Source organism: Mobula hypostoma, chromosome 1 (assembly GCF_963921235.1).
Source record: "Mobula hypostoma chromosome 1, sMobHyp1.1, whole genome shotgun sequence".
Classification (NCBI taxonomy): Eukaryota; Metazoa; Chordata; class Chondrichthyes; order Myliobatiformes; family Myliobatidae; genus Mobula; species Mobula hypostoma.
This window is the reverse complement of record NC_086097.1, coordinates 157,122,658-157,194,746: the sequence shown is the minus strand read 5'-3', so window position 1 is coordinate 157,194,746 and position 72,089 is coordinate 157,122,658.

Genomic DNA, 72,089 nt, shown 5'->3' with positions numbered 1-72,089 from the left:
GAATTAAGTAATTGTGGGGTCGAGATTAATCTTTGCTCCAAGTGTCTCTGCCCCATCCTGAATAAACTTTTAACCATAGGCAATTGTCACACAAAATACTGATGCTGGAATGAACAAATGTGGTTTTACCAATTGAAAGCATTTGTTCTCTTTCTGTCTCATATCACCGTGAGTTGGTTCTGTTATTGAATTACTTGTGGATTAAAATCTCAGACTGTTTAAAAAAAGGAATTGCCCACTTAAACCAGAGATGAATGATTGTTCTTATTTTTTCCCTCTCACCAAGGGTGGTGAGCCCTTGGAATTATTTTTTATAAAGGAGAATGGAACCAGAGTCTATGAATATTAATAAGGCAGAGGTGGGCAGATAAACAAAAAGGTGACTGTTTCCTAGAAGTAAACAGCAATGTAGATTTGTGTTTATACTGTAGTCAGATCAACCATGATTGGCTTGAATGTTAGATCACCCTGAAGAGGATGAACTGCCTTTTGCTGCTTCTACTTAATATGTTCATATGACCAAATGATATACTAAATTTGGAGAAGGCATGTGGAAAGGTGCTGTGTTGAAAATTTGTTGTGGAACATTAAAGCTCTTGATATAGAAGTAATATGTTGACATGGATGCCTGATTTGCAAGTTAACAGGAAAGAGTGAATAAGCAAATTTGTGATGATAATTATTAAAAACATAATTAACTTTGGACTTCAAGCTTTTTTTTACAAATGATATAAAATCCTTGATTTATGTAAATAGTTCACAGTAGTAAAATGGTTGCAAAGTTTTCTTATAGGACAAAAATACATAATAAATAATTTGTGAAGAGGATATAAAGCAATTGATAGGGTAAATGGATGACAGAGATTTGGCAATGCAGTATAATGTGGACAATTATGAAATTATTTATTTCAGTCAGAAAGTTAAAAGGAGCATAGCAACTAAACAATGAAAGATTGCTGAGCTCTGAGATACAGAAAAGATTTGCTTGTTGTGCGTGATTCACGAATGGGTTGGATTCGGGAACTGTAAAATATATGGGGTTGTCCACTTAAGGCAGAGATGAGGTGATTTTTCTCCCCAAGAGGATAGTAAGTCTTTCTCAAAGTGTAGTGGAAACTGAGTCTGCAGATACATTCTTGATGTACTGATTGGTGTGAACTTGATGGACAGAAGAACCTACAGTATGATTTATTCCCCTCCATTGATGCTGTCTGTGCTAAGTTCCCCCAATGTTTTGTGTGTATTGTAGAGGAACGCATTTCTTTGCTGTATTATTCCATGACTCCAAGAAAGTTCCAGCTCATTTTCTCTTTCTCCCTAACACTGTTTTATGTTTTCATATGAGCTATTGATTAAAAATGAACCAAGTTACTGATATTCTTTTCAAATTTATGATGAGATTCAGGATGACTTTCATCTCATCAAGGCTAAATAATAACAATAGTTCCCATGTAATATTTAATTACTGTAATTTCATTTAGATCCACCTACTTTCAGAGAATGTATACAGTATACAACCTGAAATTTGTACTCTTCGCAGACACCTATGAAACAAGTGATCGAATGGAATGAACGTTAGAACAATGAAGTCACCCCGCACCCCACCCTTCACAGAAGCAGTAGTAAAAGCATCAACCACCCCCCCATGCCAGTAGAAGCACCGATTCCCCCCCCACCCACACACAATGAAAGCAACAGCAAAAGCCCCTGAAGAGACCTTGATCCAGAATCCATCAAAACTACAGTACATAACCCAGCACTTTGGTGTCTTATGTGGGTCCTCTCTCTCCAGCAGGAGAGCGAGAGGTTGCTCCTGTGACAACAAGAGCACAGACCAGCAGCTTACTGTTCTGATGTTACAATTTTCCATACTCTCCAAGCCCCCTTTCTCAAGGGCTGACAGGTTCGTTCTCTCTCTCCATCAAAAGGGAGAAAGAGAAGGATCACTTGAGTACAAGGGCCTGATAGTTTAGTTCCTATTCCTTATTGTACCTGTGACTTTTACAGCAGGTAGTTAATAGTTAACCAAGTTGCTGTGGGTCTGAAATAATATCATAAGATCAATAGGTAAAGATGACAAAGTGAAAGTGATCTAGATAGTATTTTATAATAATCTAATAGTTTCATTGTCAGCAATATTGATATTAGCTTTGAAGACCAAATTTATGTAATCTCAGCGGGAGGAGAAAGAGTAGCGCGACTCGCGTGCGCAGCCCTCCAGTGAAAAATGATATTGTATCCGTTAAATAGGGGCCATGGACAATTCTGATTTGATGGAGATGGACGTGAAAGCACAGAGGAACATCTGGAGAAATTTCTGAAACGCCAGTTCACTGCTGTTATTACTGTGTGATCGGGAATCTTTCAGAGGGAAGGCCTCAAAATCCCCGACTTTGCCTGCTGTTGGCGACTGAGATGGAGGTTGAATCATTCGGATAGAGATGCTGCTTAGTACTCAGTGTCGGAGCGCTGATCAGAGCTCGAAGTTTTCGGATGACTCAGAGTTGGACCATGGTCAGGTATGGCAGGGAGAGTTTTTCTTCCTTCTCCCGTCTGCGTGAGATGCGGGACATTTGAGAGACTTTGAACTTTTTACTGTGCTCATGGACTTCTTCATCAAGTTATGGTATTGTTGCACTGTTGTAACTATATGTTATAATTATGTGGTTTTGTTAGTTTTTTTCAGTCTTGGTCTGTCCTGTGTTTTGTGATTTCACACCGGAGGAAATATTGTATCATTTCTTAATGCATGCATTACTAAATGACAATAAAAGAGGCCTGCGTGTCTTCATAATGTTAAAAAAATTATGTAATTAATAATTATAAATGTATTTTATTAAGTGGAATGGTGAGATTTGAACTCATGTCTCAGGATTATTATAATAAGTCTAAGAATCGCAGAGTCAAATAGCACAGAAACACACTCTTCAGCCAACCATGCCTGTGCCTGTCTTTATGCTCCCCCCCGCCATCTACACTAATCCTATTTGCTGGCATTAGGAATGTATTCTTCCAAGCCTTCCCTATTTAGGTAGCTCTTAAACATTGTAATTGTATCTGATTCCACCACTGCCTCTGGCAGCATGTTCCAGATATCTGCCAGTGTGCAAAAATCAAACTTGCCTCTTAGATTTTTCAGGATATGCTCCAGAAAACATAAGACAAAGACAACAATTTTATTTTTAAAAGAAATCTCAATTGGCTAAGCAAGAAGAATAGATCAGCATCTTCTGAAAAAGAGAGAGACACACCAAATAAATGAAGCTGCCATAATTAAAACACTTGGTAATTCTTACTGGGATTTCAAATATAATCATTTATCTCTTTGCTTCCTGCTCAGCACGTGAATAATGTTGGAGTGATTTTAGTCTGTACTATACTTATTGGCACTATAAGCAGTAAGTAACAATTTTACTTCATAGTATTTTGGAATTTTAGCTTAAGTTTTGGGTCATGGTTTGAATCGCGTAAGGTGAAGGGTGCCCCCAGACATAGACTTCCTCCATCTAAAGGTCAAAGTTCAAAGTAAAATTTATTATCAGGGTACATACATGTTACCACATAGAAACCCTGAGCTTCTCTTTCCTGCAGGCATTCTCAGCAAATATGTAAAATAGTAACTGTAACCAGGATCAATGAAAGAACAAGAGTATAGTAGACAACGATTGAGCAAATGCAAATATAAATAAGCAACAATAACTAATGAGAGCATGAAATAACAAAATAATGAGTCCTTAATGTGAGGTAATTTGTTGTGGGAACATTTCAATCGATGTGTGTAGTTATCCTCTTTTGTTCAAAGAGCTGATGGCTGAGGAGTCGTAACTGCTCTTGAACCTGGTGGTGTGAGTACGGAGGCACTTGTGCCTACTACCTGATAGTAGTAGCGAGGAAAGAATATGGCCTGGGTAGTGAGGATCTTTGATAGATGCTGCTTTCCTATGGAAGCATTTCATGCAGATGTGCGCAATGGTTAGGAGGGTTTTATCCAAGATGTGCTGGTCCGAATCTACTAACTTTTGTAGGATTTTCTGCTCAAAGGTATTGGTGTTCCCGTACCAGGTCACAATGCAGCCAGTTAATACACTTTCCACCACACACCTATAGAAGTTTCTCAAGGTTTTTGATGCCATGCTGAATCTCTGTAGGCCTCTAAGGAAGTTCATTTCACAGCTTTTAATTGTCATTTGCAAGCAGCAAGCTCTTCTTGACGGTGCAAGGGCAAAGGAATTTTGTTTCTGCTCTCTCCTATTCATATCTGTGGGACTACGCACAAGTGAAGTGCCATCTATGAATTTGCCAGTGCAACCACTGTTGTTGGCAGAATTTCAAATTGTGAAGAGGAGGGGTACTGTCTTGAGACAAATTGATCTGTTTAGTGTTGTTGCAAAAATAATCTTGTACTCAGCGTCAGTAAGACCAAGGAATTTATTGTGGATTTCATAAAGGAGAAATCAAGAGAACACATGGCAGTCCTCATCAAGGGGTCAGTAGTGGAAAGGTAAGCATCTCCAAGTTCCTGGGTGTCAACATCTTTCAGAAGATCTATCCTGTGCCCAAAATATTGTGGGAATTACAAAAAGGCATGGCAGCAGTTATATTGGAATTTGAGGAGATTTGGTATGTCGCCAAAGACTCTAGAAAACTTCTACACATGCATTGTGGAGATCTTTCTGGCAGGTTCCATCGCTGTATGGTATGGAGACATCAAAACACAGGATCAGAAAATGCTGCGGAGAGTTGTAGACAGCTAGCTGCATCATGGGCTCTAGCCTCTCCACCAGAGGACATGGGTGAGACTTGAATACTGAATTGACTTCATTTCTTACATCCTTCACATACACAAGGAGTAAAATTCTTTGTTACATCTCCGTCTAAATATGTAATGTACAATTATAGTAATTTATAATAAATAGAACAATATAACATAGAAATACACTCAAACCAGTGTGAGTTAATCAGTCTGATGGCCTGGTGGAAGAAGCTGACCCGAAGCCTGTTAGTCCTGGCTTTTATGCTGTGGTACCGTTTCCTGGATGGTAGCAGCTGGAATAGATTGTGGTTGGGGTGACTCGGGTCCCCAGTGATCCTTCGGGCCCTTTTTTCACACCTGTCATTGTAAATGTCCTGAATCATGGGAAGTTCACAACTACAGATGCACTGGCTATCTGCACCACTCCCTGCAGAATCCTGCGATTAAGGGAGGTACAGATCCCATACCAGGCAGTGATACAGCCAGTCAGGATGTTCTCAATTGTGTCCCTGTAGAAAGTTCTTAGGATTTGGGGGCCCATACTAAACTTTCTCAACTGTCTGAGGTGAAAGAGGCACTGTTGTGCCTTTTTCACCACACAGCTGGTGTGTACAGACCACACGGCTGGTGTGTACAGACCACACGAGGTCCTCGGTGATGTGTTAAAGCTGTTTACCCTCTCAACCACAGATCCATTGATGTTAATAGGGGTTAGCTTTTCTCCATACCTCCTGTGATCCACAAGTAGCTCCTTTGTTTTTGTGACATTGATGGAGAGGTTGTTTTTTTGACACTACAGTGCCAGAGAGATTATTTCTTTCCTGTTGGCCACCTCGCTATTGAAGAATCCACTATGCCATCAGATTCAAAATGAGCCAATGAACACTACCTTGCTACTTTGTTCTCTTTTATCAGTACTTTATTTCTCTATACACTCAATGGCCACTTTATTAGGTGTCCCCTGTACATAATAACATGGTCACTGAGTGAATACTCCTGGTCTTCTGCTGCTGTAGCCCATCCACTTCAAGGTTTGATGTATTGTGCATTCAGAGATGTTCTTCTACACACAATAGTCTTTTAAGTTACTGTTGCCTTCATGTCAGCTTGAACCAATCTGGTTATTCTTCTTTGACCTCTTTCATTAAAAATGTGTTTTCATCCACAGAAATGAACTGGATGATTTTTTTTTCTTGTTTTTCACATCATTCTCTGTAAACTGTAGAAACTGTTGTGTGTGAAAAGTCACAGGAGATCAGCAGTTTCTGAGATACTAAACTACCAACTTTTGGCACCAACAATCAGTTGACAGTCAAAGTCACTTAGATAACATTTCTTCCCCATTCTGAACAACAACTGAATCTCTTGACTGTGTCTGCATGCTATTTTGCATTGAGTTGCTGCCACATGATTGACTGATTAGATATTTGCATTAATTAGCAGGTGTACAGGTGTACCTAATAAAGTTGGCATTGAGTGTATATTTTTAATGTAACTTTGTAATTATTGTAATTTTTACGTATTGAACTGTTCTGCTGCCACAAAACAACACATTTCATGAAATATGTCAATGATATTAAACCGGATAAAATGTTTCAAATGTTGTAAAGTGAACTCAATACAGGCTTTAGGTTGTCGGTTAAAAAGAGATACTGAAATATATTGTGTCATTGAGTGAAAAAAAAATCTCATCTTAAGACTAGCTAGGTACTACAGCTCTATTCAGTAATTAGACAGCTAACATTTGATGTACATATTCTGAAACTTACTATAGTAACTGATGAACACCCACATGTGTTCTCATTGACAATGTCATGGACAACATTGAAAAGTGGCTTTTCAGTCTGACACCTGTGAAAAATCAACTAATTAATTTTTTTTTACTGTTAATTGCTGAAAAGGGAGGTCATATAATGAAGTTATTATTTATGAAAAACATTCTAAATCACTTGGTGTAATTTACCTCTTGCCCATAAATTATCTATTCTCTTTTTTTTCCAAAGCAGCAATTGATTTGATTACTACAGGTCACAACTCTATTATGGAAAGTTTGCATTCCTGGAAAGCTGTAACTATCACAATTTCCTGTAACATGAAACCTATTCCCATGTTGTCAGCAGAAATGCATTCGACAGTAATAATGCAGCTGTTGGTTCACAGTGAGGAGGCACTTAATAGATTTGCTTTGGAAACCGACAGGACAATCTCTCAAGAGTCCAGCAGCAATATTTGGAGTGGTAAGGTACTGCAGCAGCTTATTACCTTCCAGTCTTCAGTTTGAATGCAGCATGCATTTTTAAACACATCTCAGTAAATGAGATAATTTAACAATAAAATTCAGGAAAAATAGTCATGGTTGCTTCAGTTCACAACTTGCACTAAAAGGCATTGGCTCTGTTTCAAACATCTCAGGGGTAAATAATATAGAAAATTTGAAAACGAACTTGCTGGACAGCATAATGAATGTATCGCATTAAAAGCAAACCTGTCATATCACCCGTGCTTGTATCAAGAAAGGTGAATTGTAAAAAGATTATAAACGAGAAAAAATGTATTTATTGAAATTTCTGATTTTACATGAATAAATTTTATCCTGTATCTTGGATTTTTGTGTATTGATTAGTGAATTATTGAATTAGGCAGGTTAACTCAAAGCATAGAACATATAACAGTCATTTGGTCCATTAAACCTATTCATTCCCCAGACTAGGAGTGTCTAAAGCAGCCTGCTGATGTCTCAGAAATAAATTTAACCCTGTTTCTCCATCCACAAATACTGCCTAACCTGCTGCTGAGTATTTTCAGCATTTTCTGTTTCAATTACAATTTATGGCATCAACAGCATTTTACTTTTGCTTCAGTGTCAGGCTGGCTCTGAGCAAGTATTTAATTCTCTGTCAATAAATTTTCAATTCATGTTCCACCCAGTAATTAATGGGTTGAGCTCTTCAGTTAATCTGACAATTTAGCAGTGCCAAATCAGTGCTGATAGAATGCTGCAGTAGTGAACATGCCTTCTGTCAAAATAGACATTTTACTCGGTGAGATTAAAAAATAGCCAACAACATCACAAATACGGAGAAGATAGACAAAAATGGAAAGGCATTTTCTTACATCATCTACCCTAACTGCCTAGAAGAGATGAAGATTCCATTTACCATTGGGCATGGGAAAACATTTTCAAAAAGCCAGGTAAAAGGGATATTTTGTGATTTTTACAACAATGCACAACTTTCATTTATCTGCATAAAAACAGCTTCTTTTAACTTATTGGTTGTGAATCCCTTTGCAATATCCTATGTACATGCAAAATAGACTCAGGTTCTTTCAACATTAGATTCCATCCCATCAACTAATTTCTTACAGTTAACTTACATCTGCCACAGAACAATAAATTCAGGTTATATAAGACATGATTCTGATTTTGAAATCACAAAGTTAAGTACTTGTCAAAGAACTGATTTCGTTTTACTCATTTTAAATTATTGCCCAGGAACTACTGTTAGGAGGGTTAATGAATGTACACTTAAAACAAGAGTAATTAGTTCAAAATTCAAGAAAAGTTTGAAGTAAATTCACTATCAAAGTACATATATGTCACTATTTCCAATCCTGAGATTCATATTCTTCTGGGCATACACAGTAAATCCAAGAAACATAACAGATTCAATGATTGACAACACCCAACAGGAGAGATAAACAACTAATGAGCAAAAGACAACAAACTGAGCAAATACAAAAGAGAAATAAATAGTAATAATAATTAAACAGTAAATATCGAGAACATGAGATGATTTCTTGAAGGTGTGTCCACAGGTTGTTGGAACAGTTCAATGATGGGGTGAGTAAGGCTGAATGAAGTTATCCCCTCTGGTTCAAGACCTGATGGTTGAGGGGTAATAACTGTTCCTGAACCTGTAGGTGAGAGTCCTGAGGCTCCTGTACCTGCTTCCTGATGGCAGCAATGAGAAGACAGATGGGTTATGTAGTGGTGGCTGGGGGGTGGGGGGGGGTGTGGTTGGTTCTTGAAGATGGATGCTGCTTTCGTGTGACAGCGCTCCATGAGGATATGCTCAATAGTGAGGAGGGCTTTACCCATACTGGACTGGACCATATCCATTACCTTTTGCATTCTCTCAAATGATAAGACAGAGAAATATAAAGTTGCTGTTCCTCTCCACCACTGATCCCCCAATAAGGATGAGCTCATGGAGTCCTGGTTTCTTCCACCTGAAGTCAATAATCAGCTCCTTGGTGTTGCTGACATTGAGTGAGAGGTTACTGTTGTGGCACCACTCAGCCAGATTTTAAATCTCTCTCCTATGTGCTGATTTGTCACCACCTTTGATTCAGCCAATGACAGAGGTGTCCTCAGTACACTTGAATATGGCATTGGAGCTGTGCTTAGCTACCAGTCATAAGTGTAAAGTGAATAGAGCATAGGGGCAAGCACACAGCCTTGTGGTGCACCTCTGCTGATGGAGATTGTGGAGGAGATGTTGTTGCCAATCAGAGTCAAATTAATCAGGTAAGTTAATGATGAGTATGCTTGGTATTTTTACACTAATTCTGGTAGCTCAAAGTTCAAATCTCTGGATAATCAAAAGATAGATTGTATTTTTAAAATTTTTAGCACCTTTCATTCGTAAATCATTTAGATGCTCATTCTAGGGTTACATTGAACACATTTCTAGTTCAGTGCATTTGTGAAGGAAAAATTGTATCATAAAAGTTTCATTGGGTTACTGAGTGTTAGTCTTCTGGGATTTGGACATCACTCACTGGGCCAAAATCTGTCCATAGAGTTCAAGGCAAAACAGCCATATTGAGGAGTGCGCGATCCACTATACTATGCATTCACAGAGGACAACATTAAGACAATTTCTTGAATCATTGCATTATGCATAATGTTGAAATTATTTCCATAATACTTCTGCACCAAAGATTCCAGGATTTTGAACCAGTAACAGTGAAGAACTGCAAACTATTTTCTGGTCAAAAAGAGTTACAACATGAAGGGAACATTATAATGGATTTTCAGTGCACAGATTGTTATGGTTCTTTTAGACTGTGCCCTTGAGAATTGCCTTTGGGAAAACTTTGGTTGGTTTTGGAATGCACTTTAAAGATGGCACACACTGCATTAGTGTGAATGGATAGTGTAGTGCAGTGGTCCCCAACCTCCAGGGTGCGGACCGATACTGGGCTGCGAAACATGCAGGGGTGCAGTAGTAGCCAGAGTGCACCCAGCACACCTTTAAGAAAAAAGCCAAAATAACAAGCTAATTAATTAGGTGCTGCCCAGAAGCCAGTCTTCATTAGAGGAACTGAGGTGGAGAGGGTCAATAACTTTAAATTCTTCGACATTAAGGATCGATGTTTCTCTCTCTGTAAAGTTTCAGAGGATCTGTCCTGGGACCAGCAAGTAACTGTCATTACAAAGAAAGCACGGCGGCGCCTATACTTTATTAGAAGTTTGTGTAGATTCAACATATCGATTCGATCCTGACAGCCCTGTCTTTTCAGCCTGTCTGGGCTGGCGGTTAAATTGACCAAACAATGGAACAGCTAAAGGCTCCAGCACCCTGGAAAGAGGAGTGAATATCACGTAGAGCAAGTGAAATCGACAATCGCCTCTGATCTGGGCTGACATTTACATGCTGAGCGGCACCTAATTAATCAGCTTGTTTTTTTCTGCTTTTTTCTTTAAGAATGCTGGGTACGCTCCAGCTACCGCTGCACTCCTGCATGCTTCGCGGCCCGGTATTGGTCCGCAGCCCGAAGGTTGAGGACCACTGGTGTAGTGGATCAAGAGTTATCAAATTTCCTGCTTTGCCCTGGTTGGTGTCAACTTTCTTATGTGTGGTGAAACTTCACAAATCCAGACATAGTGCATATTGCATCATAGTGCTGATTTGCCTTGCAGATTGTTGTTACAATATGGAGGATCAGGAGGCAACTTTCTCCCGATTAGATATACATCCTCTGCCCTGTTCTTGCAGCCATGGCTTAGCAGATCATCACCACTAATGTTCCAGATGTTCATGATCGGGGGACTTGGTAATTACACCGATTATTAATTGGATGTGACTAAGCCCACTCTTGTTTTAGAAACTCATTGTCTGACACAGTGCGATACAAATATTCTGTGATGATGGGAGTCTCGAGGAAATCTTGAAAGATCCAGAACTCATTACCTCTCCTGAAAGATGGTTACCGTCTGTGTCTTTCATCAAGTCAAGGTGGAAAAAAGGAAGGGCAACACACACAAAATGCTAGAGGAACCTGTGTATTTAATATTTCAATAATATTTGAATAATTATATATATATATATATATTTATTATGGTTTATATGTATACATGAATTGCATACACTATTACACTACTACGTGATACATGTGTACCTTGCTTAAAGTAAACTGCGTTAGACCTGTATTTCAGACTTCTGTGCCTTCTTATGAATTAGTTTAATGTTTTGAAGTTACCAAACATAACAGAACTGATATTGACTGATTTATTGAGATCCCCAAGGAAGTTTAGTCTGTAAAATACTGGGCCATTTCAATATTCATTTTGACACTTGGTAGCAATGTGCGTAATTTAGGGATTTGATGGACTGGATTTGAAAATAGTCTGCCAAATTTCAGATCTGAAAATGATGATATTCATGATATCATCATGAATCATATGATGATATGATTCATCATATCAGAAATGATATGATGCTGCATTAGAATTGCTAACTGTATGGATGAAGTTATGCATTTGATGTGTAGAAGTATTAATATATTGAAAGTAAATTTTCAGAGCATACTGCTATTTATTATTTAAAGTAGATCATGTTCTAGGGAGGACAACCCCCTGATGGTGGATGGAGACAAAGCCAAACTTTGTTGGAAGTTCATGAGAGTTTGCTAATTTAAATTTAATTTAGTTGGAAAATTCAAAACAAGTAAAAACAAAGTAAAAGCACAAGGCTGCTCCTGTCTGAGTGTATGTCTGGAAAAACCCTAACTACAGAAAGAAACAATTGTGGTGTTGTTAGACATTTATGTCATAGTGGGGCAAGATAAGCATTTTTTTTACTGAAATGGAAGTGGAAATTTTATTGTAAAAGGTTGTGAAGCCATTTGTCACAGGGTATTATCAATGTATACCATAAATATACCTTCAATAGAAGGTTTTGCAGTAAAATTACCATTATTGCAATTGTTTCTTCTCTTGGTACCAACATACTGCATAATGCTGGTAAACTGTCAGTTGGTAAACTTAACCTCCCACTGACAATAATGGAAAATTGCTGATTTTACACCTTCCTGATGATACTCTCCATTAAAGTAAACCCAATTCCACTCATCCATTGAGCTTCCCACAATGAAATTCTCAGCTGTATAAGACATGGATTAGTCTTTTTTATCTGCTCTAATGCAGTTAAGATCAGGTAAAGTTCAAAAGAGATTCCCCCCCCCCCCGCCCCAACTACAATAATTAAGCTCAATTATTAATCGCAGAGAACCACCTGAATATATTCCAATCACAGAAGAAATCTGCAAGCTGTTTTAAAGATGCTTTACTAAGGAGAGATTATAGAAATGATCAAACACTTTGGGGTTTCTAAAGACATGCTAGGGAAATTTAGTTGCATTTCCTTTAATAAGGAAAAACCTGTGACTGGAAAGGGCATTTCCCTCCTGGTTGAGACTCTGCCCAGGGGACCAGTAGATTCTGGTTCAACCCTTCATCTATTTCAAAATCTATTAACTTATGCTTGAAGTTTAAATATAAATTATATAAAGGAACTTAACTAAGTTACATTGTCAAATTCTTCATCATGATGTGTTCAAACATAAAGGGAATCAACAATAGATTGGATAACGGAGTAAAACAGATGATGAAAGGAAAAAAAACTTTGATATGATTTATCTATTTTATGTTAGTAGACTTTGAAATATAAAGCTGAAATGCTTGATGACAAGGATATTTTCCATGAGAAAAGAATAAAATAATTTGTTTTACTTAGAACATAGAACTGTACAACACATTACAGGCCCTTTTCTTGAACCTGAAAATTTGTATACACTTATGAAGTGGTACAAATATACATTAAATCTTTTCCAAATCAAAGAAGTTAATTGTTCACCATTTCTCAAAACTTGATAGTTTTGGAAATATAGGCACAGCTGAAGAAGTATACAGTGCATTTTATTACCTGAGGTGAAAATTTGCACATCTTGATGATTTTCAAATGAGATAATAGGCTCAAGAAAGGTCATCCTTGGAGGTGGATGTTAACCTCACTTGGCAATGTTAATAAGAAACTGCCTTGTTCTTCTAAAATGGGCAGATAAACCAACCACAGGATATCGACCTTTCAGTCATATAGTTTATAAGCTTTCTATTGCACCCACTTGCTCACAAGATTATCAGTAGTACATAGCTACCGTGTATTGAGAAGTATTTGTTGGGTGAACTTTACTGAAGGTTTTGCCAATCATCTGTCATCAATGCTATTTTACTATGGCTCTTCTACTGAACTTCACAGAAACTGACCCCATCAAGATTCAGTCTTTGCTTTTAAATATTCATTCATAAAGAGGCAGCATTACTGGCAAACCAGCATTTATTACACAACCCTGAGTGGTGGTGACTTGCTCTTTCACTTCACTTCTGCAGTTCTTCAACTGCATCTACTCTACGATGGTCCTGAGCAGGAAATTCCAGACTGTGATCCAACAATGATAAACTATGATATTTCGAAGTCAGGATGGGGTGTGACTTGGAGAACAATATTCAGGAGGTGCTAGTAACACATCCTGTATTCTTCTTGCTCAAAGAATTTACAGATTTGAGGTTCAAAGTTCAAAGTAAATTTATTATCAAGGTGCATATATGACATCATATACAACGTGAGCTTAGTTTTCTTCCTAGCATACAGTAAATCCAATAGAATCAACGAAAGACCGCACTCAACAGGGCAGAAAACCAGTATGTAAAAAATACCAAACTGGGCATACTGCCAAAACAGCCCTCATGCATAATTAAAGGATATTTGTAGCTGACATATACAGCAGCTGTGGTGGAGGGAATAAGTGTTAGAGTGTGTTTACTCTGTTAATCACATAGCCCGTTCATCTCATAACTTCTGAAATTCTTAAGTGGTTTTTGAATATAGTAAATTTAAGTATTTTTGGAGCTGTATTCTTCCAGCCAAAAATAAAACATTCCATCACAAACTATTTCATATTACAAAGGACTTAAGAAAGCAGGGTGTGACATCCTCATTTCAGTGTACTCAGCCTCTGATCAGCTCTTGTACTGTGGATGGTTCAGATGTTTTTGGCCGATGGTAATCCCCCAGTCTAGACTGAGTTCACGCCTTTCTGTGTACAGTACAACACTGACAATTCTCAGTGTTTTGGCATCTGATTCACCTTTGTTGTGCTCCCTTCCAACTCATTGGGGCCCCAGTTTCTGTGCTCCCCACTGACTCACTGAAATCCCAGTTCCAGCACTCCATTCCACTCACCCACCTAATTCTTGCTCTCCCATCTAACAGGCAAACCTGTCCATTTCAAAATAATGAAACAATGGAGCGACTTATCTCTCAATATGCGAGAACTGACAAAATGTATGTGAAAACTTTCTTAAATCTCTGACCTACCTAATAGGTTTCTCTCACCCTCTATAAGTACAAAGTTCAAATTAAATTTATTATCAAAGTCTGTATTCTATATACAACCTTGAAGTTTATTTTCTTTCAGGCACCCACAGGAAATTAAAGAAGTACAATAGAATCCATGAAAAAACACACATAACCAAGACTAATGAACATCCAAAGTAACAAAAGAGGATAAATCATGCGAATAATAAAGTAAACAGATAATACTGAGAACGAGCTGTAAAATCCTTGATACTGAGTCCACAGGCTGTAAAATCCTCAATAACGTGTCCATAGATTGAAAAATCCTCAATACTGAGTCCCCAGGCTGTAAAACCCTCAGTAACGCATCCATAGACTGTAAAATCCTCATACTGAATCCATAGCTTGTAAAATCCTCATACTGAATCCATAGATTGTGTGGTAAACCATATATATGTGTTGTAACTGGGTTAACTGTCTGGACTTGTCCCTCTGCTGACTGCCCTGTGGCTCCTCCCACAGAGTCCTGTATAAAGGTGTTTCGCCTTGCCCCTCCCCCTCAGTCCGGGAGCATACACTCACCATGGAGGTCGTATTGTACAGCGAATAAAAGCCTTTCAGTATTTTACCAAACCTCAGTCTTTTGGAGTTATTGAAGGTGCTTCAGACTGTACAATCCTCGATACTGAGTCCATAGACTGTAAAACCCTCAATACTGAGTCCATAGATTGTAAAATCCTTGATACCGAGTCCATAGATTGTAAAATCCTCGATAACGAGTCCATAGACTGTAAAATCCTCGATAACGAGTCCATAGACTGTAAAACCCTCAATACTGAGTCCATAGATCGTAAAACCCTCAATACTGAGTCCATAGATTGTAAAATCCTCGATAACGAGTCCATAGACTGTAAAATCCATGATACGGAATCCATAGGCTGTAAAACCCTCAATACTGAGTCCATAGATTGTAAAATTGTCGATACTGAGTCCATAGATTGTAAAAATTCTCGATACCAAGTCCATAGACTGTAAAATCCTTGATGTTGAGTCCACCAGCAGTAAAATCCTTGGTACCAAGTCCATAGACTTTGGAGTTAGTTCAGCACTGAGATGAGTGAAGACATCCAGGCTGATCCAGGAGCCTAATAAATGTAGGGCAAAAATCGTTCCTGAACCCGGTGGTGTGGGAACAAAGAATTGTGCACCTGCTACCTGATGGTAGTAGCAAGAAGAGAAGGAGATGGGTTAAACACATGCAGATTGGGTGGGCTCAGGTTGGGTACCTTGGCTGGCACAGAGTAGTGGGGCTGAAGACAAATTCATTTTCTCCGGCCTCGACACTTCAGTCTGGCTTCAGTCTTTGTCCTGGCGCTCTCTCTTCGGTAATGGCTGACCTTCGTCTACTTCCTGGTGCTGTACCTGGAGTCCTGAGAGTCAAGTTCATTGAATCCTTCAGGATTCCTTTATGAATCATTTACATTTTTATGTAGCAACTATATTATATTTTTGTATTGTAATTTCACATTTTCTTGTATATTTCCACATTTGGAAATGGAGTTACTTCTCATTGTTAAGGTGGTGTTTGCATACTTTATTATTACTAGTAAAATTAAAGACATATAACAAACTTGCTGGGAGAATGGTTGGGCATTACAGATTAAAGCAGTGAAAACTATAAAACTCTGATAATTTGCTATCCTATTGTTGAGAAATCTCAGTGGTTCTGTGGCATTTTGTGAATAAAACTTGCAAGAGTCATTTTATGTGCTTAACAAAAGTCGCAGTCCTTTTCTTCCCTTCCGAATAAAACAGAAACAGTTACCTTACACTGACATCGTCTCTTAAAGTGGACACCACTCAATGACTGTTTTGAATTATATAAAACAGTTTTTGTGACAAACAGTATGTGTCATCTGTCATTCATTATGTTACCCTACAGTTCAACAACTGATTCAGGGGGTGCTGATTCCAATACTTCCATTAACACATTGGGACTCCACTTATCACACTTGCATTAACAAACCTGGTTTGCATGTTTCATTTAACTTACCAGGTTTCTAGTTCCTATGGTCCCATTAACACACCAGACCCCTGATCCCTATGGTCCCATTACAAACTGACTCCTGGTTCCTCTGGTCCCATTAACGTACTGGACCCCGAGTTCCTCTGGTCCTATTAATACACCAGACCTTTGGCTCCCATGGTCCCATTAATGCAAAAGATGCCTGGTTCCTGACATACCATGAACTCACTGGACTCCTGGTTTCCATTATCCCAACAGTCTCCTGGTTCCTATGTTTCTTTTAAAATACCAGATCCCTAGTTCCTGTGCTTCTTTAACACACGTGCGGGTTTCTGTGGTTCCATGAACATGGCAGGCCCTTGCTTCCCACTCTTCTGCTGACACACCATGGTCCCTGTTTACATATTCGTCTGAATTTCCCTCTTCCTTAAAATTTACCGGGGTCCATTTTCTGTATTCTCTTAAAACTTACCAGGTTCACTGGAGTATTTATTAAACTACTGCATAAAAATCTATAAAAGAAAACTAAAATTTGATTAATTGGAACAACACCCAAAAGTCCGGAGTCCCTACTCATCCCAATATTACCAAAATCCCAAGCATAGTGCGTTATTAGAGTTATACACTATATATTTGAATTTGAAACCAGTGACAGGTGATAAAAGCAAGAATAGCAATGGCAAGAATAGCATTTACAGAAATGAGAAACATCCTAACAAACAAGAAAATAGCAATTGACACCCGCCTTAGAACTCTCAGCTGCTACATTCTTCCTATACTGATGTATGGCTGTGAGTCATGGACCATCACAAATGCAATGGAAAAAGAATCAATGCAGCAGAGATGTGGTTCCTCAGAAGAATGCTATGCATATCATATACGGACAGGATAACCAATGAAGAAGTTCTACAGAAAATGAAAACAAAACGTACATTACTTAAAAAAAATCAGAAAATAGCAATCAAAAGTCTTTGGACACATCATGCGAAGAGAGACATTAGAAAATTTAGTTACAACTGGAAAGCTGGAAGGAAAAAAGCAGAGGCAGACAGAGAATGAAAATGATAGATGGAATAACATCATGGTTAGAAACAGGAGAGGCAACAACTACAATTCGGAAGGTCAGGGACCATAATGGGTGGAGAGACATGATCACCCACGCCAAACGGCAAGGCGCCTGAAGAAGAGGAGACAGGTGATGTCCTGTAATGATCTGTATTGGTGTTTCAACTGTTCATTATATTTATTGATGACTTAGGCAACACAGTAGAAAGCCATAAATTCATGTTTGCCTATGGCACAAAGATTGGTGGCATAGTAAATAATGAAGACAGGAGCATGAAATTAAAAAGGAAATTGATACCTTAGCTGTATGAACAAACATTATACAGGTGTTAAGTCTGGAAATATCCTCAAAAAGGATAACCTGAAGTGTTGTTGAATTGTGAGAGGTGAAGAACAATGGCACACAGAAGATATTTAAGAGTTCACATACAGAATGAAGAAGAAATACAAAAAAAACCTGCCAATGGAACTTTAATTTCTTTAACTTGAGGGTTACATATCAACATGTGGAAGCTTTTCTCCTATTTAATTTCATGGTTGGACTATATCTGGACAAATGCTTATGCCTGGAAAAGTGCAGCTCTGACAACATGATAAAGCTCCAGGCCATCAATGATTATCGCTACAAGTACCAGCCAGCTCTCTGTACTAATATTCTGGTACCCTTCACTACGTATGCAGTGCAGCTGTAGGGAAGATCATCTACAAAATGCACTGCACTTACTCAGCTGACAACATCTCTCAAATCTGTAACTTCTACCATCAAGAAAGGCAAAACAGAAAACAAAGGGGAAAATACCACAAACTGCTGGTTTCTCTCCAAGTTGCTATGGATTTTTTTTCTATTCATTCATTACTGCCATTTCTGTTTTGGAGCTCCTATCTAAAATCACCATAGTTGAGCTGCGATTGTCTTTGTCATAAAGGTACTTCCGCCATTCAGAAGAGTGATTAACCACAGCTTCTCAGATGCAATCAAGAATGAGCAATGAATATAGGCCAGCATCAACAAACAATGAATAACAATATTGTACCTTAGGGATTCCCAGACCTGATCTGTTCTAGTATCTACAATATTTAGTTGAGATATATATCCCTCTTCTCACCTGGAGAAGAGGGATGCTTTTGTTACAATGCCGTTCTTGGGCTACAATTTAGCATTCAACACCATAATTCCACCCCACCCCCCACCCCACAGGCTTGACATGAAGCTCAGAGATCTTGGCCTGTGCGGCTGGATCCTGGAATTCCTGTTGGATCACTGGTAGGTGGGAAGGATGGGCTTCCTCACCTCTGCCCCTCAACACAGGAGCAGCCCTGTGCTGTGTCCTGAGCCCCCTCTTCTACTCCCTACACAACCACGACTGCACTGCCACACACAGCTCCAATCTGCTGATCAAATCTGCAGATGACACAACATTGATAGGCCTTATTTCCAATAGTAGTGACGCAGCCTACAGAGGAGAAATCAACACCCTGCCACAGTGTTGCCAAGTAAACCACCTCTCCCTCAATGTTGAAAAACAAAGAAGTTGATTGAGGATTACAGGAGGAATGGAGACAGGCTATCCCCTATTGACATCAATGGGACTGTTGTTGAGAAGGTGAGGATCTCACCTGGACTGCACATACTGGCTGTGTGGTGAAAAAGCACAACAGCCCTTCTTGCACCTCAGATGGCTGAAGAAGTCCCCAAATCCTCAGGACTTCCTGCAGAGACGCCATCGAGAGCATCCTGACTGGCTGTGTCACTTCCCGGTATGGGAATTGTACTACCCTTAATCGCAGTGGACAGCCCAATGCATCTGTGGATATGAACTTCTCTCTGTTCAGGACATTTCAAGCAGCGGTCATAAAAAGGGCCCGGAGGATCATCAGTGACTCCAGCCACCCCAATCACAAACTGGTTCAGCTGCTACCACCTGGTACACAGTGCTGCAGCATTAAGGCCAGGACCAAGAGGTTCTGTGACAGCTTCTTTCACCACGACATCAAATTGATCAATACATATTGATCTGATTGCATATCTGACTGTACATTGATCTGATTGTTTATGACTGTTCATACAAAACAATTATGTATATAATTTTAGTATTTGGGTAATATTCTCCCACATTTCCCTTCTTATTGCTTGTACATAGTGAAGGAGACGCAATGTAGACTTTTACTCCCTCATTTTGAGAGACATATGTAAGAAATAAAATAAATCTTAAATCTTAATATATTTCTGGAATAGAGCAGTGCAAATTCATTATGTCACCACCTCTGCGAGGGTTGCATGAGAAATTGGCGTGAAATTTCATATAAATGAGGCACATTCTCTGTGAAATATAACAAGTGACGTGATTGATCTTATTAAAAGTTGGAAAAGAATTGATAGGAAGTGAACATATAAAAAATGATAGAAAGGAACTATTTTGGCTGGTGAATAGTATTTCATCGAGTGACATACCATTAAAGTCGATACTGGGGCTATATAGTAAGGATATTATAATACTTTTCTTTGGGTAAAAAATTATTGACACATGGAGAACATACACAAAGCATTGGAGAAACTCAGCAGATCAGGCAGCATCTATGGAGAGAAATGAACAGTTAACATTTCAAGCTGAGACCTTATCTGAAGGACTGTCAAGGAAGAAGGAAGAAGACAGAATTAGAAGGTGGTGGGGGAGGGGAAGGAGTACACACTTGCAGGTGATAGGTGAAACCATGTGAGGGGTAAAGTGGGTGGGTGGGGTAGGAAGAATATTGAGAAGCTGGGAGGTAATAGGAGGAAAAGGCAAAGGCTAAAGATGGAATCTGATATGAGAGGGCAGGGGACCATGGGAAAAAGGGAAGGAGGAGGGCACCAGAGGGAGGTAATGGACGGATAAGGAGCATAGAAGGGATAAGAGGGAAGCCAGAATGGAGAATGGAAAAAGGGGGAGGGAGGGAGTAGGAAGAAATTACTGTAAGGTAGCTAAATATTTATGCCATCAGGTTGGTGGCTGCACAGACAGAATATGGGACAGTAGAGGAGGCCATGAACCTATATACCAGAATGGGATTAGGAAGTTCAATGAGTAATCAATTGGGAAATCTTGCCTTTTGTGGTGCACAGTGCAAAAATGGTCAACAAAGCAGTCCCTCAATCTCCCTCACCACCGTAGAGGAGGCTGCATTAGGAGCACCAGATAGAGTAGATGACCCTGACACACTTATTTTGCCCTCACCTGGAAGAAATTTTGGGGCCTTGAATTAGGGTTATCAGCTTTATCTGGTGCTGCAGTGCCTCTGGTACCTGGATAAGTACTAAAGATCTGTGCAGTTGATGTATTTATGGACATATTTAATCTCATGCAACTGCAGTCTGAGGTTCTCGTTGGCTTCAAATATGTATCTAGTATACCGGTGACAAAAAGTGCGTTGAGACCCACCTCAAATGACTACAATCCAGTAGCAGTTACATCAATTGTAATGAAGTGCTTCAAGATGATGGTTATGGCACAAGTAAACTCTTGTCTCAGAAATGACCTGGACCCATTCCAGTTTGCCAACTGCCACAACAGGGCAATAGGATTTGCTGTTTCTCTGGCTCTTCATTCTGCTCTGGACTATCTGGAAATCAGGCTGCTCTACATTGACTGCAGCATGACATTCAACCCATTGTTCCCATCCAAACTCATTATCAAGCTTCAAGACCTGGGCCTCTGTACTTCCATCTTCAAACAGATACTCAGCTTCCCAATCAGTGAGGATTGGTAAAAATATTCCCTCCTTGTGATCACCAATATAGGTGTTTCTCAAGGTTGCATTATTTGACCACTGTTCTACTATCTGTACACACATGCAGCTAGACGTGTCTCTAATGCCTTCAAATTTGCCAATAACAAACTGCTGTTTGATGAATCACAGGTGGCTTTACAGTCAGCTTACTGAAATGAGATAGGACACTTGGTTGAGTGGGGCTTCAACAATAACTTCTCACAGCATTGGTAAAAGTGAAAGATTCTTGACTTTAGGAATGGGAAGGAGGACAAACATGTGCCAATTACATTGGTGGATCAGCATTGGAGAAAGTCAGCAGATTTAAATAGATGGTTGTTAACATTTTGGAAGACTTGTTCTGGGCCCAGCACATAGATGAAATCAGATGGAAAGCAAAACAGTGTCTTTATTTTCTTAGGACATTAAAGGGGTTTGGCTTGTCACCAAACGGTTTAACAAATTGCTACAGGTGTACTGTTGAAAGTATCCTGACAGGTTGCATCATGTTTGGAAGAACAGGAAAATAAGAAGACATCAAGAGTAGCTGATTCTGTCCAATACATCTCAGGCACATTGCTCCCCACTATGGGTAATACCTTCAGGAGGCATTATGTCAGCTTCTACCATCAGAGTTGCCAACATCTGGACCATGATATTTTCTTACAAGTACCATTGGGCAGGAGGAATTTTCTGCATTAAAGCACTTTCAAAAGATGCTGTTTAATAGATCAAATCATCATGTATAGTCATAGAGTAATTCATAATGTAAACAAACCTCTCTGCGCTCAACATCAAGCATCCATTCGAACAAGTTCTTTCCTTATTCACATCACCATCAATAGATCCCAGTTCCTCTGACAGACACCTACATGTATCTGTGTGATCCTGAGTTGTAGCTTCATTCAGCTGGCATCTAATCATTATGTAATATAAGAACTGCTGCTCACAAAATGCCTTCTTGCACTCTTCAATTGAAGATGGTTGATCCTTTGTAATAGTAGGAAGAGAAATACACTAAATCATTGTGGTGGTGAACATTTCCATTGCTGCTGATTTGCCTCGATACTGCATGAATGCCTAATATTGAATTACCTCTGTCCTCTTGGGAAATATGAGACTTTGTCTTCATAAAGACTGTGAGGTGGTCATTTCTTAAAACCCTCTATCATGGATGGAGGTATTTGCCACAGTTCGATTAGTGGTCCATTGTCAATGACTAAGTGCTCTGGAACACCAGTCATTGAGAAGAAGCTTCTCAATACATCGGTAGTGTGTGAGGCTGTAATGGAGGCCACTGGTAACACTTCTGGCCACTTTGTAGTTGTATAAATTATGACCAGGAAATTTGTGCCCATGAAGGGTCTGGCAAAATCCACATGAATCCTCTGCTAGGGCAATGCAGGCCATTCCCATGGATGGAGAGTTGCTGCTCTTGACATCTTCTGGGCGTATTGGCATCCCAAATAGAGCATGACTAGTCACTCTATTTGTTGATCTATCCCTGGTCACAAGACAAAGCTTCAAGCCAACACTTTTAAGATGACCAGCACATGGCTCCTCGACCAATTTAGCTTTTAGCTTGAATAGTACAACAGTTCTCAATCTCACTTAAAGGAAGCCCAGTCAAGTGCAAGTTCATTCTGGCGCTGGTAAAAAAAAAATGGGGGACTGGAATTTCTGCTGCACACTCCAGTCATTTTGAGCTGCTCTGTGGACCTCAGACAGACTGAGGTGTTTTCTGGTTTCTCTTTGGATCATCACTGCCATTATAGGGAGACTTTCAATTTGCTTTAGGGAGAATACATCAAGAGGAGTGTCCTCTTTAGTAAATTTTTCAGTTAATTCCTTTTACAAGGGTAAATGAGACAATACATCAGCATTTGTGATTAGATGTCCTCTAGAATTCAAACTTGTAATAGCCTCCTCCAAGAAACAGAGCCCATCTGTGCATTCATGCTGCTGCTGTTAGTGGAACACCCTTCTGTAGATTGACAATGGACACCAGTGGTTGATGATTAGTAATGAGGGTAAATTCCCTCCTATACACGTACTGGTTGAACCATTTTACACCCCAAGCCAGACGCAAGGCCTCTCTGTCAATCTGTGTGAAATTTTTATCTTCAACGGTAAAGGAATGTGATGCAAACACTTCCATCATTTATAATATGTGTCATGACTGCACCTGTACCATAAGGCAAGGTGTTACAGGCAAGCTTCACTGTATGATGTGGATCACAACGTGTCAGTACAGCGCCTGATGTTACCATTTCCTTTACCTTTTGGAAAGGCACCTCACACAGGTTTGTCTATTGCCATTTCCTCCTGATCTGTGGTAATGAGTTCAAAGGATGGAGCACAGTCGTCAGGTTGAACAGGAACCTGTCATGGTAATTGACAAATCCAAAAAAAGACTGCAACTGTGACACAGTCTGTGACTTGGGCATCCACCACTACTTGAATTTTCTCAGCACACTTGCGTAATTCTTGAGCATCAATTGTGTGACCACAGTATGTGATGCTTGTTTTAAAGAATTCACACTTGCTGCATTTAAGCCCATAATCTTCTGATCTTTTTAACACTCTTGAAATTTTGGAAATGTTCCTTGTTATTCTTACCTGTAACTATAATGTCAAAAAGGTAACACTGAGCGGCTGGGCACCTTGCAGCACCTGGTCCTTGGTTTCTGCCAGAGTGTAGGTACTGATGCTTTTGCAAAAATAAGCCTATGATAGTTATAAATCCCTTCAAGTGAGAAACACTTTGGGCTCTTCTTCTATCTCCATCTGCAGGTAGTCCTCAACTAAACCCACTTTGCTGATATGTTTCCCTCCAGAAAGATTTGCAAAGATATCCTCTATTCTGGGCAGAGGATATTAATCTACTTTCACTACTAGGCTGATGTAATATGAATGCTTAATTTTGCCAGTCGGAAGTTACTTTTGTCATGCCAGTCATTGATTGGCCATTCAAATGATGCTTCAGCTCTTTCCCATTTAAAATGGTCTGACGTGAGACATTGACCAGAATGGATAAGGATAAGATGGCAGACTTACTCCCAAAGGGTACGAGTGAACAAAATTAGATTTTTATGACAATCTAGTAGAATGTCCTCATCATAACAAAGATCAACTGCTGATTTGAAATTTATTAACTGAATTCACATTGCCACGGTGTATTTAAACAGAACATTCTGGATTGTTAATTTAAACCCACTGATACTTTCAACTTTGTGCCATCACTGAACCAGTGCAATTCGAGAATGTGTTGATTTATCAGAATATCCTGCATTCACCATGACATGGATTTCATACTTCATTCACACCAGAATGACCTGTATATCATAATAGACATAACATCATAGCAACAAGCTTTCAGCCCATCATAAATTTTTGTCAATATTTGTGGTCTAAATAAAAAAATGGGATGAAATAGGGTTGAAGGCCTCTCTATCCCTACACCTTGCTTCTTTTCACACATGTAGGGTGCATTGGCACAGCTACTAGATTTACTGTCTCATGGCTGCAAAGAGTTTGTACGTTCTCTCTGGGACTTTCTCCAAGTGCTTTGGTTTCTTCCCATGTCCCAAAGACATCCAAGTTGGTAGATTGATTGGTCTCTGCAAGTTGCCCCTGTTGTGTAGGTAAGGGGTAGAATGTGCATGGAATTGATGAGAAAATAGAGGCTAGAAAATACGATTAGTGTGAATATGTATTTCATAGTTACATGGACATATGGACTCAGTAAGTCAAAGGGATTATTTCTGTTCTGTATGACCCTATGATATCTTCTCACTAATTTGTTCCACATATATGTGTCTAACTTCTCCACTTGACACTGAAAACCATTGTTAATCTCTAAGACGTCTCTAAATTTTATACACTATTATATGTTTGAAACCAGTAGATTTTAATTTATACACAAATTGAAATGTGTTCCATGTATATCCTTTCAACCCTCTTCATAATTGTAATGAAAATTACAGAGAACAACAGGCTGTGCAGCCTTTGCTGCACTTGCAGATCCTTTCTACAATTCTCCAATACTTACAAGCTTTTAACGTGAAGACGGGATCATACAAAATAATCTAGAATGACTCAAAAAGTTTGAAGTAGCCATCTGTTTTATAGATCTGATTTTATAAATACCACTAACCTGACCAACACACTTGGATTGCATTAGTTTAGTGTAAATTTGGAACAAGGTTAGTAATTCTGGAATGGCTTCACCTTTAATGAAGTCTCTTACAGTCATTCAGGTACAGAGTCTGAAATAGATTTACTTCAAACTGGAGTCAACAATAAGCTTACTTTTTCATGTTTGTGGTTCAATAATGCTGATATATTTTTTAATTTTTCCAGAGTGAATATATTCTACATGCATCCAAAAGAGGAGAAGTAGCTATATTCTATTTGGAATGAGCTATCATATTGAATTCAGTCTGATTCAGAGACGTACCTTTTTAATCAGAGGTAGAATCCATGCTGGGGAAATATATTGCAAGGTTCTTTCTCGAGTCTAGGTCCTTGCTCATTGGAAGCAGAATCAGAGAATCAGATGCAAAGACCAGCATGTCGATTCACAGTGCTCTCAATTACCTGATGATTAATTGTAATTAGAATCTGGATGCCAAGACCCCAGCATGCTGATCATTGTGTCCTATCCTGATCTGCATGCTAATCAAATGAAGTTTTACATTTGCCTAGTAAAATTTCTGCTGCTTTTACTAAGGCATTAACATATGAAATAAATTGAAATTGGGACCAATGAAATTTTAAAAAAGTGCAGTTTTGCATTGTGATGGTTTGGACTTAAGAAGCAAAATGGTGAAATGCCAGAAATTACATATTCTGCATAATTAACTGTGTATTTTTTAAACTAACAGTTCCATTGGCTTTGCTGCGTGATTTTAAGGTCAATTTGCTTAAAGAGCAACCTAAGTTAATGAGGCTTTATGTTGAGCATTTCTCTGATAATTGTTGCAGTATACTATTTATGCTGTTGGAAGTGCAACTCAAACACAATCACACACTGTATCATGGACTCCTTGCAACATTCTCCCATAAGTTAGGAACTTGCTAAATTTTGAAACAATCTGAATTAGAGTCAGAAAGATTCCTCAATGTCATTCAAGATCTTTCCAATCAAATTGCTCAGCATGTAACACAATAAGAAAATCAGCATTTAGACTGGGAATGACCTTTGGTGATTTCTCGTGTTGCATTGACTAGTTCTGAGCAGAAAAGATAAAGTCAAGACTGAAAACTGCTAAGCACATGCCACAAATAATTGCTAGTTGGTTTGAATACACATCCCATTGGTAAGACAAGTGAGGTCAGTTATTTTTCTGCTGGCTTCAAGATGCCGTCAAAGGGTAGTGTAGAACTTCTACTCATCCTGAAGACACTCCCAATACATCACAAAGTCCTGGGAGAAAGCTAACTAGTTAGGTGTCACTCCTATTACTTTCAGCCCTTCTCTCCTGTGCATGAAATAGCAAAAAAAAATGTAGTAACCAAAACCACATCATAACATGAACTACCAAGTCCAATCCACAGACTGCATCAATTAAACCTTGCCCAAGGCCCAAGACACCAGCTGCATTGATCAAGAAGGAGAGAGAGACATGTCAAAACACAGGCATCTTCCTCCAGGAGCAGCAAGAGAGAGACTGGCCACACAGAGACACCTTCCTCTGACAGCAGCAAGTGAGAGGGAGAGAGAGAGACCAGTCAGAAGCACCAGATCTTTGACTCTGGGATAAAAATGACACAACCAGCATGGAATGAGAACTTTATAGCTCTTCTCCTTCTACCTTAGGCCACAAACTTATCAATCACCCCTGATAAGTTATTAACTTCAAACTTTCTGCATAATCACACAAACAGTTGACCTGCATGTGCATGTAAAGAGAGCTATATAACTCATCTGCTTCTGCTTTAGGCCATGAACATATCTCTCACCCCCACTGTGGGCACTTTCTGGAAGTCCAAGATCCGTATACGCCACGACCGCTGGACTAAGTGTGTTAATGTAGGAGGGGACTATGTTAAAACATAGAAACATAGAAACATAGAAAATAGGTGCAGGAGTAGGCCATTCGGCCCTTCGAGCCTGCACCGCCATTTATTATGATCATGGCTGATCATCCAACTCAGAACCCAGCCTTCTCTCCATACCCCCTGACCCCTGTAGCCACAAGGGCCATATCTAACTCCCTCTTAAACATAGCCAATGAACTGGCCTCAACAGTTTGCTGTGGCAGAGAATTCCACAGATTCACCACTCTCTGTGTGAAGAAGTTTTTCCTAATCTCGGTCCTAAAAGGCTTCCCCTCTATCCTCAAACTGTGACCCCTCGTTCTGGACCTCCCCAACATCGGGAACAATCTTCCCGCATCTAGCCTGTCCAATCCCTTTAGGATCTTATACGTTTCAATCAGATCCCCCCTCAATCTTCTAAATTCCAACGAGTACAAGCCCAGTTCATCCAGTCTTTCTTCATATGAAAGACCTGCCATCCCAGGAATCAATCTGGTGAACCTTCTTTGTACTCCCTCTATGGCAAAGATGTCTTTCCTCAGATTAGGGGACCAAAACTGCACACAATACTCCAGGTGTGGTCTCACCAAGGCCTTGTACAACTGCAGTAGTACCTCCCTGCTCCTGTACTCGAATCCTCTCGCTATAAATGCCAGCATACCATTCGCCTTTTTCACCGCCTGCTGTACCTGCATGCCCACTTTCAATGACTGGTGTATAATGACACCCAGGTCTCGTTGCACCTCCCCTTTTCCTAATCGGCCACCATTCAGATAATAATCTGTTTTCCTATTTTTGCCACCAAAGTGGATAACTTCACATTTATCCACATTAAATTGCATCTGCCATGAGTTTGCCCACTCACCCAACCTATCCAAGTCACCCTGCATCCTCTTAGCATCCTCCTCACTGCTAACACTGCCACCCAGCTTCGTGTCATCCGCAAACTTGGAGATGCTGCATTTAATTCCCTCATCCAAGTCATTAATATATATTGTAAACAACTGGGGTCCCAGCACTGTTGAAATATAAATGTGCTAGGTTTTCTAAAATTGACTCCTTCTACCCTAGGCCACGAACTTATTAATCACCCCTCGTTTGTAAATCATATACAACCCAAAGGTTTATCTTCTTGCAGGCAGCCACAAAACAAAGAAAGAATAGAACCCACTAAAAAACCCACTCAACAAAGACTGTCAAACACCCAATGTACATAAAAAAAACAGATCACGCAAACAATAGAAAAGTAAACAAATAACACAGAACATGAACGGCTGAGTCCCTGAGATTGAGCCCACAGCCACGGGCCAGTTCAGCACTGAGGTGTGTAAAGCCTCTCAAAGTAGTGAGCTGAACACTGGCTTGTCTGTTTCACTCGGCCCTGATGCCTTGATCTATTTCAACAGGCTTCATGCTTAAATCTGCTAAACTACTATTTATTTTTTGCTCTTGGGTGCGGGCACTGCCACATTGATCAGGCCCGACATTTCAAGTTGGCCCCATGTCCGCTCCAGCAATGGCCACCATGGCCATACCTGCATTCTCAAGAGTCCAGTTCATTGAATTATCATTGCTGGGACCCAGCGGGGTTTGAACTCCGAACCATCTGCCTTGAAGTCCAGTGCTGATACCACTACACCACCAGCCGGCCCTAGGATTCCGCAAAAATGTCAAGCTGTATAGATGGTTCAAAAACACAACTCCCAAAGAAAATTATAGGCTGTGTTTTGCAGCGATTGTAGTCCAGAAAAGGTATATTTAATAGAATATCTAGTAGTTTTGTTTGCTGTTCACAAAATGTTGTTCTGTCTCACCAGTGCCATCTTGCCATCTCAAAAATTCATCAAAATAATGGGACTTTGAGGATTGAATTGAGAGAACTGATTCCACAAAGCTGGATCTTACTCCTTGAAATATTTATGACTGGGGGCTGATTTGAACAAAGTACTTAAAACGTTTTAAAAAGAGTTAACATCATCAATAGGGAAAAAATTCTTTTCCTGGTGGCTCAAAATGAGATATCATCATTCTAAAACCCTGGCCAAGCCATTTGGGATTAAAAACTGAAAGATTTTCAAGCAGTGTTCAAAAAGTCAAAATATGTTACCTCAACAGTCATCTTTGAAGTAGTGTTCTGGGATCCATTACATTAACCTGAGAATGTTTAACATCTGAAAGCTGACATTGCTAATGCAGCACTTCTTGGTAATGCACTCTAAAGTCAAACTTGAGCTTTGCCCTGGACTCAGATGTAGAGGTTGACATGTAATGAGTGCAAATTGTGCTAACCATGATTTTAAAACAAATATCTTGACCAAATGTCCTAATATTTTCTGCAATTTGTTATACTAAATTAAAAATGTGGAGTAATAGAATTATAAAGCATGTCTGCATTGTTTTTTTTTAAAAAGAGCTCATAACAGTTTCATCTTCTGATCTTTCTCTCTAAGTCTCTCTTTGTACATTCCTTTCTAGGTTTCTATTGACTTTGCATGCATTGACTTCTCAGACAAGGCATTTTGATTTGTAGCTCATTTCTTCCATCAATTTGTTTTTGTCAGTTGTCTAAAATCCGTTTCGATGGTTTTAGGAACATAGAAAATAGGTGCAGGAGTAGGCCATTCGGCCCTTCAAGCCGGCACCGCCATTCAGTACGATCATGGCTGATCATCGAACTCAGAACCCTGTACCTGCCTTCTCTCCATACCCTCTGATCCCTTTAGACACAAGGGCCATATCTAACTCCCTCTTAAATATAGCCAATAAACTGGCCTCAACTGTTTCCTGTGGCAGAGAATTCCACAGATTTAACACTCTCTGTGTGAAGAAGTTTTTCCTCATCTCGGTCCTAAAAGGCTTCCCCTTTATCCTCAAACTGACCCCTCGTTCTGGACTTCCCCAACATCGGGACCAATCTTCCTGCATCTAGCCTGTCCAATCCCTTTAGAATTTTATACGTTTCAATCAGATCCCCCCTCAATCTTCTAAATTCCAACGAGTATAAGCCTAGTCGATCCAGTCTTTCATCATATGAAAGTCCTGCCATCCCAGGAATCAATCTGGTGAACCTTCTTTGTACTCCCTCTGTGGCAAGAATGTCTTTCCTCAGATTAGGGGACCAGAACTGCACACAATACTCCAGGTGTGGTCTCACCAATGACTTGTACAACTGCAGTAGTACCTCCCTGCTCCTGTACTCGAATCCTCTCGCTATAAATGCCAGCATACCATTCGCCTTTTTCACTGCCTACTGTACCTGCTTGCCCACTTTCAATGACTGGTGTATAATGACACTCAGGTCTCGTTGCACCTCCCCTTTTCTTAATTGTCCACCATTCAAATAAAAATCTGTTTTCCTCTTCTTGCCACCAAAGTGGATAACTTCACATTTATCCACATTAAATTGCATCTGCCATGAATTTGCCCACTCACCCAACCTATCCAAGTCACCCTGCATCTTCTTAGCATCCTCCTCACAGCTAACACTGCCGCCCAGCTTCGTGTCATCCGCAAACTTGAGATGCTGCATTTAATTCCCTCATCCAAGTCATTAATATATATTGTAAACAACTGGGGTCCCAGCACTGAGCCTTGCGGTACCCCACTAGTCACTGCCTGCCATTCTGAAAAGGTCCCATTTATTCCCACTCTTTGCTTCCTGTCTGCTAACCAATTCTCTATCCACATCAATACCTTACCCCCAATACCGTGTGCTTTAAGTTTGCACACTAATCTCCTGTGTGGGACCTTGTCAAAAGCCTTTTGAAAATCCAAATATACCACATCCACTGGTTCTCCCCTATCCACTCTACTAGTTACATCCTCAAAAAATTCTATGAGATTCGTCAGACATGATTTTCCTTTCACAAATCCACGCTGATTTTGTCCGATGATTTCACTACTTTCCAAATGTGCTGTTATCACATCTTTGATAACTGACTCTAGCATTTTCCCCACCACCGATGTCAGGTTTACTGGTCTATAATTCCCCGGTTTCTCTCTCCCTCCTTTTTTAAAAAGCGGGGTTACATTAGCCACCCTCCAATCCTCAGGAACTAATCCAGAATCTAAAGAGTTTTGAAAAATTATCACTAATGCATCCACTATTTCTTGGGCCACTTCCTTAAGCACTCTGGGATGCAGACCATCTGGCCCTGGGGATTTATCTGCCTTTAATCCCTTCAATTTACCTAACACCACTTCCCTACTAACATGTATTTCCCTCAGTTCTTCCATCTCACTAGACCCTCGGTCCCCTATTATTTCCGGAAGATTATTTATGTCCTCCTTAGTGAAGACAGAACCAAAGTAGTTATTCAATTGGTCTGCCATATCCTTGTTCCCCAAGATCAAATTCACCTGTTTCTGACTGTCAGGGACCTACATTTGTCTTCACCAATCTTTTTCTTTTCAAATATCTATAAAAGCTTTTACAGTCAGTATTTATGTTCCCTGCCAGCTTTCTCTTATAATCTTTTTTCCCTTTCCTAATTAAGCCCTTTGTCCTCCTCTGCTGAACTCTGAATTTCTCCCAGTCCTCAGGTGTGCCACTTTTTCTGGCTAATTTGTATGTTTCTTCTTTGGAATTGATACTATCCCTAATTTCCCTCATCAGCCATGGGTGTACTACCTTCCCTGATTTATTCTTTTGGCAAACTGGGATGAACAATTGTTGTAAACACGAGGAATTCTGCAGATGCTGGAAATTCAAGCAACACACATCAAAGTTGCTGGTGAACACAGCAGGCCACTTAGTCCTGACGAAGGGTCTCAGCCCGAAACGTCAACTGTACCTCTTCCTAGAGAGGCTGCCTGGCCTGCTGTGTTCACCAGCAACTTTGATGTGTGTTGCTTGAACAAATGTTGTAGTTCATCCATGCGATCTTTAAATGCTTGCCATTGCATATCCACCGTCAACCCTTTAAGTATCATTTACCAGTCTATCTTAGCTAATTCACATCTCATACCTTCAAAGTTACCCTTCTTTAAGTTCAGAACCTTCATTACTGAATTAACTATATCACTCTCCATTTTAATGAAGAATTCCACCATATTGTGGTCACTCTTACCCAAGGGGCCTTGCACGACAAGATTGCTAACTAACCTTTCCTCATTGCTCAATACCCAGTCTAGAATGGCCTGCTCTCTAGTTGGTTCCACGATATGTTGGTTCAGAAAACTATCCCGCATACATTTCAAGAAATCCTCTTCCTCAGCAACCTTACCAATTTGGTTCACCCAATCTATATGTAGATTGAAGTCACCCATTATAATTGCTGTTCCTTTATTGCATGCATTTCTAATTTCCTGTTTAATGCCATCCCCAACCTCACTACTACTGTTAGTTTGGCCTGTACACAACTCCCACCAGCGTTTTCTTCCCCTTAATGTTATGCAACTCTACCCATGTCGATTTCACATCCTCCCGGCTAATGTCCTTCCTTTCTATTGCATTAATCTCCTCTCTAACCAGCAATGCCACCCCACCTCCTTTTCTTTCATGTCTATTCCTCCTGAATATTGAATATCCCTGAATGTTGAGCTCCCATCCTTGGTCACCCTGGAGCCATGTCTCTATGATCCCAACTATATCATATTCATTAATAACAATCTGCACTTTTAATTCATCCACCTTGTTACGAATGCTCCTTGCATTGACACACAAAGCCTTCAGGCTTGCATTTACAACACTCTTAGCCCTTTATACAATTATGTTGAAAAGTGGCCCTTTTTGACTTTTGCCCTGAATTTCCCGGCCTGCCACTTTTACTTTTCACCTTACTACTTTTTGCTTCTATCCTCTCTTTACACCCCTCTGTCTCTCTGCACTTGTTCCCATCCCCCTGCCACATTAGTTTAAATCCTCCTGAACAACAGTAGCAAACGCTCCCCCTAGAACATTGGTCCCAGTCCAGCTCTGGCTGTGGTAACAGAGAAGGTTCAAAAGTTCAAAGGTACAATTTAATATCAGAGAAATGTATACAATATACATCCTGAAATGCTTTTTCTTTGCAACCATCCACGAATACAGAGGAGTGCCCCAAAGAATGAATGATGGTCAAATGTTAGAACCCTGAAGTCCCTCCCAGCTCCCCCCAACCACTGGCAAAAAAAAGCATCAGCACAGCCACCGAGCACTCAAAGCATCAGCAAAGACACAGACTTGCAGTTACCCCAAAGACTTTGACATACCTCAAGTTCTCTCCCTCCCTAATAACGGAGAAAGAGATGTCTCTATTTTCCCAGCAAGCATGAGAGTGAGTGGGCCAGTGAAGGAGTGGAGCTTTGAGGCTTTGACTAGAGGCTTCGACAAGAAGAGGCGGAGGACAAGCTTGCTTGCAGTTAGTCTTTACAATGCCTCCTGAGACGGTGATGTGCCTCTCATGTGAGATATGGCAGTTTTGGGGGAACGCCCCTCTCCCGCAGAGTGACATCTGCCAGAAGTGCGTACGGCTGGGCGATCTGGAAGACTGTGTAAGGAATCTGTAAGGACCGTGTAAGGAGAAGCACCTGGATGACCTTCGACTCATAAGGGAGAATGAGGCAGTCATAGATGAGAGCTACAGGGAGGTAGTCACACCTAGGCTGTCGGAAGCAGGTCATTGGGTGACAGTCAGAGCGGGGAAAGCGAAGGTGAGCAGACAGGTAGTGCAGAGCACCCCTGTAGCCATTCCCCTGAATAATAAGTTTACTGTCCTGGTTACTGTTGGCGGGGACGACCGACCAGGTGTGAGCCATGGTGGCAGAGCCTCCAGCACTGAGTCTGAGCCGGTGGTGCAGAAGGGTGGGACGGAGAAGAGGAGGGCTGTCGTCATTGGAGACTCTATAGTCAGGGGAGCAGACAGGAGATTTTGTGGACGTGAGAAGGACACCCGCATGGTTTGTTGCCTCCTGGGTGCCAGGGTGCGGGATGTCTCTGACCGGGTGCACGACATCCTGGTACGAGAGGGAAAGCAACCAGAAGTCATGATACATGTTGGGACCAACAACATAGACAGGAAGAGGGATGAGGTCCTGAAGGGTGAGTTTCGGGAACTAGGCCGAAGGCTAAAGAACAGGACCTCAAGGGTGGCGTTCTGAGGAATGCTGCCAGTGCTACGTGACAGTGATGGTAAGAATTGGAGGAGATGGCAGTTGAATGCGTGGCTGAGGAGTTGGTGCAGGGAGCAGGGTTTTAGATTTTTGGATCATTGGGATCTCTTCTGGGGAAGGTGGGACCTGTACAGATTGGATGGGTTGCACCTGAACTCGAGGGGGAGCAATATCCTTGCAAGTAGGTTCGCTGACATGGTTCGGGAGGGTTTAAACTAATTTGCAAGGGGGATGGGACCCAGAGCGATAGAGCTGTGAAAGAAGTGCATGGAGTAAAGCCAGATCTAACATATAGAGAGGCTTTGAGGAAAGAGAAGCAGAATAAAGGGTGTAAAGACAATAAGGTAGAAGGGCTGAAATGTGTGTACCACAATGCAAGAAGCATCAGGAGCAAAGGTGATGAACTGAGATTTTGGATACATACATGGAATTATGATGTAGTGGCCATTACAGAGACTTGGCTGGCACCAGGGCAGGAATGGATTCTCAATATTCCTGGATTTCAGTGCTTTAAAAGGCATAGAGAGGGCAGAAAAAGGGGAGGAGGGGTGGCATTACTGGTCATAATACTATTACAGCTACAGGAAGGGTGGGTAATGTATCAGGATCCTCTTTTGAGTCAGTATGGGTGGAAGTCAGGAACAGGAAGGGAGCAGTTACTCTATTGGGGGCATTCTATAGGTCCCCTGGTAGCAGCAGAGATACAGAGGAGCAGATTGGGAGGCAGGTTTTGGAAAGATGCAAAAATAACAGGGTTGTTATCATGTGTGACTTTAACTTCCCTAATATTGATTGGCACCTGATTAGTTCCAATGGTTTAGATGGGGCAGAGTTTGTTAAGTGTGTCCAGGACGGATTCCTGTCACAGTATGTGGACAGGCCGACCAGGGGGAATGCCATACTAGATCTAGTACTAGGTAATGAACCGGGTCAGGTCACAGATCTCTCAGTGGGTGAGCATCTGGGGGACAGTGACCACCGCTCACTGGCCTTTAGCATTATCATGGAAAAGGATAGAATCAGAGAAGACAGGAAAATTTTTAATTGGGGAAGGGCAAATTATGAGGCTATAAGGCTAGAACTTGTGGTTGTGAATTAGGATGATGTTTTTGCAGGGAAATGTACTATGGACATGTGGTCGATGTTTAGAGATCTCTTGCAAGATGTTAGGGATAAATTTGTCCCGGTGAGGAAGGTAAAGAACGGTAGGGTGAAGGAACCATGGGTGACAAGTGAGGTGGAAAATCTAGTCAGGTGGAAGAAGGCAGCATACATGAGGTTTAGGAAGCAGGGATTAGATGGGTCTGTTGAGGAATATAGGGAGGCAAGAAAGAAGCTTAGGAAGGGGCTGAGAAGAGCAAGAAGGGGGCATGAGAAGGCCTTGGCGAGTAGGGTAAAGGAAAACCCCAAGGCATTCTTCAATTATGTGAAGAAAAAAAGGATGACAGGAGTGAAGGTAGGACCGATTAGAGATAAAGGTGGGAAGATGTGCCTGGAGGCTGTGGAAGTGAGTGAGGTCCTCAATGAATACTTCTCTTCGGTATTCACAAATGAGAGAGAACTTGATGATGGTGAGGACAATATGAGTGAGGTTGATGTTCTGGAGCATGTTGATATTAAGGGAGAGGAAGTGTTGGAGTTGATAAAATACATTAGGATGGATAAGTCTCCAGGGCCTGACGGAATATTCCCCAGGCTGCTCCACGAGGCGAGTGAAGAGATTGCTGAGCCTATGGCTAGGATCTCTATGTCCTCGTTGTCCACGGGAATGGTACCAGATGATTGGAGGGAGGCGACTGTTGTCCCCTTGTTCAAAAAAGGTAGTAGGGATAATCTGGGTAATTATAGACCAGTGAGCCTTACGTCTGTGGTGGGAAAACTGTTGGAAAAGGTTCTTAGAGATAGGATCTCTGGGCATTTAGAGAATCATGGTCTGATCAGGGACAGTCAGCATGGCTTTGTGAAGGGCAGATCATGTCTAACAAGCCTGATAGAGTTCTTTGAGGAGGTGACCAGGCATATAGATGAGGGTACTGCAATGGATGTGATCTATATGGATTTTAGTAAGGCATTTGACAAGGTTCCACACGGTAGGCTTATTCAGAAAGTTAGAAGGCATGGGATCCAGGGAAGTTTGGCCAGATGGATTCAGAATTGGTTTGCCTGCAGAAGGCAGAGAGTCGTGGTGGTGGGAGTACATTCAGATTGGAGGGTGGTGACTAGTGGTGTCCCACAAGGATCTGTCCTGGGACTTATACTCTTCGTGATTTTTATTAACGACCTGGATGTAGGGGAAGAAGGGTGGGTTGGCAAGTTTGCAGACGACACAAAGGTTGGTGGTGTTGTAGATAGTGTAGAGGATTGTCAAAGATTGCAGAGAGACATTGATAGGATGCAGAAGTGGGCTGAGAAGTGGCAGATGGATTTCAACCCGGAGAAGTGTGAGGTGGTACACTTTGGAAGGACAACTCCTAGGCAGAGTACAAAGTAAATGGCAGGATACTTGGTGGTGTGGAGGAGCAGAGAGATCTGGGGGTACACGTCCATAGATCCCTGAAAGTTGCCTCACGGGTGGATAGGGTAGTTAAGAAAGCTTATGGGGTGTTAGCTTTCATAAGTCGAGGGATAGAGTCTAAGAGTCGTGATGTAATGATGCAGCTCTATAAAACTCTGGTTAGGCCACACTTGGAGTACTGTGTCCAGTTCTGGTCGCCTCACTATAGGAAGGATGTGGAAACATTGGAAAGGGTACAAAGGAAATTTACCAGGATGCTGCCTGGTTTAAAGAGTATGCATTATGATCAGAGATTAAGGGAGCTAGGGCTTTACTCTTTGGAGAGAAAGAGGATGAGAGGAGACATGATAGAGGTGTACAAGATAATAAGAGGAATAGATAGAGTGGATAGCCAACGCCTCTTCCCCAGGGCACCACTGCTCAATTGAAGAGGACATGGCTTTAAGGTAAGGGATGGGAAGTTCAAGGGGGATATTAGAAGAAGGTTTTTTACTCAGAGAGTGGTTGGTGCGTGGAATGCACTGCCTGAGTCAGTGGTGGAGGCAGATTAACTAGTGAAGCTTAAGAGACTTGTAGACAGGTATATGGAGGAATTTAAGGTGGGGGCTTATATGGGAGGCAGGGTTTGAGGGTCAGCACAACATTGTGGGCTGAAGGGCCTGTACTGTGCTGTATTATTCTATGTTCTATGTTCTATGATTAAGCAGGGAGACATAACAAACAACTCGCTGGTTTACAATGTTAGAAGTCCATTACATCGCTCTTTTCGAGCTCTGGGCCCGAAGATCGAAAATATCCCGGGTCTCCAGGCACACAGCAAATGTCCCAACTGCCCCGACGACACATGGGTCTCCTGCAATGACACCAACTCTCGATTCGCCCATCTCCGGAGACCAGAGATCCTAGGCTTCCGAATTCGAGCTGGACTGTTAGGCTGAGCCTTTGGTGTGCTGAAAACCGACCAGTTTTGGAACCCCAAGAGCAGGTCCCATTTCTACAAAGAACCGTAGTCAGCATGTAACTTCAGGTCAGAGTCTTCAGAAGAACCCTGAAAGGGAAAAATAGAGATATTAAAGATGGAAATAGAACTGTTTCTGAAGATTCAAACAAAGGAGTCGCCGTTAGTTGCCGTTAACCCTCCCGAGCTCCGCCTTCAATCTTCTGGTAGATTGTTCGAGAAGCAGAAGTTCTATTGCATAACACAATATTTGTAAGTATTGTATGATTAAAAACATACTGTATGTAAAATCTGAAAGCTGTGTGCAATCCTCCATGAGTATGGAGCACAGAAGACTGGTTACACTGTAAGATCTTACATGCCAGTTGATAAAACTACATTGAAGCCATTTTTGCAACATGAACATGTGCTTCTTAAAAAATAATGTGGGCCTTAAATGCAGGTGTAGAGGGTAAAGGACCAGTTAAATATTTGTAAAAGGGTACATTCCCCAAGTATGTTGTAAGTGCTTAAGGAAATTTCCTTGCCAATGTACACCCAATGGCAATTTTATAAGACCCTTCTATACCTAATAAAATGGTCACTGAGTGCACGTTCACCACTTCTGCTGCCATAGCCCTTCCACCTCAAGGTTCAATGTGCTGTGCCTACAGGGATACTCTTCTGCTCATCACTGTTGTATTGTTTGCTAATTTTGTGTTTCTGTTGCCTTCCTGTCAGCTTGAACAAGTCTAACCATTCTCATCTGCCCTCTTTCATGAACAAGTAACACACACAAATTTTTTAGAGGAACTCAGCAGACCAGGCAGTCTCTACAGAAAAGTGTACAGATGATGTTTCGGGGTGAAACGTCGATGGTACTCTTTTCCATAGATGCTGCCTGGCCTGCTGAGTGGTCCAACTGAAGGGTTACAACTGCACCAAAAACCATTCCATGGCCAAAGTCACTTAGATTACATTTCCTTCCCATTCTGATGATTGGTCCAAACAACAAATGAACCTCTTGACCAAGTATGCATGCTTTTAGGCATTGAGTTGCTGCCGCATGATTGGTGATTATATATTTGCATTAATAAGCAAATATACCTACAGGTATATTTGCTCATTAATATATACAGGTATACCTAATAAATTGGACCCTGAGTGTATTTTGAATTATTTTTGAAGTAAGTTGTATTTTATGCTTTTAAACTGGCTTATCATTGACACCTATACATCAAAGACTTTTTTGTATGAACATGGGAGGTCTTGTTCCTGTATCACCATTGAAATTACATTGATATGTGTAGCATCTACAAGTTTATTTTCAATGTGCAATATTTTGTATTATTCCATCTGTCTTTAAAAATCTACTACTTCAGTTGGTTTATGAACTTGTAGCACAGTTACAGATTGGCAAATACGATTTTGTAGGCATCACTGAATCATGGCTGAAAGAAGTTTAATGCTCAGAGCTTAATGTCCAAGTATACACATTTATCGAAAGAATAGGCAGGGAGGCAGAGGCAGTGGTGTGGCTGTGTTGGTAAAAATGCAATGAAATCATTAGAAAGTGGTGACAAAGGGCCAGAAGGTGTTGAATCATTCTGGATAGAGCGAAGGAACTGCAAGGGTAAAAAGATCTTGATGGGAGTTATATACAGACCACCAGACGGTAGTAAGGATGTGATCTATAAGTTACAATAGGAGAAAGAAAATGCCTGCCAAAAGGGTGATGTTACAATATTCATGGAGGATTTCAATATGCAGGTAGCTTTGGAAAATCAGGTTGGTGTGGGATTCTAAGAAGGGGAGTTTCTAGAGTGCCTACAAGATGACTTTTCAGAGCAGCTTGTGGTTGAGTCCACTAGAGGATCAGCTATTCTGCATTGGGTGTTGTGCAATGAACCAGAATCGTTCAGAAACCTTAAGGTAAAATAACCCTCGGGGTGTCAGTGATCATAAAATAATCAAATTCACTCTGAAATTTGAGGAGATGCTAAAGTCAGATGTATCAGTATTACAGTGGAGTAAAGGAAATTACAGAGGCATGAGAGAGGAGATGGCCAGAATTGATTGGAAAAGGACACTGGCAGGGATGATGCCAGAGCAGCAATGGCTGGAATTTCTGGAAGCAATTTGGAAAGTACGGGATATATGCATCTCAAAGAGAAAGAAGTATTCTAAAGGAAAGATGACATAATCATAGCTAACAAAAGAAGTCAAAGCCAACAGAAAGGACAAAGAAAGGGCATATAATAGAGTAAAAATGAGCAGAAGTTAGATGAATGGGAAGATTTTATATACCAACAGAAGGCAACTAAAAAAGTCATTAAGTAGGTAAATGTGGAATATGATAGTAAGCTATCCAATATTATTAAAGAGGAAATCCAATCACAAACAAGAGAAAAGCTGCAGATGCTGGAAATCCAAGCAATACGCACAAAATGATGGAGGAACTCACCAGGCCAGGCAGAATCTAGGACAAGTGTACAGTCGACATTTCAGGCCAAAACCTTTCAGTCCTGCTTGACTGTACTTTTTTCTTAGATGCTGCCTGGCCTGTTGGGTTCCTCCAGCATTTTGTGTGTGTTGCAATATTAAAGAGGATACCAAATGTTTCTTCAGATACATTGGATAGCCAGCGCCTCTTCCCCAGGGCACCACTGCTCAATACAAGAGGACATGGCCTTAAGGTAAGGGGTGGGAAGTTCAAGGGGGATATTAGAAGAAGGTTTTTTACTCAGAGAGTGCTTGGTGCGTGGAATGCACTGCCTGAGTCAGTGGTGGAGGCAGATACATTAGTGAAGTTTAAGAGATGACTAGACAGGTATATGGAGGAATTTAAGGTGGGGGCTTATACGGGAGGCAGGGTTTGAGGGTTGGCACAACATTGTGGGCCAAAGGGCCTGTACTATGCTGTACTATTCTATGTTCTATGTTCTATAAAGGGTAAAAGAGAGGCGAGAGTGGATATCGGACCACTGGAAAACAATGCTGTAGATGTAGCTCCTCCCACCTTTTCTTTCTTGCATGGCCTTTTGTCCTCTCCTATTAGAGTTCCACTTCTCCACCCCTGTACGTCTTCCACTAATCAACTCCCCAGCACTGTACTTCACCGCTCCCCGTCCAGGTTTCACCTATCTCCTTGTGTTTCTCCCTCCCCTCCCCCACCTTTAAAATCTACTCCTCATTTTTTAAAATTTCTAGTCCTGCTGAAGCTTGAAACATTGACTGTCCTCCTTTCCATAGATGCTGCCTGACCTGTTGAGTCCCTCCAGCATTTTGTGTGTGTTGCTTGGATTTCCAGCAGATTTTCTCTTGTTTGTGGCTGGAGAGTTAACAATGGAGGAGAAGGAAATGGTGGACAAACTGAATAAGCATTTTGCATCAGTGTTCACAGTGGAAGACATTAGCAGTATGGTGAAAGTTCTGGGTCTCAGGGGTCATGAAGTGTGTGAAGTTACCATTGCTAGGGAGAAGGCTCTTGGGAAACTGGAAGGTCTGAAGGTAGGTAAGTCACCTGGACTAGATGGTGTACACCCTGGGGTTCTGAAAGAGGTGGCTGAAAAGATTGTAGTGGCATTAAATTGTGGTGATTTTTCAAGAATCACAAGATTCTGGAATGGTTCTGGAAGACTGGAAAATTGCAATTGTCACTCCACTCTTCAAGAACGGAGAGAGGCAGAAGAAAGGAAACTATAGGCCTGTTAGTCTGACCTCGGTGGTTGGGAAAATGTCAGGCAAAAGAGAGCCTTTTCTGGTTGATCGGCAACGACTACAGGTATTCCACAGGGGTATGTGTGGATCGATTCTTTTTACATTATATGCCAATGATTTGGATGTTGGAATTGATGGTTTTGTTGCAAAGATTGCAGATGATGTGAAAATAGATGGAGAAAATAGTTCTGAGGAAATAAGCTACAGAGGGACTTAGACAGATTAGGGAAATGGCCAAAGAAATGGCAGATGGAAGACAATGTCGGTAAGTGTATGGTCATGCACTTTGGTAGAAGAAATGAAAGGGTTGACTATTTTCTAAATGGAGAGAAAATACAAAAATCTGAGGTGCAATGGGATTTGGGAGTCCTTTTGCAGGATTCTCTAAAGGTTAATTTGCTGGTGAGTCTGTGGTGAGGAAGGCAAATGTGATGTTACCATTCATTTCATGAGATCTAGAATATAAAAGCAAGGGTGTAATGTTGAGTCTTTATGAAGCACTGGTGAGGCCTCACCTGGAGTATTGTGAGCAGTTTTGGGCCCCTTATCTTAGAAAGAATGTGCTGAAACCAGAGAGATTTCAAAGGAGGTTCACAAAAGTTATTCCAGGATAAAAAGCTTGTCATATGAAGAGCGTTTGATGACGGGTAAGATGCCATGATAGAGTGGATGTGGAGAGAATGTTTCCTTTATTGGAAGTGTCTAAGACCAGAGGGAACAGCCCCAGAATAGAGGGGCATCCTTTTAGAACAGAGATGAGGAGCGATTTCTTTAGCCAAAGAGTGGTGAATCAGTGGAATTCTTTGCTACAGGTAGCTGTAGAGCAAAGTCTTTATATATATTTAAGGCAGAGGTTCATAGATTCGTGATTAGTCGGGGCATGATGGGATATTGGGGGGAGGCAGGAAATTAGGGCTGAGTAGAAAAATTGGATCAGCCTTGATTAAATGGTGGAGCAGACTCAATGGGCCAAATGGCCGAATTCTGATCCTATTTCTTAAGGTCTCATAGCCTTATGACTCCCTGACATTTGTTAATATCCTCCTAAAAGCTGTAGCCGGGATGGCGTGAGATTGTGAACTAAGAACATACAGATGTCCTATGTGCATGGTGGGAGTGTACAGCATTTCATAAGCTACTTATTTGCTCCCCCCCATCCCCTGCCCATCCATGGAAGAGTCCACATTGGTCTCATTCGCAACCTCAGGACCACAATATTAATACTGATACAAGATTTTTCCTGATCCCAATGGCTTGCCTAGGTTTTATATCATTTGCTATTTTTGAAAATTTGCCCTTATATTCACCCTGGATCCCAAGCATCTTCACCTCCTGAAATAACATACCACTTGGGGCTTATTGGAAGTCCATGTTGATAACCTTACCTTCATGAAGTTCCTTGGTAAACTCAAAAAAAAAGATCAAATATGGAATGCACTATCTTTGCTGCAGAAAGTCATGCTGATCGTCCCAATGCAGGCCAGCCTAATATTTCATACTGGATTTATTATTTCAAAGATTGCTTGGATATTATTGTCTTAAAATTTCCATAAGCATTAAGTGTGTGAGAATAAACCACAACTGTATTTTTGATTTCTGTAAATCCTTGCCTGTCTCATATGCAATTTCATTTTGTTTGTATTTCGTTATATATTCAGATGTCCCATAAAAACACGTTTCTTAATACTAAAGAGATGTGATAATACTTCTCTTTCTATTCATAGAAAAGCATTCCAATGCATCTTACATGGCTGGGAAATTAAAAAAAGGAAAGAACAAAGGCAAGACTGAAGTGTGAGGAGGTGAGATAAGAGTTTATTTTGGATGAAAAATAACAACATTTTTGGGGAAAGATGTTGTTAAGCCTACATACAAAGTCAGGAATTGAAATACTGAGCATAGTGTTACAAATGTTCTGAGTTGTGCATATTACAATGCAAGCAGTATTGTAGAAAAAGCAGATAAGCTTGCAGTATAGATCAGTATATGGAATTATGACATTGTAGTAATTAGCAAGACTTGGTTGCAGGAGGGGCAGGACTGGCAGCTCAGTGTTCAAGGTTTCCAGTGTTATATACATGATAGAGCAGGAGAGATTGAAGAGGGAGGGGTGGCATTAGCAGTTGGGGAAAATGTCAGACAGGACACAGTGGAGAGCTTGTCTACTGAGGCTGTATGGGTGGAATTGAGGAATAAGAAATGACCACATTAATGGGATTATATTATAGAACACCCAACAATCCCTCGACATGTTCCAAGAAACATAAGGTTGTGATAATAGGTGATGTTAACTTTCCACCTATTGACTGGGATTCCCATACTGTAAAAAGACTGGATGGGATAGAATTTGTCAAAGGTGTTCAGGAAAGTTTCCTTAATCAGTGTATAGAATTCTTAACTGGAAAGAGTGCAGTACTAGATCTCCTATTAGAGAATGAGACAAGGGAGGTGACAGAAGTCTGTGTAGGGGACACTTTGCATCTAGTGATCATAATGCCATTAGTTTTAAGATGATTATGGAGAAGGATAGTTCTGATCTTCGTGTTGAGACTATATATTGGAGAAAGGCCAATTTTGATGATGTCAGAAAGCATTTGGCAGGTGTGGATTGGGACAGGTTGTAAAGTTGATGAAGGCAAGGCAGTGGATATTGTGTTTATAGACTTATGCATGGTCTTCCCAAATAGAAAACTGGCATTCAAGATGTGGTAGTAAACTTGATTAGACATTGGCTTTGCAGGAATAGCTCATGGTTGCTTCTCCGACTGGCGGCCTGTAACTAGTGGAGTGCCACAAGGATCGGTGCTGGGTCCATTGTTGTTTGTCATCTACATCAATGATCAGGATGATAATCTGGTAAAGTGGATCAGCAAATTTGTGGATGACACCAAGACTGGGAGTGTAGTGGACAGTGAGGATGACTATCAAAGTTGGCGCGGGGGTGGGGGGGGGAGGAGGTTGACCAGTTGGAAAAATGGACTGAATAATGGCAGATAAAATTTAATGCAGCAAAGTGTGAGGTGTTAAATGTGGAGAGGACAAACCAGGTTATGACTTACACAGTGAGCAGCAGGACACTGAGAATGTGGGATAACATTGGGGAGTGGGAACACAGATCTGTTATTACTTGAAAGTGGTGTCACAGGGAGATAGGTTTATAAAGAGATCTTTTGGCACATTGGCCTTCATAGATCAAAGTATTGACTACAGGGAGGTCTGGACCAGCTGGGAAAATGGGCTGGTTGGGCTTAATTTTGGACCACCGAAGATCCCAGGAAATTGTTCAATTTACTACATCTCCTGCTGCTTCTTTCTCCAAATTCTATGCACCACCCTTTCTGCCATGAGCAGATACTTACGTATCCTGTCTTAGTCTCTGCGACAGCTCCAGGCCTCTTTCCTTTGCCTGCCATGGACCTCTCCAACATTTCATCCTCTGCTGGATCAATGCTTCAATGGCCGGTTCTTCACCTTCCTTACATCCAGGAAGGAATGGAAGATTGCCCATTCCCAGACTGCAGATCCCACCTTCTCCAACACCATCTCTAATGACCCCGAGTGGCTCCACACAACAGACCCTGCCTCCTCCAACTCCAGTTCTGACAGCCCTAAACACCTTCCCACTACCACCAACTCCTGTTCCAATGACCCCGGACATCTTGAGACCATGAATTACATGGCCTCTAGCTCTGGCTTCAGCCTGGACCTCTGTCACTATCACCTGCAGACCAAGATCTTCCTCGCTGTTGCTGAGCCCCCAGGCCCCCTTGACCCACAACCACTGTCCAACACCAGGTCTCACGGGCTATGCTGACACCTCTTGTATTCTTAGAGTCTCTATCTTTCTCTCACCCTACCTTCCCTGTACACTCCAACCCTCCCTCCTCCTCTGACACAACCAACTCGCTTGTCCCCCTCTGATCCCACCACCATGTCTTCACTATTCCTTTTGACCATTCTCTGTCTGGTGGAACATTCTGTCCTCAGTAAGGGCCTTAACTCTGTCCCCCTTCACTGCAGCTCAGTGAGTTCCACCATGATGCTGAGCTCTTCTTCTGTCACCTCTGTCTTTGAGACCACTTCTTTGGCAAGAATTACCCACCCCACACTGATGACCGCTTTCCCAGACTCCAACTCTCTTTCTCTTCTTGTGCACCCTACTCTGGTTCTCTGCTGACTCTGGAGCATTTCATCTCTTATCGCCAACAAGACATCAATCAGCTTGACTTAAACACTCCTCTTTACTCCTCAAACCTTGCCCTCACTGAACACACTGCCCTCCACTCTCTCTGCACCAGTCTCAACTTTACCATCAAATCTACAGTTAAATGGGGTGCTTCTGTGGTGTGCCGCATTGACCTCTACCTTGTTGAGGCCAGGCGCCAACTCTCAAATACCTCCTCTTACCTAAAAAGGACCCCAATCTGGATGTTTAGAAAATTGTCTCTGACACCATCACTGACCTCATCAGCTCAGGACAACTCCCATCCACTGCCACCAAGCTCATTGTTCCTTTACCCCGCACTGCTCGTTTGTACCTTCTACCCAAGATCTACATACCTGACTCTCCAGGTAGGCCCATTGTCTCTGCCTGCTCCTGTCCCATTGAGCTCATATCCGCATAACTCGGCTCCATTCTGTTATTCCTGTTGAAGGGTCTCTGCCCGAAACATTGACTGTTTATTCCCATCAATAGATGCTGCCAGACCTGATCAGAGATATCCTCTTTCTTCAAAGAATGGGATTTCCCTTCCTCTACCATTGATGCTGCCCTCACCTGCATTTCCTTCATTTCCCAGACATCCATGCTCACCCCATCTTCCCGCCGCCTTAACAGGGATAGAGTTCCTCTAGTTCTCATTAACCAGAACATGTACCATCTCATCCAACACTACATTCTCTGTAACTTCTGCCATCTTCAATGGGATCCTACTACCAAACACATCTTTAATCCCTCTGCACCACCCCCTGCCCCCAGCTCTCAGCTTTCCACTGGGATCGCTCTTTCCATGGTTCCCTTGTCCATTTGTCCTTCTTCACTCATCTTCCTCCTGCACATATCCCTGCAAGTGATGGAAATGCTACAGCTGGCCATTCACTTCCTCCCTCCTCTTTATTTAATGCCCCAAACAGTTCTTCCAGGGAAGGAAGCACCTCACCTGCAAATCTGTCAGGGTTGTCGATTGTATCTGGTGCTCCCAGTGTTAGCCTCCACTACATTGATGAGATTCAATATAAACTTGTGGAGTGCTTTTTGGAGCACCTCTGCTCCATCCACCTAAAGTGGAATTTCACAGTGGCAAACCATTTTAATTCCTGTCCCCAGTCCCATTTCAACATGTTCATCCATGGCCTTCTATTTTGCCATGACGAGGCCACTACCAAAATGGAGAAGCAACACCTCATATTCCGTTTTGGTAGTCTCCAACCTAGTGGCATGAACATTGATTTCTCCTTCCATCTTGAAGAAGGGTCTTGGCCTGAAAAAATGACTATTTATTCTTTTGGATAGGTGTTGCCTGACCTGCTGAGATTTTCCACATTTTGTGTGTTGCTCTGGTTTTCTAGCTTCTTCAGAATCTTTTGTGTTATTGAGTACATGAGTTGGGATATAATGTTGAAGTTGTATAAGACATTGGTGAGTCTGAGTTTGGAGTGTTGGTAAATAGGTGCAGTGTAGGTATCCTACTAACAAGAAGGATATCAGTAAGATTGAAAACTGCAGAGAAAATTTAAAAGGATGTTCCCTGGATTTGACAACCTGAACTGTAAGGAAGGGTTGAATAAGTTAGATTTTTATACTCTAGAGTGTAGAAGAATGTGGGGAGATTTGATAGCAGTATATAAAATTATGAGTGGTAAACACAGGGTAAATGCAAGCAGGCTTTTTCCGCTGAGGTTGTGTGAGATTCAAACTAGAGGTCATGGGTTAAGGGTGAAAATGAGGGTGGTGAGAGGTGGAACGAGTTGCCAGCTGAAGTGGTGGATTCGTGTTTGATTTCAACATATAAAAGAAATTTGGATAGGTACATGATGGGCAGGATTTGGGGGTGGGAGGGGTGGCTATCATCCAGGTTCAGGTCGACAGTATGAACTAGATGGGCCAAATGGCCAGTTTCTATGCTGTATTGTTCTATGACTATGAATTTATGGCTCCATGACTCTATATTAAGTGTTTTACTATCAGGAACAAGAGTAGACAAACCTCTGACAGTACATTGTCTAAAAGAATGATAGGATAGAGGAAGTGGAGAGCTAGCTAGAATTTGATTTAAATGAGTATGTTTAATTTAGTATCTGCCTGAGTCCATCCGTGACAATAGATCACAAGAAGACATGGATGAAGAAAGTCATCCTACCACGATAATCAAAAAGAACCATTTCTGTGGAGTAAATGGTTTGTTTAGTCTTCGTGCGCTGTGGGTTCCCTCACTGTATGAATTATACTTTAAGAGTGAAAGTAATAAGTATTACGAGTAAAAGTAACACAGGCAATGAAATATAATATTTTCCCTAAGTTATAATTATGCTAGGACAAGCATGAAGTGCATGTTTGAAATTTACTAACTCAGCAGTTCTTTATTGCACAATTAAGGCTATATTGAAGGGTGACCCATGCCATAAATGTCACTGGAAATAGACTTTCCCTGCCTGCCCATTGAAGAGTACAATCTTGCACAGAACTTCTTGCAAAGAAGACGGATGGTTCTCAGACTTAACCAATTTTCATCCTTTAGTCAACTGCACTGAGAAAGGATTAATGATTGTGCATGGGACATCATTGTGAATGCGAATTGTTTTTCTCACATTTCCTTTTAACTTTAATCCACTTCTGAAATAATTCAGTAGCTGAATGATATTTTTGGATGTCCTCATTTTCTTTTAAATGGCAAGTATCTTATCACTTTGATTTTATGCTCAACCAGTTATATGACTTGTATCTACTAAATTGGTTTTAGCAATGTAGTTGATATTTTCTGTGAAATGTTTATTATTTCTCCAAGAATCTACATGTCTGCTCAAATTGCACCCAATCTCTAACTGTACACTCACGAACCTTTCCATTTTATAGAATCATAGTATCATAGGACATTGCTGCACAGAAATAGGCCATGTGCCTCATCTATCTTGTGCTGAACCATCTTACTGCATAGTCTCATTAACCTTCATCCAGACTATAGCCATATATATACCTATCCAAATTTTTCATAAAAGTTGTTAGCAAACTTGCATCTACTTCTGCTAGCAACTTGTTCTGTGCTCTCACTATCCTCTGAGTGAAGAAGACCCCCTTTTGTAGAAGGGAAGAAGAAGAAAGCCCTTAACTCCGAGTGGAGTCATCGGGACGCCATCATGATGGTGTTTGTTTTTAGCAGGCTTTCTTATTTTTACTAGGCCGAGTTGCTAGCTCGACACTCAACCCAGCACGGATGGAAAGTGTGCAAGGGACCCGGCTGGATTCGAACTTGGGAGCCTTTGCTCCAAAGTCCGGCACTGATGCCACTACGCCACCAGCTGGCAACCCCCTCACGTACCCTTCAAATATTTCACCTTCCTCCCTTAAATCATGACCTCTAGTTCTAGGCTCGCCCAAACTCAATGGAAAAGCCTGCTTGCATTTACCTTCTCTATAGCCCTTTTAATTTTGTATAGCTTTGTCAAATCTCCACTTATTCTCCTATGAATCTGGAAATAAAGTTCTAACCTGTTCAAGCTTTTGCTATAACTCAGATCCTCCAGTTCTGGCAACATGATTGCAAATTTTCTCTGCACTCATTCAATCTTATTGATAACTGTCTTGTAGAAGGTGACCAAAACTACACACAATACTCCAAATTAGTCCACACCAACATATTTTACAGTTTCAACATAACATCTTAAATTCTGAGTTATGAAGGCCAATGTGACAAAAGCTTTCTTTAAGACTATCTACCTGTGATGCCACTTTCAAGGAGTTATGGATATGTATTCCCAAATTACACTGTTCTACCACACGCTGATGTACCTTTCCACTCAATGCATAAATTCTCCCAAATTGAGACACCCCACACTTATGTGCATTAAATTCCTTCGGCTACTGTTCAACCCATTTCTTCAGGTAGATATAAATAACAATGGACCCAGCACTAATCCCTGTGGCATGCTACTAGTCACAGGCATCCAGTCAGAGAAGCAACCATCTACTATCACTCTCTGGTTTCTCTTGCAAAGCCAATGTCTACTTCAATTTATTAACTCATCCTGAATGCCAAGCAACTTAACTTTCTTGACTAACCTCCCATACGGGACCTTGTCAAAACCCTTGCTATAGTCTATGTAGCCAACATCCACTGCCTTTCTTTCATCAACTTTCCTGGTAACTTCCTTGAGAAACTCTATAAGATTGGTTAGAAACAACCTACCATGCACAAACCTACGTTAACTATCCCTAATCTGTCCCTGTGTATCCAAGTACTTATGTATCCATTCCCTTAGAAAACCTTCTTATAACTTACCCACAACTGACTTCAGCATCACTGATCTATAATTTATCAGCTTGTTCATAGAGCTTTTGTTAAACAATAATGGCTTTCTTGTCCTCTTTTTATCACTGACATTTTGGGGGTGCCAGAGTAGCGTAGCTGTTAGCATGACACTATTACAGCTCAGGGTTCAATCCTGGCGTCCTCTGTAAGGAGTTCGTATGTCTTCTCCGTGAAATGCATGTATTTCCTCTGGATGCTCTGAATTCCTTCCCAAGACTTCAGATATACTAGTTAATTGGTCATTGGAAAATTAATTATCTTTATTAGGCAAGGGTTAAATTGGGGGTTGCAGGTCGCAGGGCTCGAAGTGTCGGAAGGGCCTAATCTGTGCTTTATGTCTAGATAAAAAAAATTAAATTAAAAATATCAGTTTACCGTCCCCCAACATAGTCAATATAGGTAAATGAAAATAAGCAATAGAAACAAATAACTTCAAAGTTCAAATTCCAAAGTAAATTATCAAAGTATGTATACCGTATGTCACTATATACTATCTTGGGATTCATTTTCTTGCAAGTATTTAAACGGAAATAACAAAATACAATAGAATTTATGAAAAACTGTAAATAACAAAGACTAACCGAAGCTCATGTGCAAAAGATGAAAAATTGTACAAATAATAAAAAAAACATTGAGTTGTGGAGTTCTTGAAAGTGAGTCTATGGGTTATGGAGTTGGCTATGCATTGAGCTGAATGAAATTATCCACGCTGGTTCAAAACCTTGATGGTTAAAGGGTAATAACTGTTCTTGAACCTATTTGTGTGGGACCTAAGGCTTTTGTACCACTTGACCTATGGTGCTACTGAGAAGGCAGCGTGACTTGGATTAACTTCTTTGTACAGCTCTTCAAGTCATTAAATATTTTTATTGAACTACCACAATAAATTATTTGCCAGTTTTCCAAGTGTAGTTTTTTTAGAGATCCACTAATCTTTTACTTGGTTTGCACTTTGGAGTAATAATATGAATGCTGTCCAAAACTAAGACTTTAGGCTCATTGACTGAACTCGACTTATTTACCTGAATGCAGTTGATATATATTCAGTGTTATTTTTATACTTTCTTGATTATAAAGATGATCATTGCAAAAAGTAAATGCAGAAATGAGGTCAATAGTACATTTTGTGTGTAAAGTGTCTGTTTTTTTCCCCTAAGATAAATAGCTGTAATAATGTTTGATGTTCATATTCTTCTCATGTATATTTTTTTTTCCAAAGTCTTAAAATAGAAAGAAAATCTATTGGAATGTTTAAATAAGGCAGGCACCTCGTAGTCGCCATCCCGCTAACACGAGTCACCTGCCACTTGTTTCCAACTCATCACTTGCAGCCTATTTAAACCCAGCTCAGTCCTTGTTCACTGATTGAACCAGCCAGCCTCAGCCAATTGTAAGTACCACGTGTCGAGTGTTTGTTCTCTATTGTTTTGTAGCCCCTCATGCATTTTATTTTGCAGTTTATTATTAAAGTTATCACTCAGTACTGAAAAACTTCTGCTGCTCAACTTTTGGGTGAAAATTCCTATATATTTCTTGACAGAAAAGTAAACCAGAGATTGACCAAGCAGAGTTTGCTTGCAACAAAAGAAGTCATCTGCCGACATAAGTATATAATCCAGAAGCAGCAGCTGCTCGCTACACTCAACCAATTCTCTGTCTCAACCATCCAGGAAGTGGAAGGGAGGCAGTGCATCAGATACTTCATCTGCGTCAGGGCTCACACCCTGTACTAGAATGCACCATGGAATTCAGGACCATTGCTGCCCAGTAAGGTTGGAATGTGCAAGTGCTGCTGGCCCATTACCATCATGGCTTTTCAGGTCGGTTGAAAGATGAGCTATCTATCTGGGAGATGCTCACTGACCTCGAAAGCCTCATCACTCTGACCCTCTGAATTGATAAGTATCTTATGGAATGACCATCAGCTAAACCCCAGGTCCATTACTAAACTGTGATGAAGTGCTGTGAGAAGCTGGTAACGACACACATCAACTCCTGCTTGAGAAGCAACTTGGATTCACTCCAGTTTGCCTTCTGTCACAACAGGCCAACAGCCGAAGCCATTTCATTGGCTCTTCACTCACCCCTGGAACATCAGGACAGCGAAGATGAGTACATCATTTAGACTTACCTAAAGCTTTGACAAGCATCTATAGATGTGTGCTGTGAAGTGTACTGACTGGTTGCATCACAGCTCGGTATGGAATCTCTAATGCCTTTGAATGGAAATACCAGCAAAACGTAATGGATACAGCACAGTCCATCGCAGGTAATGCCCTCCCTGCCATTGAGTACTTCTACACAGAGCACAGTTGCAAGAAAGCAGCATCCACCAGTAAGGAGCCCTACCATCCAGGCCATGCCATCTTCTCACCACTGCCGTAAGGAAGCAGTTACAGGAGCCTCAGGACCTACACTACCAGGTTACGAACAGTTATTAACCCTCAACCACCAGGCTCTTAAACTATAGGGGATAACTTCATTCTCCCTATCTGTTCCCACAACTTAAGGCTTCCTTTCACGGACTCTTCATCTCATATTCTTGATATTTATTGCTTATTTATTTATTCTTTTTTGCATTTTTACAGTTCATTGTCTTTAGCACATTGTTTTTTTTTGTCTTTCCTTTTGGATGCGGTCTTTCATTGACTCTAAACACGAGATTCTGCGGATGCTGGAAATTCCGAGCAACACACACACAATGACTGAGGAACTCAGCAGGTCAGCTAGCATCTATGAAAATTAATAAGCAGTTGATGTTTTGGTCTGAGAGTCCACATCAGGACTGAAATGGAAGGGGAAAGATGGCAGAATAAAAAAAGGTGGGGGAGAGGAAGGAGAGCAAGCTAGATGGTGGTAGGTGAAGCTGAGTGGGTGGGATGGGTAAAAGGTGGGAGAAGAAGGAATCTGATGGTAAAAGAGAGTGGACCTTGAGAGAAAGGGTAGAAGGAGGGGGGACATGAGAGGCAAGTGAGGAGAAAAGGTAAGAGTCCAGAGTTAGGAATAGACGAAGGGGGAGATGAAAGGAAAAAAAATTACTGCAAGGAGAAATCAATGCTGATGTCTCAGGTTGGACATGACCTAGACAGAATATGAGGTGTTGCTCCTCCACTCCGAGAGTGACGTCATCATGTCAGAAGAGGAGCCCATGGACCGACATGTTGGAATGGGAATGGGGACAGAAATTAAAATGCTTAGCCACTGGGAAATTCTGATTTTGGCAGATGGAGCAGAGGTGCCCAACAAAATGATCCCTCAGTAAATGCCTGGTCTCACCAATGTTGAGAAGGCCTCACCAGGAACATCGGATGCAATAGATAGCCCTAATAGATTTGCTAGTGAAGTATTGTCTCACTGGGAAGGACTGTTCAGGGCCCTGAATGGAGGTGAGGGATGAGGTGAAAGGGCAAGTGTAGCATTTCTTTCACTTGCCGAGATATGTGCCATAAGGGTGATTAAAAGTGAGGGATAAATGAACAGGGGAATCCAGAGAGAGCAATCCGCGTAGAAAGTGGATGGGAGGGGGGAGTAAAAATGTGTTTGGTGGTAGGATCCTGTTGATGATGGCAGAAGCTACAGAGAATGATGTGTTTGATGTGTGGGCTCATCCGGTGGTGGTGAGGACAAGAGGAAATCTATCCCTGTTAAGGTGGAGGGAAGGAGGGGTGAGCATGGATGATTCTTTTGTGTTTCTTGTATTTACTATGTATGTCTGTAAGAGAATGAATCTTGGGATTGTATATGGTGACATAAATATACTCTGATAATTAATTTACTTTGGAAGTTGATCTTTGAACTTTGAAGCGTTTCAGGCTGTGGGACCCTCATCAGCAATGCCCCCAGAATCTATGCCCCCCAAGAGCATGAGCATTGGTGGAGAAACAACTTGGGTGCTTACTGTGGAGCTGCTGATCGCCCACACAACAAATGCACACTGCACCTGGGAAACAAAGGGCCTTTTATCTGCTAAGCTCTCTCCCGTACCCTCGTTCCAGCACCATAGCCGAACGAACTCTTTCTGTCTTCCTCCACACCCCAACAGCTCTTCAGGCAAAGGAGACTCTGGTGCTCTTTGGCAAAGCAGACAACTTTCTGCACTGGACTCTGTGCGTATGCATCTTGGACTTCCTACTGAGCCTATCTCTCATCTCTTTTGTTTCACTGCCATTAATGAATACCCCTTAGGGTCTGGGATAGTGTGCACACTGCTGTACACTTGAGCATCAGACAGCACTGCAAATTAATCCAATTCTTCCTGATCAACTCACCTAATACTCCTCATCTTGGTTACCCTGGCTCTCCACTCATGACCCTCACTTTGCTGAGTTGGGGATGCATGTGCTGGACCATCTGCCTGCAAACCCAGTTGATTTCACTCCATAAGTCAGTGGAAATGGAGGAAACTCTCAACCTCACCTAACTCCCACAGGAATACCACGACTTACCCACCACCTTCAGTAAAATAGAAGTCAGCATCCTGCTTCTTCACAAACCATAAAACTGCGAGATTGACCTCTTACCAGGCACCAACCCTCCTCGAGGTCTGTTCTCTCTTTCCCCTCCTGAGACCCAAGCTATCAATGACTACATCACCAAAGTGCTACAGCACAATTTCATTCATCTATCCCAGTCCCCAGCAGTATCCTTCTTTGACAAAAAGAAAGATGGAGGTGTTTATCCCTGCATTGACAACCATAGAATCATCAAAATCACCATTAACAACCTTTACCCTCTCCCCTGGTTGGATAGCACAATTAAAACACTCCATGTGGCCTAGATCTTCACCAAACTGGATCTATGGAGCACATATAACCTGATCCACATCTACTAGGAGGATGAATGGATGATCGTGTTTAGAAAGCACCCACTGGCCACTATGATGCCATTCTGACTTTCTAACAGTCTAACTGTTTTCCAAATTTTCATTAATGAAACCCTCCAATACATGCTACACAAGTACGTGTTCATCTACCTCGACAACATCCTCATCTTCTCCAAGGACCACTAGGACTTTGCCAGTCATGTCCATTCAACCCTTCAGTGTCTCCACAAAAACCAACTGTACTCCAAGTTAGAAAATGCCAGTTCCACAACCCAGTTATTTCCTTCCTGGGTTACATCCTTTCACCCCAACGCATAACCGTGGACTGAAAGTGTGTGCTGTCGTTAATTGGCTCCAACCACCAATGTTCCCTCTAATTTTTCTTTACAACTGCATGGACCAAACATTACTCTGACTAGAAAAATTTTACTTGGCCGGAAAGCTGGGCAGCACTTTTCTTTTGTTTTGTAGAATGAAAATTGAAAAATCACCTACTTTTGATATTTTTCATTAATTGAAGAGTATAGTGAAATACAGTATAATAAAGAAAATCTTTCATGCTTTGTAAACATTTTCTAGCTGCATCCAGTTCTTGCTGCACAGAACAAATGCCATGTGTGAGGAGCATTTCAGTCACTGCGCAGCCACACACCTATGCAGCTTAAGGAAACGGTGGTCCCTCAAACAACTATAGCGCTTCCTGGGCTTCTCCAACTTCTACCACCATTCATCCAAAACTGCCAAATTGCTGCTCCTCTGTTCTCCTTTACTGAGTTACCTACCTCACAGATAACCTGGACTGCTGCCACAGACCATGTTTTTGAGGAGATCAAGAGATGCTTCATCACCACTCCTATTCTCCACCATTCGAACCCCTGCAGAACTTATGTAGTAGATGTACTGAAGACACATCTGGTGTGGGCGTGAGGGCCATCTGCTCCCAGTGAGGACTGAATAGGAAGATACACCCTTGCACCTTCTTCTCATGTAATTTCAACTCTACACAATGTCATTATGGAGTATGAGACAGGAAGCTACTTACCATTAAGTGGGCCTTGGAGGAATGGAGACATTGGCTGATGGGAAACACCAAGCCCTTCCTGATCTGGACTGACCACAAGAACCTCATTTCCATACAACAGACCCACCAACTCAGCCCATGTCAAGCTTGCCGAGCCGTCTTCAAGGAATTCAACTTCATCTCCTACAGACCAGGATCCAAGAACACAAAGGCAGACATTTCAACCCAGCTGAAATGGAGATCAAACCTCCATCCATCATCCCATTGTCTCAGATCCTTACTTCGATTGTCTGGTACCTTGAAAACCATATCCACCAGGTCCTACAGCACAAGCCTGCTGTGAGCAACGCACCTGACAACTGCATGAACGTGCCAGCAGCCGTGCACTCTGGTGCACTCCAGTAGTCCCACTCCTCAGTCCTCTCCAACCATCCAGGTGCATGACAGATTTTCTGGATCCAGATCTGGTGACTCACCATGATCACAGATCATTGCTGCCTGCCGTCAGTGTACCCAGTCCAATTCCTCCAACCAATTGCCCCATGGGCTTCTGGAGCCCCCATTGGTCCTTCAACACCCATGGTCCCACATTGCCATGGATTTCATCATGGATTTGCCATCTTCTGATGGAACCATGGTGATCATAACCATGGTAGACTGATTTTCCAATGTGGCCCACTTCACTGATCTCCCCAAACTTTATCAGCAAATGAGATGACAGGTATGATTCTCCAACAGGTAGTTCACTTCTATGGTTTCTCCCAGGACATTCTGTCCGACAAAGGCCCACAATTCATCTTCCTCTTCTGGTGAGCCTTCTGCTCCCTCCTCAGCACCTCAGTAAGTTTGTCCTCTGGCTATTATCTGCAGATGAATGGTCAGTCAGAAAGAGGAGATGTTCCTGTGATGTTTTGCCATCTCTAGTCCTTTCACAGGGAAGAAGTATCTGCTCTGGGCTAAACACGCCTCTTCTGCCACAGTAATGTCAACCTTTTAAGTGTCTCATGTCTACCATCCTCCGTTGTTTCCTACTGAGTAGCCAACAGTGACGGTACCATCTACCAGGATCCTGGTCTGATACTGCTGGAATGCTTGGCAGATGGTACAGAGGGCTATCCTAGTTTGCCAACCACACCTACTGCTGCCAGGCCAGCCACCCAAGGTTCCCAGCTGGACTATTCAGGCCTGGGGCCCATGTCTGATTGTCCATCTGAGATCTGTCCCTGCACGTTGACTTCAGTCACTTACCATTCTCCAGCGGCTACCATACCTCAGAATATCACCTGCTTTCCACGCATCCTACCTCTAGCCCATTGTCAATGGACAATTCAATCCACCTGAGTCTGCACCTCCAGAACCTGGGATGATGGAATGTGGTCCAGTGTACACTGTTCGCTGGCTCATGGATTCACGTCATTGTGGATGGAGTGTGCAATCTTTGGCCTACTGGGAAGTGTATAAGCCGGAGGAGAAGTCTTGAGTGCCACCCAGTTTCATCTTGGATCTATCGCCAGTCAAGGAGCTCTACCTGACCCATCCAGATCATCTTGGTGTGTCGGATGCCAACCATAGCAGGGCAATCCTGTCAAACTTGCATAGGTAGGCACCTCCCAATCTCCACTCAGTTAACAACAGTCACCTCCCACTCATTTCCAATTCATAACCTACAGCCTATTTAAACCCAGCACTCATCCACTGTTCTTGTTCATTCATTGAACAACCCAGCTTCAACAAGTTTCTCCTGGCATTCAGGTATATTGCTGCCTTGGTGTGTTTAGTATCAGTTCTCTCTTGTCTTGTGGCCCCTTGTGGTTTGTTATTTTGCAGTTTATTATTAAAAGTATTGCTCACCACTAAAGTGACTCCACTACTGTGCTTTTGGGTTAAGCCTCCTCTACATTTCCTGACAAAGGACTGCTATATCCAATTATAATTCTGTGGAAAGTGACATCAGAATAATAGCATTTTAAAGCAATTATTGAATGTCTCTTTTATGAAAGACTATTTAAGAAATTTGAATTGAATTTGTTGTGAAAAATGCCTTTTGCTTTTTATTGAAGTCTAAGTTGCCCACACAAGTCTGAATCTGTATTTAAAATTAGACTGGACTTGATCATTGTTTTGGTGGCTCTGAGATCTAGTTATTTCATCTCATTCTGTATTAAAGAATTTGCATTCTTTTTTTGTCTGAGGGATACTTTGTGTTTATCAAGTTGGGCTTCATCAATGGTGGAGGGTGAGTTACTTTCTAATTATCCAGCAGAGCTATTAGTTCATTACTACTTTTGTAGAAGCAGATTAAGACCTTAGGGATATTTCTATAGTTAAACATTCATCTGCCATTAACTCTGAAATATCTAATTCAGAACTGGAAATTCTTCTGGATAATGGCAGTAATAGAAAACTCTTGGTCAGGAGGCACTTGGAGTATTGTGATACATTTGCCTCATTACAAGGAGCACATGGAGGTTTAGAAAAGGGCACAGAGAGTTTCACCGGGATATTGCCTGGATTAGAGGGAATGAGCTCGAAGACGAGGGCAGAAAAACAGGTTGTTTTCTCTAAAGCTTTAGAGGCTGAGGGAAGTTAGCAAAATTATGAAAGCCGTACAGAGATAAGATAGAATCTTTTTCCCAGGGTAAAAATGTCAAATATTGGAGATCATGCATCTAAGATAAGAAGGGGACAGTTTCAACGAAATGAGTGAGGCAAGATTTTTACATGCTAGGTGCATGCAAGAGGCTACCTGGAATAGTGTTGGAAACAAATATCATGGTGCTACTTAAGCTGTTTCTTTAGATAGGCACATGAATATGCAGGGAATGGACTAATATTGATCATGGACAGGCAGAAGAGATTTAGTTTAATTTGGCATTAGGTTTGGCATAAACATCATTGGCCAACGGGCCCGTTCCTGTGCTCTACCATTCTATTTTCTATATTCTATCCACCCTTCGAAGATTCTACATCACTGATACAAGGCTGATGATGGGCAAATGGAATCAGGTGTGGGAGGGTCAGGAAAAGGAGAACAAGGGGAATAGAAAACTGGTTATGAAGTGACTTATGATATCCAACAAAAATGGTACTGCATAAATGCAAGCAACACACATCAAAGTTGCTGGTGAACGCAGCAGGCCAGGCAGCATCTCGAGGAAGAGGTCTGGGCCCGAAACGTCGACTGTACCTCTTCCTAGAGATGCTGCCTGGCCTGCTGCGTTCATCAGCAACTTTGATGTGTGTTGCTTGAAATTCCAGCATCTGCAGAATTCCTCGTGTCTGCATAAATGCAAGTTGTTTTCCTCTTTTTAGTTACTAAAACAGAAATAGCAAACAACTAGATAAAGTAATAACACACGTCTTAATGGTTTCCATGACATTGGTCTTGATATTCTACAATTTCTCTAATAAAGTAAGGCTTGCTGATATACTCGTCATTTGGTGTTCCTTAGTTAACTTCCTTCATTATCTCTCATGTAGATCTTTGAGTTAAGCACTAACCTTTCTTGCTATCTAATGTCACCCTTGATGATGACATTACCGTCTTGAATTGTACCTCACACTACGTCACTGCTACCTCCTCATATTACCACAATGAATTAAAATGCATTAATCTAGTTTAGTTGAAGGGCAAAATTTCACTTACGACTCTGTTAATGCTACTGTACAAAATTACTTCACCTTACATAATTGCATTTCATAGGAGCACTTTAGATCATCCTTTCATTCAGTTATCTTGTTAATGAATATTTTAAATGTTCTTTCTACATTCCAACTTATCACCAAAGGATTTAAATCCAGTATTTTTTAACATTTGATTAACTGTTTAATGAAAATAAATAAGAGCTAAAATTCTGCTCTTTGAAATTAATTAGAGTTTATCTTGAAAACATGACATTAGCTTGTATGCTTTACGTTATTGGAATTCAACTCTATGAGAAGATAATAATTTCACCAGGAAACAATACTCTGCAAGTGGAAAGATTAATAAGCTGAAACTGTAGTGGGCAGTAAAAAAATGTACATTTTCACATAAAATCTTTCTCGCTATTTTTAAATAAAATTCTTCTCCGAGAGAATATGGACTTCTAGGATGGACTGCTCATCCTAACTTAAAGTAAGTGTTGGGTTTTGACTGGCAAAGAAACTCTTTTGATCAAAAGGTAGATGCTTCATAAAATTCTCACGGCCAGAATGGTCATCTGGATTTGTTTCTGGATTGGAGTAAATTTATTTTATAAAATATCACATTCTTTGAAGAGAGTGGGAAGTGTTTGTATTGCAACACATTTATCAAGGACAGACTGGATGAATCATTGTTTTTTTTTCATTCTGCCACTGTTGATTCTTCCATATATAGTCACTTTATAAACATCTCACAAGTATATTCCTACAGTTGTTCTGAACAGTGGAAACCACAATTCTACAGATAGGAACATAATCTTTGCATTGCAAATTGATTTAGAACTACAGAGTAAAATTTGTATCTCCCCGAATATGATTAATTGCACAATTCATTGAAGGTAATAGTATCAAAAAGTACAAAATTATTGATAGACCTTCATGTTTTAACACAGCTACTAGAAAAGTTATGAAGCAAACTGAATGTGATATTGTGACACTCAGCTTATCTTCTTCCAGACTTGTGGAGTTTTCTATCAATGTAATGAATGCTGTTGTATTAATAATAAATGCAGCTGCTGCCATCTTTATTAATGGACTCATAAGGGATACAATATTGGATCAAAATATCAACACATCCAGAATTTCAAATCAATTCAGCCAAACCATATCCTGTCAGCAGGAGTTCTTTTAATAAGCTGTGATAAACTGCAGGAGACTAAAGGGCAGCAGTAGACGACCGTCTGATGATAATATTAGTGCAGTTGAAATGTACTTGCTGGGAACTTCTTTCTCTGCCAGGTCTATTCACGCTCTCCTGAGCAGGCCACAACAGAGTTCTTGTATATAAGGGCTGAACTATGGAGTGATTATAGTGTCACAGTTTCATGACGAAAGACATTTAAAAGCTGGCAGGGGAGTCTGACCCTGCCATTCTTGTGTGGGTGTCTATGTGCATGTGGGTGTGAATATACTTTTTCCTTTGTTTTTTAATGACCCATAAGACAAATGATAGAAAAGTAGTCTTTCAGAGAAATCTACTGACAAGAGTCAGTGTTACCTTTCCACATCCAAATCAGCTTTCTCCCTAAGTGCTCTGATATGTTACACAGGGAAGATATTATTTTAAGCTTTCTAGAATTTGTTCAATGGTTCAAATGGCAAAAGAACTCATGCAAAAATAATAAGTATAGCAGCATCTCCTCAAAATGATAGCTCAAGCAGCAATGAATAATACTGACACTGCATAAAATTTACAGGATTGATAAAAGCACTCACCTCACTGATCTTTTCCAATGTTTATTCCCTTCACTAGTATCTTCCACCCTACTTTACCTTGTCCCATTTTCTTAATGTTTCTCCCATAATCAACTCCATCTCACATCTCAATGAAGAAAATTCCCTGATATTTTGTAAAAGAGCTATTGAATAAACCTGACACCTAGCATCTTAAACAAACATTTACTGATGGTGACAAAGGAGTATGTCTTAAGAAGGTCTGAAAGGATGACAAACTGGTACAATGGTGAAGAACTAAAAAGCAGAAAATGACAGAAACACTTGACAGGTCAGGCCGCATCTGTAGAAAGAGAAACAGAATTAATGCGTTGAAGATCTCCACCAAACAGAAATCTCAACTCAACTCTTTCTCCAGCCTCTGCTTCCTGTATATTGAGTTGTGATGAAGAGTCCTCAATCTGACATATTAACACAATTTCTTAGAGACTGGGTTCTGCAGGTGAGGAAGCCTAAGAGAGAGAGAGAGACAATACCTGGGCCACAGGGATGTTGGCTGGCAGGGATCAGACCCTGGACAGCTGCTGAAGTTCAGTTGTTGAAGCATGAGAGAAGAGAAAGTGCAGCATCAAGTACGTGATAGGGTTTTAGTAGTCAGGAATTGGTAGTGGGGAGTTAACAGCTGGTTTAGGTATTATTGCTTGGTGAATGTAGGGACTGGAAGGTAGGGAGATTAGCAGCGGAGGAGAATTATCATGGTCTACAGTTGATTAATGGCCAAGAGAATGGAATATTTGTGCTGGACTCTGGGATCTTTTCATTCATAATTCTTTAAGTAAATACTTTGTAAGTATTCCTGACCCACTAATGAAGTTAATTATGAAGCGCTTTCTCCATTTTGTGCCAATCAGGGATAAGTACCGCCATTTCCAGCAATAGCCACATCACCCGAACAAAAACTATTCTGAAGTTCATTTGCATGAAATTTCTTCATTACCCAGATGAAGATCCTGCCAGTGGAGTCCAGGCATAATTTTGCGTATTGTTGGGAGGTATTACAGTCTCCATGCAGTCATAAATCAGACCGAGATTTTAAAAAAATCATTAAGTTCATAAGCCTGCCAGTAATTCTCCAAATGTTCTCACCAAATGATTGAAAATGAAAACTGTTTTTAGGCAATTATGAGTGTGATGCGTCAGAACATTATACCGGGAGTCTTTTTATCTTTACTATATTCCAAAAAGATCATGACTTAGAAACTTGGGATACAGTACTGAGATTAGTTGATGACTCCTTTTACATCAAGAAACATCATTACAACCCAGGATCAAAATATTCTTTCCATATTGTTATGGTTTGTGTAGTACAGTACTTGTATTTTATTTGCCAATGATATACAGTATTTGCTTTCTTTATCGAGAAGATGGAATTTCAATGGAGAGATTATTTTGCCATCAATTTAGGTTAAAAAAGGATGGCATGACTTTTTTTCACACAGAATAAATAAATTATTTCACACAGCTTTAGGAAGGAAAGAACAGGTGTTGAAAATGTTAGATATCTTCACCAAAGAGCTAATATAAGTGCAAAGAATCAAGTGGGTTCTGACTGGAAATAACATTCTCTGTTCCTTTAATCTGTGCAGTCAACCTTCAGGCCTCGCGATGTTCCACCCAACAGCTATCTCTCTCATTCTGACTCTGACCCTTCTGTTATTAGTGATGAATAAATATCTAATGCCTCTTCCCTGAATACTCCTTGGAGTTCAGCCATTTCTTTTGCTTTTTTTGTTGGATTTTATCATTCATTCTCCATCGAAATTCCTTCCAGATTGAATGGTCCATCTCAACTTCTTTTCTTCTGATGCCCTTACACTGCAGGATTAGTTTGACCTTTGTGTATCCTCAAATACCTTTCATATCTTTTTGATTAAAAGATCTTTTCACAGGCAATTGAATTGATAACATTTAGTAGTTTTGTCTGCTTCTCACATTTTGGTCAATTCTTTTCGAGGACTGACTTCTAATGTTTTATACAAAGAGAGACAGATGCAATTATGCAGCACTATCTATGTCCCTGTCAGAACAACTCAATGTATGTTCTAGCCAGTGCAATACTTCTGGAGTTTAGGCACGTATTGCTGTGAATTTGTACAGACTCCCACCTCACAGCCATGTGGTACCAATCAGATAATTTAATTTAGAAATATCAATTGAAGTTAAATACTGGGCAGGAAATAGGACTTAAAACCCAAGTACTACTTTGAAATTACACATTGTGATCTTCTTCATCCAGCTGAGAAAGCAGTCTTGTCACTTTTAAATTGCAACATTGCAGCAACAACTGAGATTCTTGTCTAGCTCAGGGGTTCCCAACCTTTTTTATGCCATGGACCCCTACCATTAACTGAGGGGTCTGTGGACCCAGGTTGGGAAACCCTAGTTGAGCCAGAGGCAGGATTGCCTGATACTTAGTGTAAATTTGTTTAGTTTGTATTGTCAGACGGTATTATAATTTAACTCCTCTACATGGGTGAGACTTGATGCAGATTGGGGGCCTGTTTTGTGGAGCGCCTTTGTTCTGTCAGGTGCAAGAAGCAAGATCTCCCAGTGGCTGCCCATTTCAATTCAGCTTCCCATTACAATTTGGACATGTCTGTCCATGACCTTCACTATTGTCAAGCCAAGGCAGAACTCAGGTTGGAGGAACAACATCTCATATTCTGTCTGGGAGCCTTAAACTTCATGACCTAAATATTAATTTCTCTAAATTCTGGTGATTTCTCCTTCCTTCCTCCTTACTCTTTCTGCTGTCCCCACCTTCTGATTTTGGCTTCTGCTCTCTTCCTTTCAAGTCCTAGTGAAGCGTCTTGACCGGAAATGTCCACTGATTATTCTCTTCCATAGATACTGCCTGACTTGCTACCCTGCTATAATAAGATTATTTAGTGAATTCTTAATATGCTAAGGTGGACTCTTGATCTCCCGATCTTCCTCATTATGATCTTGCACTTTATTGTCTGCCTGCACTGCACTTTCTCTAAACCTGTTACATTTTATTCTCCATTATGTCATTGTTTTACCCTGTGCTACCCCAATAAACTGTGTAATGAATTGATCTGCATGATCAGTATCAAAGACAAATTTTTTTTACTGTATTTTGTAACATGTGTCAATAACAAGCAAATTCCAGTTCCAATTCTGTCATCTCTTCTGCATTTGTGAGGCCAAATGCTGATTAAATGACCACAAGTTTGTATTTTCCTCAGCCCATGTGATTGCCATTCTGCTTGTCTGCTAGTTTGCATTTGGACTTGCAACATCATTAGGTAAATGCTTAAAGAAGATTAGTATCTGCCCATTCTACTTTGAAACAATATTCTTTAATTGAATCACCTGCGCTGATGTCCAAAACTCAAGAATGAATGCAAATAAATAAGGGGACATGAGAAGTCAAGGATAGTCAATATGACCAGTCTGTTACTTTCACATGCAGATGATGGCAACTACCTTCCCCTGTGATTTCTGATCTTTGTCTAATTTTTCTTCCTAATTCTGCATGGAATATGAACCAGATAAACAAACTGACAAATTAAAAATGGTAAGTATATTGTGCAAAAAGAAAATAAAAGATTGTGATGCATCTTTGAAATGCCTTTTAGGGTTCATGGCAATTGCACAGCTAGTTATCATCTTAAGCCAATAATGGATATAAAACTCCAACATTACGGTGCTGCTGTGGTTGTGCTTTATAATAAATATAGTGTAGTTCTGTAATGTGTACCTGTCACAAATATACCAGGAAATGCAGCATCTATCTAAAGAATTTTCCAAGAACTTCAAGTGTAGGTGTATGTGCTGTGATCTGTGAGCCTATGGATCTGCGACTCAATGGACATTTAACGTTTCTCCATAGTTTATCATGCTCCTTTATTAGGAGGAGAGTTAAACATGCAGAATTTGTAAACCACACAAGATATATTTGGAAACCCTTGCTAGACCATAAAACAAATCAAAGTTAATTAACACCAGTTTAGTTTGATAATAAAAAAGTGCAAGGAACAAGTAGAGAATGCAAACAATAGAAAATCTGCAGATGCTGGAAATCTGAGCAACACACGCAAAATGTTGGAGGAACTCAGCAGGTCAGGCAGCATCTATGGAAAAAAGTACAGTCAACATTTTGGGTCAAAACCCTTCCTTAAGTAGAGAATGCATGTTTATTCTGGCCCTGAATAATGCAGGTTAAAAAGAAGTTTTGGCTTCATCCTAGAATATGAAGAGATAATTCAGATTTGCACTGGATGTCATTTGACTAGACTGAATTGGCCATGACACCCTTTGAGCTAGAAAAGAAGTTAACGAATGCAGGGCTCAGAACAGTCAAAACAAACATTAGTAGATAATAAAACAAAATGATCTTTTCAATAATGCTTCTCTTAATGAACAGCTGAAAGTAATGTCAAGCAAATGCCTAAACAAATTAATATAGAGCACAGAACAGTACAACACAGGACAGGCCCTTTGGCCTAAAAGGTTGTGCTAAGCCAATTAAATTAGTAATCAAGTGACAAATTAAACTAATCTCTTCTGTCTACACAATGTCCAAATCCTTCCATTTTCCTCACATTCATGTGCCTATCCTAAAGTCTTCTAAAGTTCCTGAATGTATCTGCCTCTACCACCATCCTAGGCAATGCATTCCAGGTACTCAACACTCCCTGTGTAAAAAAAGATCCTGCCCCTTACATCTCCTTTGAACTTACCTCCTCTCACTTTAAATGCATGCCCTCTGGCATTGCAGATTTCAACCCTGGGAAAAGATACTGCAATTTACTCTATCTATGCCTCTCATAATCTTATAAACTCTATCAGATCTCCCCTCAGCCTCTGCTACTACAGAGAAAACAACCCAAGTTTGTTCAAACTCTTGTTATAACTTATGCTTCTAATCTAGAAAGCATCCTGGTAATCCTCTTCATTGACCTCTCCAAAGCCTTGACATCCTTCCTCTAATGTGGGGCCAGAACTGTATGCAATATTCCAAATACAGCCTAACTAGAGTTTTATAAATATAACTTTATGATATTTGAACAGTACTTCAACTAATAAAAGCAAGCATACCATATGCCTTCTAAACCACCTAACAACCTGTGTAGCTATTTTCAGGGAACTATGAACTTGGACCCCAAGGTCCCTCTGTTCATCAACACTGTTAAGGGTCTTGCCCTTAATTGTGTACTGTCCGTTTACATTTGACCTACCAAGGTCCAACACTTCCCATTTGGTGGGGTTAAACTCCATCTGCAATTCCTCTGCCTAACTGATCCATATTCTACTATGTTATTTGCCAGTCATCGACACTATCCACAGCAACAACGATCTTTGTATCATCTGCAAACATGACCCCACCCAGCCATATTTTTATTCAGACCATTATATACATCACAAAGGCAAAGGTCCCAGTACAGATCCCTGCAGAATACCACTAATCGCCGACCTCCAGCTGGAATAAGTTCTTTCCACCAGTACCTTCTGTTTTATTTGCACAAGCCAATTCTGAATCCAAATGACCAATCACCATGGATACCATGCATCTTAATTTTCTGGATGGGACTCCCATGAGGACCTGATCAAGTGCTTTACTAAAATCCATGTAAACAACATCGACAGTTCTCCCTTCATCAGTCAACTTTGTCAACTTATCAAAAAACTCAATCAAGCTAGTAAGATGCAATTTTCCCTGTATAAAGCCATGATGGCTGTCCCTAATTAGACCATAGATTTCCAAATGCTCATAAAACCTATACCGAAGAATGCTCTCCAGTAACTTCCCTACCACTGACATGAGACTCATGAGTCAATAGGTTCCAGGATTTTTTCTGAAACAATGGAACAACATTAGCTACTCATCAGTCCTCTGGGAAAATTAGAAAGACATTTGCCAACCACTGAAACAGACGTACGGCAGACACCATCTCCTAGGCTCAACACTCATCTCGGGAATATCTGCACAATAAAGATATGTACATCAAACTCTTGTTTATTGACTACAGTTCCTACTTCAGCACTATAATTCAAAATAAGCTCTGGACCCTGGGAGTCAATGCCTCCTTCTGCAACTGGATCCTTGATTTCCTTACTGCAATCGGTAAGGATAGGCAGCAAGACTTAGTGGTTAGCGTTACACTTTACAGAACCAACGATTGGAAGTTTGGTATTCAATTCCTGCTGCTGTTTGTAAGGAGCTTGTTCCCCCGGTGACTGCACAGGATTCCTCCAGGCGCTCTGGTTTCCTCCCACACTGCAAAGCGATGGAACAGGTCAGAGTTAGTAAGTTGTAGGCATGCTATTTTGCACCGGAAGCATGGCAAAATTTATAGTCTGCGCCCAGACTCTGTATTGTCTTTGACACAAGTGACACATTTCACAGTAAGATGTATATGTGACAAATAAAAGAGAATCTATTCCAATATAATCTAATTTAATGATTATTCTCTATCTAAGGTTTTGATGGAATGGATGTATTGAGAATGTTTCCTATTGTAAGCTGAGTCTAAGTCTAACACCAGGGGACACAGCCTCAGAATAGATGGCATCTTTTTAGAATGGAGATAACGAATTCCATTAGCCAGAGAGTGGTGAATCTGTGGAACGTGTTGCCACAGGCAGCTGTGGAGGCCCGGTCATTGGGTATATTTAAGGCAGAGGCTGATAGATTCTTGATTAGTTAGGGCATAAAGGGATTCTGGGAGAAGGCAGGAGAATGGAGCTGAGAGGGAAAATTGGTTAGCCATGATGAAATGGTGGAGCAGACTTGATGAGCCAAGTAGCCTAATTCTACTCTTATATCTTGTGGTCTTATTCTAAACACTGGTGCTCCATATGGTTGTGTCCTCAGCTCCCTACTCTTCTCCACCCTTTGTACACCCAAGACAGTGTGGTCAGCTTCTGCTCTAACTTCTTTTACAAGTTTGCAGATGATACAGGCCATGGATCAGAGTACAGGAAGGAGATCGAGAGCTTAGTAACGTGGTGTCATGACAGATTACTCCCTGATCTTATCTAACAAGTATCTTTCAGTCATTGTTAATTTCATTATTCATTTTTAGATAGCTGCACTATAGAAATAATCTCTGAACACTTCTTGGGGTCATGAAAGATGATCTACCTACGCAAGCTCTTTCTTTCAGTCAAATAGCTTGACAATATTCAAGTGTTGCCAAGTGTTTGACAAATGATCACTGCAATCAGACATTTGAAGGCATACAAGAAACTGTGGCTTACTTTGGGTAACTACCTTCAGCAGAGCAGATAAAATGGATGCAGTGAGTAATAAGTACAAGAAATTGAAAGAAGCCAGTGAAGCTATGTAGAAAATGAAGATAAAATAAAGAGAATGATTATAAAATTTATTGTTACTGATGATATAGTTAAATTACTAATGCTGATGCAGTTTCATCCATGTTTTATGAATTTGTATGAAATTATTTCTCGCTATTAGGTTAGCAGAGTCATGAGTTTTAATATAATTTATATATTAATAAATGAAAGAATTCTTAACAATGACAGAAAATAAGGCATACTAGGTTATTTGTCTTGAAGACTGCAGCACTCAAAATGCAATTACAATGTTTACTTACTGATTTTTTATTGTTTTGTTTAAAGAAGGGATTTTCTAGCTTAGGGAAAAGTGGTTTGAAGCTGAAGTGATAGAAATATAAAGAATTTTCTGAACATTATTGGCAACTATTGCAGTGTTGTGAAGTATATCCATGAAGATTCCAGTGACTTGCTAACAATGACAAGATAATACCAGACTTAAAATATTGGAATAATCCCTCTCAGCCAGATCATTAAGGTTAAAAGGTTAGATGCTGTGTTAAATAATGGGTTTATTCAATGTAATGCATTAAAGCTAAATGGCCTAGAAATTTTACCATGTGTTGTTTGCTCTTTAGGCACAATGTGCTTGGAAACCACTGTTTATATTTGCAGCGCACTGACCTGGCAAAGCAATGTGGCGTAAGCAGTTTGAAGTACCACAAAGGTCAGCATGCAGACACGAGCAGAGATAAAGACACACTAGGGAAATACAGGCTGGAGAACTGAACATCAGAGGTGGAAAGATTAATTCATGGAATTCTGAGGGGCAGGATCTAACAGCATTTGGAAAGGCAAAGATCGATTAGAGATAATCAACATTGCTTTAAGCATGGGAAATTGTGTCTCCAAATTTGACTGAGTATTGTTAATATGTGACCAAGAGGGATGACAAGGATAAGAGAGCAGATGTCATCTACATATATTAGCAAATCCTCTGAGAAGATCTTGAAATATGTTGTTCAAAATGTTAGATAACATGGGTGAGCTAGCCAATTGCATACAAATTTGGCTTGGTGATAGGAGTCAGAGTGGAAGTAGTGGATGCTTCTCAGACTGGTGGTCTCTTGGCAAATGTTGTGCTGCAGGGACTGATATTGGGTTAGTTGTTGTTCATCATCTATAGTAATAATTTGGATGAGAATGTAGTTGGCATGGTCTGTAAATCTATTGGTATAGAAGACAGTAAAAGTGATTCCTTAAGGTTACAAAAGAAGCTAGAATAACTGGGAAAGCTGTCAAGGAAGGGTAGGCTTTACACAGTTAATATCAGGGTTCTAGAGGGTATTGTAGAATGGAGAGGCATAGAATGCAATTATATCATTCACTGTAAGTGGCCACACAGATAGACAAGGAGGTGATGGTGTTTGGTATGCTTGCCTTCATTGGCCAGGACACTGAGTACAAGAATTGGGTCATCATTGTGCAACCACACAGGATGTTCGAGGAGCCTCACTTGGAATTCTGATTGCTGAGTTATAGGAAGGATCTCATTATACTGGAGAGGGTGCTGAAAATATCCACAAAAATGCTTCCAGAACTGGAGCACGTAAGTTATGAGGAGAGATTGAATGGTTTAGGGTTTGGTTTCCAGGAGCACAGAAGTTTGAGAGATGATCTTATAGAGGTGTATAAAATAATGAGTGGCACAGATAAGATAGCAGGTCACAATCTACTTGTTGTCACTTTCAGGGAATTATGTACTTGTATGAAGATGAAAAAAATCAGTAGGCCAGGCAGCATCTATGGAAAAGAGTAAACTGTCAACATTGACTGTTTACTGTTTTCCATAAATACTGCCTGGCCTGCTGAGTTCCTTCAGAATTTTGTGTGTTGCTTGTATGCTTGTACCCTGGCTCTTTCCATTGTACAACACCTTCCAGAGCCCTGCGATTAACCATGTAAGTCCTGCCCTTTCTTACTCACTTTCTCAGTTCTATCTTCTATTGTAACCTTAGACAACCAAGTTTTCCCCTTGGTGGAAAGCCTTAGAACAGTTATAAGCATAAAGTAAAGAGAAAGAGAAGGTTTTTTGAATCAGTGTGAAATCCATGGCCTGCAGATGTGGTGGAGGCAGTTTCTATTGTAAGCTTCAAGGGGAAATGGGATAAATATAATGATAGAAAAATTGTGAGGCTTCAAAGAAACTGCCAAGCAGAGTGGCTCTGGCAGAGAGCTGGCACAGGCATACTGTGCTGAATGGATATTTCTATGCTGCAATCACTTTGAAATTCTGCCTTTCTGCAAAGCACTTGCATTAAAAGCATTATATAAGTGCACATTTATTGCATCTATAATATGTGGAGTGAAATATAAATGGAAATTGTTTTAAGCTGTTCATAAAACAAACCAATACATGTGGTCGGAATGAACTTGATGACATTAGCAAAGAGCTATACATGGATTTTGCATTCAGTTAAATCCTGCCTCACCACAAAAATATGTTAATAAAACTGATAGCAAATCTGAAAAGGCTGAATATCCGACAATGTTATTTGTTTTTATAGACTTGAAGCGCAGGGCATGACAGAAAGGGCATGGGAAAACATCCAATGGTGATTGCATATTCTGCCTGTCTGCAGATTACTAGTGGTATCAGATACACAGGACTTCATCTACTTATTGAGATTCTGTCATGCTAAACCCCTACAAATCTGATTATGGAAGCTATCAATTGTAGTGTATGAAATTAGAACAGTTTCTTGACAAAAGAATGAGAGGAAGGAAGTGATACTTTATATAATGTCTTGATACAATTTCCTGAGGAAGTCACAGAGATGTATAGGTTAGAGAAAGGATCTTCAGTCTACTGCATATATGTTGAAAATCCTGCCGACCTATTTAATGTCACTGGCCTGCATAGATTCTTTATCCCTCTATGGCTTTTTCAAGTACTTGTCCAGATGCCTCTTAAATGTAGTTACTGTTCTGTCTTCACCATCTGTTATGGCAGCTCATTGCAGATACCAACAACATTGATTGCAGGTCGAGCAGGACTCATACCTCAGAATTCCAAGGATCTGTTGTCTTAGGCATGATAGAGTGGGAGCGATTAAAGGAGCAGAGCTTATGATACTGGTCAGGGAAAATGTCATGGCAGTGCTCAGTCAGGACAGGCTGGAGAATTTGTCTACTGAGGCATTATTGGTGGAACTGAGGAAGAAGAAAGATATGACCAGGTTAATAGGCTATATTATAGACCACCTGTGGGACTTAGAGGAACAAATTTATAGAGAGATCGCAGAATGTGCAAGAAACATAATGTTATGATACTAGGTGATTTTAATTTCCACATATTGACTGGGATTCCTATACTCGAAAAGGATTAAGTAGATAGAGATTGTCAAATGTGTTCAGGAAAGTTTTCTTCATCAGTACATAGAAGTCCTAATAAGAGAGTGTACAATACTTCATCTCCTGTTAGGGAATGAGACAAGGCAGG